This window comes from Ananas comosus, linkage group 13 (assembly GCF_001540865.1).
Source record: "Ananas comosus cultivar F153 linkage group 13, ASM154086v1, whole genome shotgun sequence".
Lineage (NCBI taxonomy): Eukaryota > Viridiplantae > Streptophyta > Magnoliopsida > Poales > Bromeliaceae > Ananas > Ananas comosus.
Genome location: NC_033633.1, coordinates 452,130 through 512,129, shown reverse-complemented (window position 1 = coordinate 512,129; position 60,000 = coordinate 452,130). Strand labels below are relative to the sequence as shown.

Below are 60,000 nucleotides of genomic sequence, written 5' to 3'. Positions count from 1 at the left end.
GATGGGAAGGAGGAGGAGGAGGAGGAGAAGAGGAAGGGGGAGAAGGAGAAGGTGGTGTTGATGTGGGGATACCTCCCTGGGGTGTCGCCGCAGAGATCGCCGCTCCTCTACCCGGTGCTGGTACCGATGCCGGATTCGGCGCCCGGAGACTCGTGGAAAGATGTTTCCGGGGGCGGATGCGGCTTTGCCATGGCTATCTCCGGTATTGATCTCAGATTTATACGTTTTTTGGGTCTATTTGTAGTTATTTAGGCTATTGTTCTTTGTATGATCGTTTGATACGGGAATCGGCTCCTAGATCTGTACGGATCTGGTGTTGAACCTTCGAGTTGAGCTTTCATATTTGGCGATTTTTTGCATGTCCTTTTTAGTTTTTTTTACCTATTATGGGCCAATGTTATCTCCCTTTCAAGTAATCTTTTCTCATATTTCGTGAAGTTTTTGTGAAAAAGTTCTCTCTCTTTTTGTTTCAGTTAGAACTCTGCTTGAAGTTGCCTTTGATCGCTTCTTGTTTCTGAGTCATTGATTCAGATTGACTAGTTTGGGCAACATCTTCCTATTTTTCTTGTAAAAGTTGTTAGTTCTTGCTTTTCGAACGATATTATATTTTTGTCACAAACCATAATAAGCTCGACCTCGCGGAAGGCATTATCCTGAGTTTTCATTCTGTAGAATATAGCATTTCTTACTATTTTTCTTCCCTTTTTCTTTTGAGTGGACTTCTCCCTGTAGCATAAAATCCAATTGCATATGCTAACTTGGAAAAAGAATTTTGGTTCAGAACAGAGCTCCTTATCTCAATCAAAGAAAGGAAAAAATGACACCACAGAATTGGGGGAAACATAATCAGGAAACAAATTATGAAATAATTTCTCCGTATTGATACATTATTTTAGATAAACTACGATTTCATTGATTCCTTCTTGTATCAGAATCTGGGAAGCTTCTTACATGGGGTTCAGCAGATGAGATGGGTCAAAGTTATGTGACCTCAGGAAAGCATGAGGTACTTGTGATTTACTCATCTTTCCAAGCTCTTTGTAGAATTGAATCAGCGATTAAATGAGGACTCCTCCTGATTCATTGTCCAGGAGACTCCGGAAGCTTTTCCTCTCCCCACTGAGGCTCCCATAGTTAAGGCAGCTGCTGGATGGGCTCACTGTGTTGCGGTTACAGGTTCCCTCTCGTCATATAATGTTGTACTAGTATAAAATTTCACAATAGTATCTTCACATTTAAGTGTTTGTTAAGTAGCTTTATCATGTATACGTTTTTTTACACTAGCTTATGGGGAAGTGTACACATGGGGTTGGAAGGAGTGTGTTCCTACTGGTCGGGTTATTGCAGACCATCCTTCAGCAGGGACCTCGTCAGAAAAGGATGAAAGACATAATGTTGGCGACCAAGGTGAACACACTAATCCAATTTTGTGTCAATTGTCAATAGAAGGTGTAAGCTTCTTTATATCAATTGTTTACAGATGTAATAAAGGCAACTCCATTGCAGTGAGTCCCAGGTCACAGGTTTCTAGGACAAGTGCTGGAACAGTATCTGCTTTTGAAAATAGAGGCGGTGAAGAGAGCACAAAAAGGAGAAGGATATCTTCAGCTAAAGTTGGACCAGAGAGCTCAACATCTAGTGAAGAAACTCTCTCCTCTCCTCCTTGCCTGGTAACGCTAAGCTCAGGAGTGAGAATAGTGACAGTGGCTGCTGGTGGGCGCCATACATTAGCTCTATCAGGTAACTTTCATTTGATGCTCTGTTGTATTATAATATGCATCCACAGTTGGGGGCTTTCTCATTGTTCGTATTAGGTCAAATTTATGTACAATTCCTCTACTATTCGGTTGTTGCGACATTGTCCCTGACTTTTTAACCTTAACACTTTAATCTGTGAACTTGTTGCCCCACCCTGACTGAAGAAGAAAATCCAACTTGTTTCGGGGGGGGTGTTGGGGGTTGGAAGGTGAAGGATAGAATAACAACATATGAGAAAGTTGGGGACATAAATATTCTAGTGAAAAGATCAGAAATTCAATCACAATATCCAGATAGTACAGTACTATTATATGTTTTATTTAATAAGGCGAAAATGCATAAGTTGATGCAATTTATTTCTCTGAAGCTTCAGATATGGGCCATGTATGGGGTTGGGGCTATGGGGGAGAAGGCCAACTCGGTTTAGGTTCTCGAATTCGAACAGTGTCTTCTCCTCATCCTGTTCCTTGCATTGAGTCAGCTGCATATGGAAAGGATCGAACTCCAGGAAGTGCAAAAGGTAATAGAAGTTCAGAAGGGCAGGCCAAACTTATAGGAAGCTGTGTGAAGGCAATTGCTTGTGGAGGCCGCCATAGTGCAGCAGTCACAGGTTGTATTCTGATCGCTTAAGACCTTAGAGTAATTAAAGCATGTATTCCCGTGTTCTGCTTTGTTCCATTGTGATAGATGAATATCGCATAGTTCATTTGTGTATTATTTTGTCTAACCTTATGTTTCTTATCGTGTGATGGATGTGCAGATACTGGTGCTCTGCTGACTTTTGGTTGGGGACTTTATGGACAGGTCAGGTCCCACCTTATTTCCATTACTTAACATGATTAGTGGAATAATTTTCTCCGTGGGAAAAGCAGTAGGGCTAAGTTGTAAGATGGTTGTAGCAAGTATTTTTCTTTCAGTGGGCTTTGTTTGTTCTTTTAAATATATTATCTCAGGAGAATTGTTTTATCAGGGCTTGAACTAATCTCCTTTATAAAACATTAACTTGGACTAATCTCTTTTTCAATGCTTAGTTGTAATATATCTTGTTGTTTATAAAATAGCTACTTTTTCTGAACATTGTTTTTTTTCCCCAAGCCATTGATCATTTGTAGTAATTTTCCCTCAACCTCTTCCTATACGTTAGCAAAGTAATTATTGTCTGACAGTTGAAGCTAATTACACTTTAGCAGTTGAATTGTAGTGAAAATCTCTTGGTATATTTTTCGTATGATGGAAAGTAAAGCTATCACCTCTTTTGTTGAGTAGTTCTGACCTCTAAACATTTTGTCTATTGGCCTCTTGTGATTTGTTTACTTAGATGGTCAATTAGCTCCCTTCTCTGTTGCAATCTTTCGACAATTCCCTGATATAAGCTAGTAAAATCAGAAAGTGTACCTTCCTGAATCATTACAAGCTCTTCACCTGAGAGTCACTTCTTTAGATCTGTGCAAAAACACAACAACGCTTGTGTCTTTTCCATTTTTCTTTTCTTTTTTTTTCGCTCTAGTTACAATATGTTCTAGTGGGACAAGTATCAAGTATCGTTCCTTCTATGATGCCTGTAGAACTTCAAGTTCCTTATGAGTACGTAAATTGCATGTGATTCACGTTTTGATGCTCATGATAACAACTCTCGAGGTGGTTTAAGAATGTGAAAGTTCAAGTTCCTCATGACTACATAAATTGCATGTGATTCATGTTTTGATGCTCATGATAACAACTCTCAAGGTGGTTTAAGAACTGAAATCTAATATCTGATCCATCTATTAGTGATTAGCAAACCTTTCATTGATCCACGACTTCATGGGATTTTAGTCCCATCTCTTTCTGTTCACGTTATGTATCTTTGTTATGGTTAGAATAAACTCTAAGCCAACTTGTGAATTTTTTTTTCGTTTCTTTACTTATATATTATCACATTCTATAGATGATGCAACATCACTGTTTCTTTTAGTTCAAAGCATGTTATTAATTACAACTCAGCTATACTGTAATTTTCAAAATATTAACTTGTATCTGTAGGCATTGTAGAAAAGATGGGAGAAAAGACACTATATTGTTGAAGATGAGGTCCACTTGTAACACAAGAAACTGCCTTTTCTCTTAGATGTTTTCTTATAATGTGAACTTTAGTGCATTCGATGGACTCACATACTTCTTGCTTTTTCTTTTTCTTTCTCCTTTGTTTTTTTGTCTTCTTTTTTCCCTCTTATTATCTTCTCTCGGTCCAGTGTGGGCAAGGTAGTACAGATGATGAGCTAAGTCCGATATGCGTGTCCTCCCTTTTGGGCGTCAAGATTGAAGGAATTGCAGCTGGATTATGGCACACAGTATGTACGTCGGTCGACGGGGATGTGTATTCATTTGGTGGCAATCAGTTTGGCCAACTCGGAACAGGTTCTGATCAGGCTGAGGTATAGTGTCGTGTTTTAATCCCTGTTTAAGTAATTTTGCACTTAAGCCCCTCGAGTAATGTGACCTTGTTGTATTTCAGACTCTTCCAAAGCTAGTAGATGCGTCATGCTTGGAGAACAAGAATGCAAGAGCCGTCTCTTGTGGAGCACGCCACACTGCCATGCTTACAGGTATTACATTACGATATTCTAAGGTAGCAATAGAAGATCAACTAATCATGTCGAACAGTGGTGAGATCAAAATTAGACAAATGACTCGCGAAAGCTATAACTGGTTGAGTAGTTCTACCGGGATCACCTATCGATCTAGAACTCCCTAGTCTTTTGCTACTTCTTCTGGAAGCACTCGCAGATGAATATGGCAATAGTCCGCCGGGGTGGGGAGTCTGTTACTGTTGTTTGAAGCACAATCATAACTCATTCTTACTTTATGACGGCGGAAGTAGAATTGTGTATCGCACCTTATATTTTGCATATCTTGTCGGGTAAGATTTACACAATTTTATGCTATTCATGCAGATGACGGAGAAGTGTTTTGCTGGGGATGGAACAAATATGGCCAGGTACTGCTTTACCTGTCATCATCCATTCTGCAAATTATGTTTATATTTTTTGGTACATCCATGCTGACTATATCATTAACATATACTGGATTTTGTATGCATCTTTTGTTACTCCTTCAAACTCTCTCTGTGAGTTTGCTCTGCTGCCTAGGTTTTGTGATACTAGCAACAATAAATCTTTTTCTGCAACACCCTTTATAGAATTAGAAACTTGTTTCATGCAAGTTACATCCACAGCTTGGCTTGGGTGATGCGATCGACAGGAACATACCATCTCAAGTTCCCATGGAGACATACCACCTGCTGAACATATCATGCGGTTGGTGGCATACATTGGTGCTCGCAGAGTCTCCCACTTGATCGCCGATTGTACTTAATTTAATGCCTTCTCACAATTTTGTAAGAATTCAGTGTTAGGTTGCAGTAGCTCCAAGTTGAATGGCGCACATGTAAATAGCAGTAAATGCACACAACATGCGCATGCATGTATTCAATTCTTTCCGAGGTCTTGATAACTTAGTAGTGTACGGTCGATTGCATCCCTGGTGTTTAATACAGCTTGTGCTATTAGTTATTGTACATTTCAATTTGTTTAAGCACACATTCTAACGTCTCGAAAAGTTTACATCTTGAAGAGGTAGGTAGTGCTCTGTTAATTTTGCTGCAGCAGTTGCATCAGCGGCCACAGGATATGCATCCGATGGAAGCCTTTGTATGCCTGTTTTAAACAAAGCGAAAAAAAGAAAAGAAAAGGAAAAGAAGAATCAAGGAGAAGAAGTTACAATGAATGAAGAGATGGATCTTGATAATGCTATATGTATTTTTTTTTACCTCGATGATGAAGTGAGCCCAGAGATTGTCATCGGACCGACTTTCTAACACTCCCTTGAGGATAGTCAGCTGCAGTCCCTTGATAATCCGAGCAACTTCTAGAAAGAGCCCATACTCCTTGCAAAGCATCTGAAGCGCAAGAAGGAAGGAATTTAGGAACAGCACTTAGAATGTCAGGTAACAATAATTATATATATATTGAAGTATCGTTGCATGATATACTACCTCTATGAGGATGTGGCCTGGTTGTTCAAGGTCTTCCACTATTAAGGGAGGACGCTTATCAGGCTGTTGGCTCTCCACCTTGTAGGCCCAGGTGGCTCCACTTTGGTGGGTAGGGTGTTTACCCGAAGGCCCATCAGCAATTTTGGCCTGGTCTCTCAAAAACAAGTGATTAGTAATAGATGGCAACCCAATGTCACTAATTTCGCAAGTTAAGAGAAAAGATTGAGGAGGAGAAGGGATTTAGTTTCATGTTTAATGAATGCAAAAAATGTAAGAAAACGGACATACAAAAAGAAAACAGACATACAAAAAAAATAAGGAAAAAAAAAAAAAACTTAAGGGAAATAACGAAAGAATGAACAACAAAACATTAGTTCTCCCATGTGTTTTGCTATCAAATTTGGATCTTTAGATTAATCTTGATACCAGGTTAAACCTTCACTTGATTTTGTCCATTTAGCTGATTCAGAGACAAGACAGTAATCCAACATGTAAGGCATAATAAATGTTAAATATAAAAATATTTAAACACCGTTCTCTAACAGCTTAAGCTTTTAGAGTACAACGGTTGTTTCACATGGTATCAGAGCAGGAGGTCCTGAGTTCGAGTCATGCCAGGCTGCTAGCATATTAATTTTCTCCCATTTAATTCAAGCCCACGTCATGGGCCGATTAAAAAGTCTCAAGCCCAGACGTGAGGGGAAGTGTTAAATATAAAAATGTTTAAACACCGTTCTCTAACAGCTTAAGCTTTTAGAGTACAACGGTTGTTTCACAATAAAACACCCTAAACCACTTCCCGTTACTATCAGTTCTACACCCTAAACTACTTCCCATTACTATCAGTTCTACACATGCTCCCGTTATGTTGGTGCTAATCCCATTCCAGCTAGTCTATATATTTCCGCTCGGATGGCAAAACCGAAGGGGAGCAAATGATTTCTAAAGTTCGAATGATTACGAAGTTCCATCCAACTTTTTTGGTAAACGCATTTATGTACAATCAGGTAACGGTATTTCACTAGGAATCTAAAGAACAAGTAATACCTTCAGCTGTGACGGTTAAGTACTGATACAAGAGCAGGTTACAAGGTAGGGGGTTGGGAAAAGAAGATTTATGTACCTTACAGCTCGTAGCTTGTTTCAATTTTTCAACTTGGCTAGAAACACCTCTCAGGAACAGCATGTGCTTTACTGTTCTGTCCAACAGAGCATCAATACTACACTGTGACACAGAAGAAAATTTCATTAAATAGAATGCCACAACTCATGTTCTGAGAGCTGCTAGGCTATGTATGATAATGAAACAATGTAGTGCTCCTACAGCACAAATTATGATCCACATACACTAACCGTAAATTTAAAATACTGAAGAGGCACAATAAATGGCATACCTTTGATCCATTTGGAATAAGCTCACGCAGCTCCTTAATTCTGTCTTGAATCAGTTGTCTATCCCTTGGCCTTGGTCTGTGAAAATTATTATTTCTACCTTTTCTTTTGCTACTCTGGGATGAATTTGATCCAAATGTTTTATATATAGTGCTATCACCTTGTTTTCCACTGACTGACTGTGAGATGCTCTTTGGCAAAGAATCAGTAGCAGAAGTTGTCAAGCGTCCGCTCATGGAGATGGAAGCAGACTTTATTAAACTCACAGGCACTGAATCTTCTAGGCTCAGGGTGTCTACCTCAATTTTAGCCTGTGTGAGGCAAGAATCTCCAAAATTTTCTAAAGTGTGACAAGATGCTATGTGTAATGATGCCTCAGGTGTATCATCCAAGGCGTCATGTTGATTGCCTAGCATTGCATCCAAGATACTTTCTACATCATTTTCATTTGTGTGAAATGTATTCGCTTCCTCTGATAAAGTAGTGCACCATAAGAAATCATCATGTTCTTTTACGGAGCCAACCCCAAATGCTTTGTGTAGCTCCGAGCCAACAGGGAAGTTCAAAGATAAGTCCTTTTCATTTTGAAAAACAGCCATGCCAGTGTGCCCTTTCTCATATTCATATATAAAATCCATCGCATTGAAATGACCATAAGCACTATACTCTGTGGCATAAAATCCATAGTCCTTATAATTCACTTCACTTTCAATGGCATTAGGCTGAGAAAACAAGTTGCTTTCATCCTCAAAAAAGAAGGAACTGGTCATATTACTCTCAAGCATCTTGTCAGAATGTGTCAGTAAAATGGGCTCATCAATATGATCTGAACAATATTCACTCTGATTCACCTTCATCACTCTATTTGCATAAGGCGTTTTGTCGATGTCATATGTTGGATCACTAGCATCTTTTTGCGGTATAGAATCAGCTTGAACCATGAAAAGTGGCAGATTTCCAGTAGTTAAAACCTGTTGATTAAGAAAGTCACCAGCTGTAGCATCTATAGAATCTAGTGGTAGAGGTGCAGTGAGTTGTACAGAGCCAGCGGCTGAAGAACTGGAAGCCCCCGAACTTGGATAAAACCTACAGAATAAACCTTTTATATGCTCCACTATAGCTGAATCCTCCCAGGCCTGAAGCTTTGAAGGTAAAGTAAACAATGTATGAGGCGGAATGATTTAAGGTCAATAAGATGATAAATGACATGAAAAAGAAAAAAGAAGAAACATGCCCTCATAGATTAATTTAGTTATAAGACAAAAAATCCATAAGCAGTAAAAAGACAACAGAGATCAATGTGAACATGAAGAACCTGACATAGGATTTGCAAGATTTCTACCTATTCCATATCCTAAAAATGCCAAATGTAGTTGATTTTTTCTTTTGAGAGAAAGGTAGCATGCTACCCGCTTCGTTCATTTTTTTTGGAAAATGAACTTAGCTAGAAATATGAGGCAATTACGCTTCAAACTTGGTACCTTGGATACAAACCGTCAAGCCCTATGCCTCCTGTGACTAGTAGTTGAGATGTTGAAAGAATGCATCTAATTCAGATTACTAACCATTCAAGCCCATTAACTAAAAAGCTTTGCCAGTGAATATTGAGTAAATTAGAAACAGGATATCAATCAGCTATTCAACTTTATCAGCATAGGGCTCTATGCTTCTAGTCCTACCATAATTTTAGATTCAGCTGTGTACCTGTAAAGCATCTTTGACTAAAAGCTTTTGCAAGTGAACATTAAGTAAATTAGAAACAGGATATCAATCCGCTATTTAACTTTATTAGCATAGGGCTCTATGCTTCTAGTCCTACAATCATTGCCTAATGTGAAGGTATATTAGTATACATACTGTATCCAACGAGCCAAGTTGTACAACCCCATGATGGACAACAGGTATGAGGAGAATTGTCTGCAAAGCCAGCATATGGATTGTTAGATCGTGCGACTAAGAACCTTTCACTGGAGATGCTAAAGGAAACAAATCGACAATCAAAGCAAAAGGCTGAATACAATAACTGTTACCTTGATCCCTGCAGCAAACTGAAGCTGCAAGTCCTCGAAACACTGTAAAAAAGTTAAAATAGTACCTTAATCCCCATTGTGACTGATGTAAAGGCAGACAACAGTGTCAATTGTTGAAAGAAAAACTGGCTGATAACAAGCTCACCCTGGATAGTAATGTAGAATGGGATCCGCTGGCAAAAATCCATTGGTGCTTTCCTGTGAGTGCCACTTTACCAACAATCCTGTTCAATTAGCACATAGCTCAGTTCTGAAGCTAAAAGACTTTCTCAAGGCAAATGCAACTACACATAACCAGCTTAGTTTAGTAAGGAGAGCAGCACCATGACAAAAAACTTGACCACCTCCAAAATGACACTTCCCACAAGACAAGTAATATGTGGATATGAGGTAGTGTTATTACGGTATGTCATACATTTCAGCATCCTTGATTTTTATAAGTTAAGATGAAACAACCTATTGCTTACCCCTCTCCAAGAGAATACCGGCGGCAGGACATGTTTGACACAACTTCTTCAATGGGACACCGTACAGAGTTCACACCCTGGGCACCACTATTACTGCTGAATGTTATCATTCCAGGTTTAGCATAAAGAAACCCATCATAAGCATCTTCCATGGTAAGATCAAATTCTGTATTCTCCACATAGCAATCCTCCCAAGTCAATATACTGGAGAAACAAGCAACATAGGTTAGCAGTTTGATAGGAAATTTTAAGCTAAGATTTAAGGGATGTGTCATGCAATAAAGAGTAAGAGTTCCATATCCAGCCAATCATGTATTGGTACATCATACAGTTTATACACTAGCTTGTTCTCATATTAGGAATTCAAACTCAAAGAACAGAGGGAAGAATTCTGATTAGAGAACAAATTAGACAACTTACTCATGGCATCCATGCTTTAGTTTCCAGAAGACTGCATATTTCCACCGGGTGCTGCAGCACAAGCTCCTCAACAACTGCCTCAGAGCATTAGCTGACCCCATCGCTAATACAGCCCAAAAACAAAGTTCAAGGCAAGCTCTAGACCACGATGGAAAACCTAGCTGCCTCGGTAAGATCCTCGCCCTGCTTGTTTAATTCTCAAACCAGCTCTTCGTTTGATGGGAGGGCCGGTGGCACCAAGCATCAAAAAGGCCATAACTCGCTCTTTCTCCGTCTTTGCTTTTCTCGGTACCCAACTACTCTTTAAATCACAGGTTAAATAACCCCCAAGATCTATACAGGTATAATTATCTCACAACTCAATGACAGAAGGGGCAAGAAATTAGTCATAGAGCTGGCGAAGTCAAATAACGACGATCTAACCGCGTATTCAACAACCGAACCCACGGATCGGTAAATCAAAGGCTTACAGCAAGAGTTTTAATACAAATTGTATCAGTAATTTCATAAATTTGGTTATAATTCTATCAAGCCGATTCCATTCCAACCACTAGTTTTCCAACTTCCGCTTCCTTTCGCTTCAAATAACATCAAACTCAGCAATCTTTTCACGCGGCAACATGCTTAAGGCCCCCAAATCCTCTCCCAATTCCCACCAATAATCAAAGCAGATATTCAGAGCTTCAGATTTAAGATCCTACGAAAACAAACGAATCTACCTTTAGAAAACGAGATCAAATCCGGAATACCAGATAATCAAACGGAGAAATCGCCAATTCTCACAATTAACAGCTAAGTTCATAGCCAGAAACGAAGACCAGTTAGTGTCGATTCTTACCTCGAAGCTCCAAACTACAGAGAAGAGCGCAAAAAGCTCCGGAGAAGAGATCGAAGAGGAGACGACTATGAACTAGGGTTTCGGAATGGAGGAGAGAAGGGGGCAAGCGAGAGCCCAAGCTCGAGCGAAGCGACGCGGAAAAGAAATTTTATTTTTTTGTTCCTCACGGCCTTTCTAAAGCTCTCGAGTCGCGTCGTGTAAACTCCTCTCTGAACTCCTTGCCGGACGTGAAACCACTCGTAACTGTATTTAAGCCGCGCAGGCGCGGTGGGGGCCATTTTAGCCACGTCGGATAGCTGAGTCAGCAATTACTATTCTCAAGTAACGGTTTGTCGGTTTCCTCTGTAACACTAAAATTTAATGTAAAAAAGAACTTCAAATAATATTTATGTAATTTTGCACTTTTTTAATTTAATATGATTTAAAATATATTAATTTAATACTTCATAATTTTATTTTTTATTATTTTTTTTGTTAAATCAGTGATAAAATTAAGACTAAAAAATATTACAAAAATATTCAATAAACTTATCTGAAGTTTTTATTATCAACCGGAACGAAAGAATATTAGTGCCATAAGAGTAGTGCTATGTCCTAATAATTATTTCAATAATATATAAAATAATAGCCACAGTAATTGAAAATTAAAAATGTTATATTAATATAAATAAAGAATTGTTAGATTTTTTTTAAATGGATAAAATATTTTAACAAATAAAATTGGCATTGGTAATAAATAATGCTTGAAAACAATGGATTTAACCATTTTTGCACGTTATCCCTATCGTTGATTGAGCTCAGAATTCTTATTTATTGTTGTATATAATATACTATAACTGAGACGATACAAACTTCCCATTATGTAAGCTCATACGTATATACTTACTAGAAGATATGTTTTTATCAAAAGAAAAAAAAAAAAGCCAATGACTTTAATGAATAAAACAGCAAATGAGACACTTGGATGTGCTTAAATTGATCACAAATTTCAACGCACCAATAAAGAACAATTTATTTGAAATTCTCACCCTCTTAGTTTTATCATTAATTGTTCACAGCATAATTTATCTAATTTTTACGAGGGTACTTATGTAACTTAATAATAATAAATTTCTGTTAAATATAAAAATATTTAAACACCGTTCTCTAGCAGCTTAAGCTTTTAGGCAGTGTTTGGTTACGAGATAGGGATAGGGATACGCCCGTATCCCCCCTTTACATCCAAATACTAATTTTTTACCCGAGAACAGTAATTCTCGGTTACCTATAATAACCGGTTATAATTATTCCCACCAACACCTCCATTTTCTATATAAAATTATCTAATATTTTTCTTATTTCATATTATCTATCCAAACGCTATTTTTCTTATCCCCGGAAACAACCCAATTTTCATCCAAACACTTTTTTTCTTATCCCCACACTTATATCTATTTCTGTAATAACTAGTCCTTGCTTATACTTGAATCAAACGGTACCTTAGAGTACAACGGATGTTTCACATGATATTAGAGCCGAAGGTCCTGAGTTCGAATCACATCAGACTTCTAGCATATTAATTTCCTCCCATTTAATTCAAGCTCACGTCATGAGCCGACTAAAAAATCTCAAGCCCAGACGTGAGGGGGAGTGTTAAATATAAAAATATTTAAACACCGTTCTAAAAAATCTCGAATCCAGGCGTGAGGAAAAGTGTTAAATATAAAAAATATTTAAACACCGTTCTCTAACAGCTTAAATTTTTAGAGTATAACGATTATTTCACAATGAGTTAATAATTAATTCCAATTTTGAAGGACCACCGTCCAATCCAATCATCTCATGAGTCGCCAAAAGTTGGTTGAATAAGATTTGCCTTCAACATTTAAACAAAGTGGTGTTTATATGATCACGACTCACGAGGGCGGCTTATGGCACACCCTATTACTCCAGAAAGGACATTTCTGTTTTGTTAAGTGGAGGGAGAACAATTAACATCAATCATCCATCATCATGTAGACAGAAATAGAGATAAGGTGGGTAAGATAAGGAACTACACCGCCCAAGAGAAAATAAAAATATAATAATAACAACATTTCATAAATATTCTTAACAATTTGATTTGATTCTTCTTCTTCTTTGGGTTACCAATAGGCATACTTTTAGCAACAGATAATATCTGAATGCAGTAGTAACTACAATGGTATAGACAAGTATTGTGCTACAATTTACTAGTTAATCTGACAGTAAACATTAGTTTGTCAGCATGGTCAGATCGCTACAATGAGACACAGTTATTTGTGAAATTACCTTCTGCTGATGCCTTTCATGAGTCGAATTGCATGGACGACTTTGTCACTGGGAGGAAGATTTTTTAATTACTACCGTTTTTGCGCGACTCTTTCGCCCAGAATAAGATAATTTCTGTTGATAAAGTTTTCGAAAACTAAGGGGCGATTGAGACTTTGTGAGAGGGATGTAGAAGGGATCTATTGATGATGGGTAAAGTCGCTTTCACCGTCAACTTTGTCCCACCACCCTTCTTTATCATCATAAAGAAAGTGAGATGAGATCATGCACCCACCCACCCACCCACCCACCCATCCATCTACAAGAGAAAAGGTCATAGTTCCATTAGCTCTCATCATGGACCAAAGAAGAAAAAGCCTCATGTGAAATGAATTTGCAGTGGAGATGGTCCCTGCCATGAAATATATAAGGTTGCTCTGTACATAGAGTCTAGGAAACGTTCCGCTAAATTGTGTTACAGCTTTTATTAGTAAAAAAAAAAAAACAAATTTAGTTAAACAATTTAGTCCCTGAACTGTTCTACATTTTCTGGCGCAGTTTGCCATCCAAAGTCTCTAACTTATAAGAAGATGCATTTGTGCATGACCCTTTTCCTCTAAACTGAAGATTTTAGCATGCTCCAAGTAATTGGTCCACGAAAAATGTCACAAGTGATAAGCGAATAAGATAACAGATTGCAGAATTTTGCACAAGTAGCAGCGCACAGATGTGATTGACAAAATATTAGTTTGGAGATCAACGTCTTTTAATTTTAAGCGAAAAGTTCAGGGACCAGTACACGAAATTACGAAACTATAAATGCTAAATACGAAAATTTCCACAAGAAATATGTAATACGATGCGGCAAAGTTGATGCACTAGGACGGATCTTATAATCTTCGATATCCTGTTGAGCTAATGATTGTAAAATCTAGTGGGGATTCCACATGACATGCATGATGGAGCAGGGCCACAAGGAGGCGTACCTAGACTGGTAGTTTATTATAAGAGGAGTTGAGCATTGGCACTAAACATACAGCTTTAGAGGGTACCCACATCTTTAAATTAGAGATTTCGTCTGCAAACGGATAAGCGCAAACTATCATCAAGTAGAAAGCAACAGAAAATAAATGCATGAAAACAGTCGCCAACGTGAAGATAAACAAGCAACAATGATAACTATTTACACAATTCGAAATAGTGGCATTTTCTGTGCGACGAGATCAACCGCAATTTGCCCTTTCAGTAGATCTTCTTGAAATACTAACGTATGATAAGCAAATTCAAGACGTAAGTTTCTTCTTAGGACTTTTATGGGGGTAAAACTCTGCAAGAAATGTAGCAACAAAGGGCACTAAGCAAATGTATTAAAAACTACGAAAAGAAAATCATGTAAACATAAAGGGCCATCTTTAGAGAGTACTAAAAATGTAAGAAACTAATAGGAATTAGCTTTAGGAATCCGGAATTTTAATTTAAATATATGCACTCAACAAGAGAAGGACATCTAGGACGATCAACATGCTTTAGTTAGGACTCAAAAGCAATTATTAATTTGCAGAAACGTACTAGCTAGTGGTTGATTGTTGGGGTCATAATTGACCACAAGAAACAAATGGGTGTCAACAGGATCATTAGAGAGCATGTGATGGGGACAAAACTTCCTCATCTTCTCAAACCTCAAAGCCCCTTTTGATCTCAACATCATTTGTGAAGAGCTCAATGTCTCATCATAAATGATTACTAGGGCCCTACTACATTGGTGTGGGTTCCCTACAAATCCGTGTATAGAAACTCTTATGCACGAGTTGATCCCGCTCGATTCCCAGTAGTGCGTGCATTCTCATCTTGTAGCTTATTTAATGTCCATCGTTTTCTCTCACAAAAAACCGAAAAAAAGAAAAGAAAAGAAAAGAAAAGAAAAGAAAATCTACTGTTAACTTCAACATTGAGTCATTCCAATGTGATAATAATAAAAAACCAATAGCATAGTGAGAGTATTGTGAGACGCGTGAGAGGAACTGTACAATTTTAAGGAAAAAAGAAGATGAGGGATTTGGAGAGATAGGGTTTCGAGAGTCGACCTCGTCGCAAGGGGTTTAGAGGGAACATTGAGAAAAGAGAGAGTAGGAGTTCTCCGCCATTGCCACAATTAATTCCGTGGTATTCGCCTTCTTTTGATTAGAAGAAGTTGTTTGGAGAAGGGAGGAGTCGGGAAAAGCTCGAGCGAGAAAGCGCGAGAACGTTCGATAAACTGCGTAAGAGTATCGTGAAATGAGAAGGTATTTGGGTCTCTAATGGATCGGAGCTATTCTAGGCCTGGTTTAGGTCCATCGAATAGTAATTGGGCTAACAATGGGCCATACCCGGCCCGTTATTGACCCTCACAGGTGGAACCCTGGGAGTTGTGGGCCCCGCCCATTCCAAGCACGTTCCCACGGGGTGGAGATTTCGGGTCCATGGGTTCGATTTTTTTGTTTTTGGATTCGTCGATGGTTTTAAGTCGTTTTCAAATATTTGAATCTCATCTGTCTCTACCAATTTATTGCATTTTGACTTTTTAAGTTCAAAATTAAATAGAATCAGGTACAAATTAGAAGTTAACTAATCTAAACAACATGGTCAAAGTTAACAATAAAAAAGGTGTAAAAAAGGATGGGTTATGGCTACTATTATGGCAAGATCTTAAACCTGTTTCTAGAGTACTCAAAGTCTCAAAGGAACAGTATTGTTTTTATATAGAGTAGTGCTACATATACCTGATGCACGCATTAAATGTGAGATTTAAACCACTAGCTTGTTTCGGTATTACAAAAGTCGACTCGATAGCAGTGTCTACGAATGCATTTTGAGGAACCCATTGAACATTTACTGGTCCATTCAGTGTTTCCTTTTCCATCTCAGCACAAGCAAGCAGATATATAAAAGATGATAAATCACTTGGTCAATAGATTCTTCAGCTACACGAAATGATACCCATGGTATTCTTTTTCCTGCGTTCTCTCCTCTTCCAGCTTACTGTAGAGTTCAAGGGTTAGTAAAATGCAAAAAGTCTCTTCTGATGGGCATTGGTAGATAATATTCGTCTCATAACCCATATGCTCACTAAAAGGTAGTGCATGAAGAAATCAAGTTGGTTGTGAGGTCCCATTCCTAGCTCCTGGTTTTGAATGGTGAAAACTTTAACCTCTTATAGCACACCCCATCAATTAAATTGAGCTTCGTGGTTACTCAAATTAGGTAAAATTTTACCATCAGAATCCATTACAGTGGATGCCTTTTTCAGTAATGGAGTACAGGATTAGACCACAAGACAAGGATACAACAAAAGCATGAAAAAGGCCAATACCCACTTAAGCACCATGACAAACAAGGACAAGGACAAGATCATCATGTGTCAAAAAAAAATTAAGATAGCTCTTCAACAATCTCACATAATATTGTTCAATAATATGCTTTGTAATATCTCTCAATTCTCTTTCTTACTGATACTCATCACACTGCAAGTTATAATGAGTAGCTGGTGTAAGAATGAGGAATTTTACACATCAATATATGCACCTTTCTAAAGAGAGATGTTTGTGTAACCAAATGTTAGCTTCACCACCTTGACATACTATCATAATGTTATATGTACTCATAAAGTTATATTTAGTATTAACTTGTCACCTTACTTTCACATGAACTATGTTTAGCATATAATTTCCTATTAGTATAATCAGAGGTCTAATTTAATATCACTACATAAATTATATTGAATCTTCAAGGTCTTTTTTAAGTGCTACATGAATGATTAAGTTAAAGAGGATAAACATCAGATGTAGGGTCCACTTCCTGGGATTCTAGCTTGTCCAATTGCCAAAGCAGCACACTAGAAAGGCGATAGCATTAGAAATCTGTAGACGAAACAAAATAAGCTGTTGACAGGTCACAAGTCAACCTTCTATCATCCAATGCCCTGGCTTTTCTTCTTGATCGTAAATTGTTTTGCTTCAAACTTAGACAAATCTACTAGAAAGCACAACTAGTTAACATAATCACATCGATATCAACATAAAATTGTTCACTCTCTCTTTCTCTCAACTATATTCTACGCAGAATATAAGGTGTTAATTTGACAGCTCATTAATAAGTATCATATAATTCTAGTGATTGTAGCCATATCCTTTTGACCACTGAAGCCCACAGACATAAGAAAATTTCAACTGAACCTGAAGGTCCTATACTGGTTTTACGAGAATTGGGGAAACTGCAGCATTACTATTAAAGGAAAATTTTGATTAATTCCTTCTTGTTCCTAAACAAAACAATTACTCTGCTAATCGCTTATAATTGAAGCCAGCAATTTCTTTCATATAATGCTGTTTATTTCTACTGGTACCTCAAATGTACATTAGAACATGCAATGAATACTTTTACTCATCAATTAAACTACTTTATCAAGTATACTCAAACATAGAGGGGGGAAAAAATGCCTCAAAAATTGTCCTCCTACTACTTTGTTATTATTATTTTTTATTATTTTTGTTACAGGTTTATCTCAATTTAAGATTCACATTTCATATGGGAAGTAGAGAATAGCAGGGAAAGTACCACTAGACTTCTGTTGTAGTACTTCTACTTTTTTCTTTTTCTGTATCTTTTCTATTTGAGATTGTCAGGTTAGATATCCAAATCCTGATGTTCCTGATTGTCACAACACGACCAATTGGCTTAAATTTTGTAGTACAATAATGAATTATGCTGATCTTGCTTAACAGTTTGAAGTACAAAATTCTTTTCTTTTGTTTTTGAGAGAGAAAGGTAGCATGCTAATCGCTTCGTTTATTTCATTCAGAAATAAACTTAGCTAGAAATGTGAATCAATTAGGATTCGAACTTGGGTCTCGGGTACCAACCACCAAGCCCTTTTGCCACTTACGCTAGGGACGGTCGGTGTTTGAAGTACAAAATTCAATAAGGATTCTAAAGAAAGTTATTCAGACTTGCATTATCTTCCAAGAGAGTCTATCTTACTGATTTTGAAAGGAACTTTTCACCTGCAATTTGAAAGAAATCATCAACATTTGACACTAATATAATGCTGGAGGTTAGTGAGTGGTGATGAGGGTATTGATTTCATATATCTCTAGGATTAAGATTCCCAAACCAATTACACCATCATAAATATATAAAACTCACCTAATGACCATAAATATAACTATCATTGGATTCGGTAAGATGTGTACCTTTCTATTAGTTGGAGAAGCTACTTCACGCTTTGTAACTCTCCTTCTAAGACTAATTTTATCTTACTTTGAAGTTGTCATTTTTTTCCACCAATAGCTTAGCTTCACCTCAGCAGCTGGATTCCACCTTTAACTGCCACCTCAGCAAGCCTCCCAACTCCTTTTCTTTTTAAACCAAGCCATCTCTCCCTCTTTCCACTTAAGGCTAACAACTCAATAACAAAGCCTCTCTCTCTATCTTCTTCTCTCTTCTACCAAATATCTATTCTCTTTGTTAAGAAGTTAAAGCCTTTTCTTCTCCTCAATGGAAGGTCTCATTCCATTTGTATATAAGGCCATAGTCCAATACAGGAATTATAGGAGGATTTCCTTTACAAATTCACTATTCAACGAGTCACCCTCGACATCATACGTTCGATTGCCTGGAGATTCTGGCAGATTCCATTCAACTGAGATAGAGTTCTTTTCTTCATCTTCAGCTACTGCAGCTCCACCTACTATGAGTACTACACAGCAGTCTCCTCTCCGGCGGTCTACCTCCCGCCGCCATGCCTAAGATCGCAAAGGCGATCAAGGTTTTCCATCCAAAGCTTCCCTTACAATAGGTGATGGTCAATATGGTGATGGAGATGTTAAGTTGTATAACTACAATCAAGTTAGCCTTTTTTTCTTTTGCATTTCAATAAGGTACGGGTCTTCCAAAGGAGCCCTGCCATTTGTGTGCTAAATTAGGAGAATGGGTAATCGTGAGGTTGTGTAGATAATTGATGCGTGTATGCGTACGATGACGGTCTTATCTTGATGTGCCAAAAGGTATGTGCATCATTGTATATATAGAAAGATCAAGTTTGCTTATGCTATTTTATTTTCACGGGAATACTGATATATGTTGGCATACATGGAAGTAAGGGCTTTGATTAGTTTAAGCATGCAAATCTAAGCCGTCAGATAGATTTGCCAAGAAACCATATTCCATTTGATATTTTGTGGATGGATGTGATGTAAAAAGTAAGTGAAATTTCTTTAGCATAGTAAATACGGGAAGAAAGAATATACTCATACCGTATTCTCCCATGAACTCAAGAAAATTGCTACTTTCGGCTTCAGATACCATGAAAGGAAAGTGCCGAAGATGGACAAAAGTGAAAAAAAAGGAGAGAGGAGAGATGTTAAGTATGACACAGACGAAGGAGAGGGATTGGAATTTGAGTCTCCGTTTAGAGTACAAATCATAGAATCTGGATTAATTGCTCGACTCAAATTTAACTTTCAGTCCAAGGTATAGTTTGGGTGGTTCCATACATCTTAGAATTGTCTCTGTAAACAACTTTTGAACCCCATATAAGAAGGCCAAAAATGAAGCTAGGCAGTTCGGTTGTCCATAGGATTTGCCTCTACGAGAAGAATCTTGTGAGCGGATTTAAAACAGTTGTAGCTGCATATAAGAGGAGAGCAAAGGAAGGAGAGTATAATAAAGCAATGGCCTTCTGTTAATGCACTTCCATATTGTTGAAGCTTCATTGTAATATCATATTACGGGCCATCAGAGATAGAAAAATTTCCTATTATATTAAATAGGCAAGTATTACAAAATAGATGAGCCGTACAGAAAAGAGCCTCAAGAATATACTGCTCATCAGAAAAGAGCCTCAAAAATATACTACGAAATCATAGTAGATTCGAGTTAGTATAATGAAGACCGTTGTATCAGATGCAAGATCTTAGGATTGCACGACATCAAGCCCCTTTGATTTTGGAGGATGGGGACTCAATCCACACATAGGCATTTAATGGTTCAATCTCCATCTAAAGTTACAATAAGTTCCTATCACATCTCATAAATGAAATGCCAATTACACATCAATCATATATCCATCACGCACATGATCAGGTGTTTCAAGGCTGTTTTTGCTATTTTTAAATCAGATCGATGTTTAAGGCAACCCAAGTACATAACAATGAAGAAATGAACTCAACAGAAAATAGTGCTTATAATTCATAACCACCACAGAGGTCTAAAAGTAAATAAGAACACACAATTACAAACTTTTTTGATAAATCAAGAATTGATTACTTTTAAAACCGAACTCACAATATTTCCAATCATACAAAGTGTGGTTTCTGACAATGAAGCAATCTATGTTACATAGATAGCGGAGATACAGAAAAGTTCATAACGATGCCAAGAGAGAGAACATCACGAGGGAGGAAGTACCAATAAACGACCACGTAATGAAAGCTAATACAATGGAAAGTTCATACCGACTACAAGGGAATTGCGGATACATTCTGCAGAAGTGTACATCCCTTTCGAACAAAACTATAACACCAGCTGATGAGCATGCTGCTGCAAATGATAAAACTGCCGTGACCTGGATTACATCACATTGGTTGCTTACTTGCTACAGAATTATGCTCAAAAGCTTCCCAATATATAGACATAAATTTCATATTTATATCTAGGCATGTGTATGTATGTATGCATGTCTATCTCAAAACTCAAAAAAAAATCACAATGACCTTAAGATTTGTAACAAGTCAAAGCATGCTGGGAAGAAAGGACACCTTAGATCATGTGATTCAGAAGATATGAAAGCAACTGATGATGATTTTAGTAGTATGATTCTGTGGTTCTTAAGTGAGACAAATAATAATGGCTTCAGATATTATAGTTTACTTTCTGGTTCAACCTGTCCCAGCCAACCATATATAATCAAGCAGACAAACAACCCATTGAAACTCATACATGTAAAACTAGACGGAGCATAAGGATGGGATGTAATTACCCAGTCACCGACCACAAACAAGCTCACAAGCACAGGGTTATGGAGATCTCTCTTAGTCTTCAAAGAATAAACATCAAGACAAGCAAGTCCAAAGCTCCACAGTGCTTGCAGTCCCATCGAAGCAATCAAGTAACTAAACCAAAAGGAATGATCAGTAAGTCATACAATTTTATACATCACTTATTGCTTGTGATGGGCAAGTGATCTTTTGAACAATACTATGCAATTATGTTTTATTAAATAAATGGAATAAGTATGAAATATCAATGCGTTGTCGTGGGCATCACATCCTTGAACTCAAGAATGACTGATTGGATCTCTTGAGGAGGATCCTCCCTTCCTTCCTTCCCCACTTTCATCATGCACCAAGGCTCATTTAGGGGACGGCAACATTGAAGATAGATGCAAAGAACTAATATCTTTTAAAAAAGATCAACTTATTATATCTTATTCTGTCCCTGTATATCACTACTGGCTAGACTAATATGTTAACAGTTTCTCCCCCTAGATGATTCACATTTTTTTTTTTGTCTAATTAACTCAATAAAAGGTTTCTAAGCAAGATTCATCAATAGATGAGATGTGATTTAAAATTGGGATCTTTCTGTAAAACGATGAGGCGAGAATAAACTAGTTCTCCACTATAAGAATCTCTATCTTATGCCACATTCCAGATCTCAAGCAGAAAACAAGTGCACAATTTGCTTACCCAAAGTTACAGCAACTCGCAGTTTTCCTCGCATATTCTTTTTTATAACAAACTTTGCTCAAAAAAAAAAAATGTAGCAAAAGATGACAATACTACTCCTTTCCACAACGATGATCCAGTTAAATCCCTAATCATCTCTATATTCATATGAATATGTAAGAAATCAACTTATTCTACTAGAAGTATACCAATTAATAAGCAAAAGGAATCAAAATTAAGTAGCTGACCTACTTAATCACTCAAAATAAACAGTCAAAAGTACATCACGAAGTAGAAATTAGTTCAATATACATGGAATTAAAGCAAAAAAAAAAGGGAGATCGAGAAAGGTACCAAAATGCGGTGTAACTTGAAAACCCTAAAGCGGAGGCCATCACCCCGATCGAAGCACCCGCGAAGGCACACTGCCCAAATCTCAGAATGAGGCTACTCCATGTCCCTGGGCTCCCCACCACATCCTTCATCTCCTGCCCCTCCGCCCCCTTCCGAAAAAAACCCTAAATCCCAGCAATGGAAACCCTAACTAGATCGAATTACTCCGACGAACACGCCATTCCAACGCGATCTCCCTCGACTTCTTCGTTACAAATGACAAATCGCTCGAATTTTGGGTTTAGGAGCTCAAATTCTCATCTCATTGGAGTGGTTTATCGCCGAGATACGAGCAATTTGGGGATTAATGGATTTTGTTCCCCGTTGCCGAGCGAATAAAGGACTAAAAAGTGAGCAACAATCGTACGGCGTGGTCGTATGTACGTATGTCACTATTATCAATTTTATTACGTTCTGCAGCAGGAGCTACTCGGAGGTAACCGTGATATGTCACGGTATTTGAGGTTATGTTTGCATGGGCCCACTTGTCAGTCTAATAGCCTTGTTCCTCGGCGTTACTTTATGGGGGGTCGGGTATCGCCATCGGAATGAAAAAAATTTCCGTTCGATTAGACCTGTTGATGTGATGGCGATGCTACGGGAGTTAATAAAGAGATCGTTCAAATGATAAATATTTTTTATTTTTCTTTTTTCCCCCACGTATAAGTTTTGTTACGTTTATGCACGTAGCTTGAGGTGTGAGAATGTTTGTCCGTGGTCTTTGCTAAGGATAAAGGGAAAAATAAGAGGAAAAAGAAACGTGCAAGAATGTTGCTGCAAAGCATACGCTTATTATTGATGTTTAATTAATGGAGAGAAAAATACACCTAAATTACTTATTAGTCGCGTTGTGTTTTAACTCTTTTAACAAAGGAAAATTGTCCTTTACGACGCATGTTATCCTAAATTAGTTTTGTAAAGAAAAACTGAATATGTAATACCTACGCAACATATTCGCATACATAATTGTGGGTTAAATAAGTGTTATCATTAAAAAACCAAATTCGTAGATGACAAATGTGCAACCACACATAATCCCCTCGAAAAGATCATTAGAAGAGGACACTATCCATATTTTAAGCATTAAGCTTTTTATTGGTCTAATTTACTTTTTGCACTTTTTGAGTAAACTTCTAATTTTCACTGATTGAGTTTGTATTTAGAAACACATGTAACGAGTTACCAAACCTGATGCCACCACAGACCCAGACAAACTCAGAAAAATAATAAAAGTGGTATCAAACACGTATTTTCAACTAGCAGTCACATTATTATTCATCAAATACAACGAGCAAAACAAAGTAGTAAAATACTAAAGTGCTAAATATACGTTATTGCTTTCAATATGAAATTCCTGTTTACCAAAATCTCGCACGCTAAAGACACAAATGTGCAATAGTAGATCAAGTTTAGGAAGGTAATAAGTAACATCCCCTCTACAACTACCATCCTCATATGAAAGTGAGATCACAACCAATCCAGGTTTTCTGACAAACGAGAAGAGAGATCACCAAAATTACGGTCAAAAGGTTCTTTTTATGTAAAAAAGGTAATAACCTAAATAGTTATTTAGAGGAACTCTTTCACCATCACCATATTCAGACAAAAAGGCTTAATGTACACATATGCTGTAGGGTTCAAAAGCGTTCAGCAGAGAAAACTGCGAAGAACAAAAGCAAGTCAAAAGACATAACATCTCCAGGTTACCATGTAGCAATATACAAGTTCCCCTTAACACCTCTTGTAGTTTCTCTGTTAGGTAAAAGTTGAAACATCACAGATTTCTGAGAAATAGTATGACATGAAAACTGATGTAGACAAGCATCAACTCCAAATCCATCTGAAAAAGCAAAACAATTAGAAAATTATCATCAAATATGAACTTTAAAATAGAAGTTTCTAGTGTAAGATACGCACCTATAAATACATCAATAAAACTATAAATCATTAAAATAAATATTTGTGTACATAAAGATTAGGTAAATGCATATGATGTATATATGCACGTACAGCTGCAAAATGTCTATTGAAACAAGTTAACTAGCATTAAGAAAATAAGTAACATGACAGTCACATTCCTTCCCAATAACTTTAAGAAGAAAATAATCAACATCCGATGATAATGACCCTCTAATAGCCACTCAGGACCCTCTAAAAACCATCAACAACATTGTAACAAATGAAGTCAACTATTTCCAGGAAATATACAGCAACTCAGCAAGTAAAATCACATACTTTTGCAGCTTACCTATGCAATGCAAAGGTCAGAAGCTGGATCCCGGATGTTGTCCACACAACCTCATGCAAAAAAGAAGATTTTGATGAAGAGCGCTAAAGCGAATTGCAGCACCATAGCACTAACATACAAAGGCGTCATACTACTCCCTTCAGTGTGGACCTTCAAGTTCAGAAATATGAACCATGAAGAAGCGCATCCGGCTAGAATTGTGATTAGCCACCGGAATATCTCGACAGGAACAACCAACAACAACTGAAACATCATTCAAGAGGAACTCAGGTTCTCTTCTGCGGACTGGTTTTCTCAAAATTAACTAGCCAACATACATTGACACATGTTGTCAAAATTAGCTAGCCATAAAAGGGTAGTTTTGACACACTTTAGAAATGTAAAACAGTTAAAGCTGCTTTTACTTCGCTTCGTAGACAACTAGACATCCTGTATATTGTTTATATTTATTATGCACACAATCATGCATCTAAACTTGATGGTAGCCCAATAAAATCTAGGATTGCACAGCAAAAGAAAGGTATAATCAATGCAAATTGCAATTTTGCACATGCTATAAACTGGACAGATACTTACAGAAGCAGGTATGAAGATGAACAGTGAATACCCCCAAATACACCAAAGACGTATGAGACTTGAGTTGATCCCGAAATACTGAAGCAAGAAGAAAAGTGCAGCAGGTACTACAATCACATATCCATATATCACCAATGCTGCCCAATTTACGAAACCAACATCAAAGTTCCATGACATGCTTGGATCACTTCTCTTTTGTATCGTGTAAGTAGCAAAGTTTCCAAGGGCAGCTAGCATGAATACCAATGTGGTAGAAATCCACACCGGACCATACCTATGCATGTTGACATTATTTGTCATTTGACTGGTAAACAAACTTGAGACATTAAAAGGGAGGAAAAAGAAACACGCAACCAAATCCAGATATTTAGTAAGCATGTCAACCATGGACTGCTTACTGATCTACCCTCAATCACATTACTAGATTCAATCCCCAGCATTCTTAAGGAAATCAATCTTTGAATCTGGAAAAGACAGTGAAGCATTGAATGATAAGGATTGTACATAGATTGATAGTAGATCACTCAGCAGATCACGGCTGACTTAGTGGACCGAGTCCAGGCAGTCATTCTCTTGCCAAGCGACTCATTCTGTTCGAGTGATTTCATGTTAAAAAAAAAAAAAATTCATGCACAGGGATTCAATATCTCATACAGGAGAAGGAATATCACACATACAATAGATACAGCTTAAATCTCAATATTCACAAGCAAAGTATATTATGTGGCTGATTTTCAATGCACTCCCTTGGAAATTCCTTTTAACCACTGTGATAAATAATGCTGGTAAGGCTAAAAAAAATTGACACTCTCTCTCTTGAAAAAAAGGTAGTATCTCATCCCTTCAAAAAAGTAGGACACTTCTTAGGCAGTGACTAATCCTAACAGGACTATAGATTGATCTTATCGTAGTACTGAGAAAGTTTGCAGAAATGAGCATGCTCCATTTCAACAATGTAAACTACAATACTTGATATCACCTCCAACTAACAAATTTATGATACTCTACACTCATAATATCTTGCAAAAGGTCAAACAGGAACTGTCATGCATGATTTTCCATGACACTGCTATTGCATTATACATTTTTTTTTTTCTTACTTTCAACAACTAGACATAAAGTTATTCAACAACTAATAAAATTTAGTTGTCTTACCAAAGTAAAAGTAATATTCAGCCATTAGGAGTTAAAATTCTTGAACAAGCTAACAACATAAAAGGACAGTTTCTATATAATTACATGCGTTGTAGTAGTATTTACAAAGAAGTAAAACTTACAGATCTGGATTACCATCTATCTTCCTGTAAAAATTATCCATGGGATACACTGAACTAACAAGTCTATCCACCACAACATCAGTATCAACATTGAAATAGGGGCTGTATGATGAAATGCTAAAGAACCCTTTCCAATCAGTAGCAGTTTGGGCATTTCCATCTGCATCAAGAACACCGTGACAAAGGAATTAAAAAAAAAAAAAGGTACCAAAAATAGCAATACTAATTAGATGGACACCACGTTATCATCTTTCAACCAAACGCAATGGTCAGCATAAGAATTTTTTTTTTTTTTTTTTTTTTTTTACAAGGTGGAACATGAAATCAGAAGAAAGAAGAGAAACAAGGTTCCTTTTAAAGTGAAAGAAGCTGCATCTACAGTGCCTGCAAGCTTTGGCTGTTACCTCGTCAAAATAGGTTTTTCAAAAACTTCAAATGAGCCAGAGCCAGAGCCAGAGCAAATAACTTCTTTTTTATTTCTTTTAGACAGAAGACACTCGATCGAGCTTACATGTTAACAATCCAATACTAATCCGTCTGGGAGTTCTGGGAGTAACTTTTCTTTAATCCTGCATGCTTTCACTAAAATCTTCTTTGTGTTTCTTAAACACTAATTTTTGGTATGATAATACTACCACACTGCAAGACTGCAACTATGATCAAAGACTCAAAAGCCCAAAACCGTAATCAGAAAGTTAACAATGGCACAGCTAATTTAAAGATCCATGTCTTTGTTTTTCTTAGATCTTCTCTATATGTAGATTGTAGATTCGCAGATGGTCACCACTAACTACAATATCATAGTAAAATATGTTGGTCTAGTTATATTCCACAATATTGATGGTAACATGCAAATCTTAAACTTCCATAGTCCAAAATTCAATAGGTTATGTTTTCATGCCTAGCCCGGTTAATATCACCCAATATGAGAACATGAGGTAGGTAAACAACATTAATTACCAGCTGGACTTCCTGGTGCTTGGTAAGCTCCATTAGTTGGTGGAAAGACTTGTAAATTTGCTGGTGAGGCTGCATGGAAGGCTAAAGAAAGAATCAATGAACATATACTTCTTTGTCAAAATTTAACTAAGAAAAGCAAAGAGACTAAAACTTCATATATACCTTCGCTAGAGCTCCCCCCCTTTATATCACCATCAATGACAGCCTATTCAAAGATTCAAATATGGTACTTATTATTAAGAAAATAATCAATAAAGTGAGCCTTAAGTAGATCAGATACAAAAGAGTACAACACTCAACAGAGAAATGTTTAGCAGCAATAATTTTAAATAATCCAAAGAATTTAGTATGACAATGAAGATGCAATCAGCTTTCCTTGATAGGGGTAGCTAAAGTTCCAGCCCAGGATATCAGTTTAATGAGTAATTACAATAAATCGGAAAGAGACTCGACTTATCAGAGTTAAGAATTAGGCAAAATAGTATAGAGGCCCTCACCTACAGGCCATTTTGTACCGACACCCCTGTTACTTTTGATTTTGTTTGATTTGAGTGATTTTACTCAAATGAATTGGGGATTTCACTAATTCCACCAGTGATTCCTTCAAATTCAATGATTCTAATCACTTTTTAGCCAAAAAAAAACTGCATTAATTAACAACAAACAGCTAGTAGAACTATCGAATTTAAATGACTATAACAGCTCAAATCAGTACATTATTTCCAAAATAATCACGCTCTCGGAAATGGAAATCGAATTGAAGAAACTAATTAAAGCAAATTTAAAGAAGAGGAAAAGGGGTAAGAGATCGTACGGGGACGGAGCCGAGCAAGTGGCTGGTGGGGAGAGCGGTGTAAGTGTAACCTTCCTCCATGGCCGCGTAATCTCAGCGTCGGAGAAGCAAGATCGCCATGATTAGATTCCCAATTCGGAGCTCCCTCCCTCCCCTTCTCCTCCCCCAAATTCGCGTAGTCGGTCGTCGTCTCGAAGAAACCCTAGATCGCGAAGATGCCACCTCGTACTCGAATCCCTACGTCGCTTCGAACGCCCTCCTCTGCTTCGTGATTCCGTTAACAGTGCGGGGCCACGACTCCGTGGACCCGATGGTCACCGCGTTGTTAGTGCCCAGAGCCTCCATCCGTGAGAGACTATTGCGTGCACCAGGTGCACAGTGCCTCACATTCTATGATTCTAATATCTTTATGGCAAAAAATTTAAAATTTGGTCTAAAGACTCTAAACACTAGTAGAAATACCGCCTCTTATAATTTGGGGTTTTTTAGGGGGGTATGTTATTTGTTTTATTCAATTTTTAAAGTTAGGATCTCGCATACCAATCATCAAATTCTGTGCCAACGAGAGTCTTTTTTTTTTTTTTTTTTTAGAGAGATAGGTAGCACGCTACCCGTTTCGTTTATTTCATTTAGAAATAAACTTAGCTAGAAATGTGAATAAACTAGGATTCGAACTTGGGTCTCAGGTATCAACCACCAAATCTTTTACCACTTGCTCTAGGGACGGTCGGTGGCATAGATTTTCAAAATGCAGCATTTCATGCATCCTCTCTCTGATGGCGGCGTTACATGGTAGTATGGCGTATGAGACATACAGATACACCTGGTGCGCAATGATTTTTACCAATTGGATTGCCACAATTGTACTCTAAATAATCGGCCCGGCAGTAACATAATGGGCCAGGCCTGGGCCGAGCCCAATAATTGACCCAACTGGTTCTGTCTCAAAATGTGACATAAGCATTCACAATCTCCTCAGCATTTGCATATTTATTTTACTTTATTTTACTAATTTGAAGTAGCCTGTAGGCTTTTAGCATTTGCATATTATTAGTCCTTGGCCAAGTCCCTCGCATATGACATCTTTTTGGATCGTACCAGATGAAGTAATCAGCATCCACTTATCGTTCAATGCTATCAATACTACATATACAGGCAATGAAATGTGTAACACAGGGCTACTATTTTAATCATTCAGACATTAGTGAGATTAATCACTCTGGCGAATTAAGCAGCACACGACATGCCACCAAATACAGCTTACATTGCGATTACACGATATATGTACCAATACGACTGCTAAATTTTTCCATGAGACCTGGGAGCTTTGTCGGGCCTTCGATACAGCTCCATGGTTAATAATACAGTAGAAAACAGCTTAGTGAAACATAAATGGGTCACTAACAACCACCAAGGACTATTTTGGTCCTTGTAATGGCAAAGTAAGAGAGAAATAGAAGAAGACTATGCAACAGGAGGCCAGAGCACTGAATCTTTCGAAGTATCCAGAACGGCCGGAGGTACCCATTGCCATACGCCTGCCGGTGGGTAGTTTGGATACGGGACGGCCTTGTTGTATGCGACGACAGGAGCAGTAGGATAAGGGATGAATTGGGGAGCGGCGCTAACTCCCTTCAGCATTTGCTCCAATCGATCCTTTTCGGCCTTGAGCCTCATCTTCTCGTCCCTTAGTTCTGATTTCTCCGCCTGTAGTTCATACCAAATAGTGTACAAAGTATGAGCAAAGATCAACTATTAAAATCTCCTTTTTCTGTTCAGAGCTGCAAAAAAAGAAGACCCACTATTTAGCGATAATGCTTTCCATTTAAGGTGTCATCAATAGCAGATGGGATATGGCATCTTTCATTCACAAAGAATATTATTACATTCTATGTTATTTCTTAGCAAGTTTAGTGTTCTTTATTTGACATATACATAATGCACTACATCCAAAAGGGAAAAGAAAAAGAACTATCCACACGTGCAGGATAGATGGATTGAATATTTCAAAGAGAAGAGAGGCTCAAAAGGTGGATCGACCGAATCATTCATTGGTTATTTGCAACTGCTGAGCTAAAAAATGAGGACTATGGGTCTTCTTTTCCTTTGGTACTAAAAAACTTGGAACTCAGCCAAGCCATTATAAGAAAACGCCATTCAGTCAAGGCGCACAACTTAGTCATATCAGTTTTACCTTGAGATTTTTTATGCTATCTTGAAGTGCTTCATTCGATTTCTTCAGTTTCTGAGCTTCAAGGTGTAGCTGGTTCAAAAGACGAGTTGCATCACTTAGAATGGCAACTTTGTCAGCCTTTGGAGGCTTCCCAGGATCCAAAATAGAGCACAACTCTGTAAACCTGGAAAAAAAAAAAAAGCTTCTCTTGAGATGGAAAGAAAACAGAACTTACAAATGATTAGCTGTGAGATACACAGATCCTAGTAACTGCCAGTAATTTCTAAGTGCTCGTTTGTGTTGCCTCTTGAACAGCATCCCTATTCAAGAAAGCTGAAGCGTTCGCAAACCAAGAGTTATGTGGTGGCATTTTGGCTAATAAAACATCTGAAACTCTCACAGTGGCGAAAAGGTGATGCTCGTTTGAAACTTTAACTTTTGCTTTAGCGCGGGAGGGAGGGAGGTTGGGTCTGTGCATGCCTGCGCATGCATGTGGGCGTGTGTGCGCCAGTCTCTGTGTCTCTGTGAGTGTGTGGGGGAGTGTGTGTGTCTGTGAGTGAGTGGGTGTACACACGATGTGTGCATGCATGTGCGCGTGCACTTGTGTGTGGGTTTCATGAGGCCCAGTTGCCTCCCTGTATGCTTTTGTTCATTACTTAAGAATGAAGATGGGTAAGGCTTTTCCTCTGCCTTAAAAAAATAAAAATAAAAAAACTCTTGCTTTAGCTAGATGATACTGAAGAAATTTTAATGGACAAGCAAATAGTGCTTCTTCACGTAACTCCACTCAAACAATGCTTCTATGGAAGTACCAACTATGCCAAACAGGCATGATGTACTCAAACAAGTTTTGCTTCCATATGTTCTAATCAGAGCATCACCAGAAAAAGCATGATATAGAATGCTAGAATCTACCTATCATTAAGTCTATCCCTTCGCAGTTTTTCACGGCAAGCCTTAGTCCCTGGTGCAGCACATGACTCAGGGCGAGTTCTGTTAAAAGCAAATCGAAAGAAAGTATTAGTTTTGGTGATTAAACAAAGGAAGCTCTCCTAACAAATTTTGTTTGATAAATAGCATCAGAAGTCTGAAAAATGCGTATACTTTCTGAGTAACACCTGCCAAGTTTGGTTCTTCACCAACGAAATGAAGCCTGGATCTTTATTGATGTAGCAAGTGACAAATAATTACCACTAAACTTGGCGATATCGACAACCTCATTAATTAACTCCAATCTATATCTTCTTCTCTTTCATGAAAAAGAATAATAACAGAGCCAACTAATCCAGAGATTCTGTTTCCGCAAACGAATAGTAAATAATTTTTTTATGTCTTCCAATAATACTTATTCTGAATTTCGAAGTTTGGCATTCTTTTTCTTTGCCAGAACCCCATAAGCAATATTCGTTTGTGCTTGCTTCACCTAGATCCAGGCAAAATTCCCTCAAATTCATATCCGACCCTTCAGGGGCCTTTCAATTCACTGATTTATATCATTTGAGGAATGCTCTACATCTGTTATTATTTGAAAGTTGAAACAGTGACGTAAAGATGTCTATGAGTCAGCAATCTACATTATTTTCATCATACCCTGAGCTCGAGTTATACGGTGACATTCACCAATTCAAATAGAAATATAGAGCATGTTGGAGATGTTATAAATCAGTCAATTACCTTTTCTTAGGACAAGAATTATCTGCACAACCTTCCTGCTTGTGCGAAACGTCGAACCCAAACATCACACTGCAAATGAGAGAGTTAAAGGTACAGAAATTTTAGTTAGTGAGAGAATCATCGCATATGATGTTTCTATTTCATCTCAATATTAACATAGACAAAAGTTGTTGATCTGATCTCTCTAGTTCTCAACCTTATGTGGATCAATCTAAATATTAACAACTCAAGATGAATTTTTTGCTTACCGATCTAAACTATAGGGATCTGAAACTGCTCAAATACTTTAAAAACAAAAAAAGAGAATTTTTTGAGATCATTGTGATCTGATCTCACTGATCAGGTCAACATATCGAACAGAAAACAAAAAAAATTACAACATTAAATTGATGTAAGATATTATAAATCACCTTGAGACCATGGGATCATCGTTTATCTGAGAACCCCAGATAAAATCCGAGCCTTGGATCTCATCAACGAGCCCATAATCTATAAGCCATCCCCCGCCGTTGCTTTGACCCCCGCTCATCTTCTAAAACGCCCCCAAAAAAAATTGAACACTCCCGGATCAAACAACCAATCCAAATCGAAATTAAGGCCTCAAAATCCCTAAAAACAAATCCTATTTTGAAAGGGAAACTAGGATTTGGGACTCAAAAGTAGAAGATTTGGGGAGGGGACAGGGAAAAAGGCAACGCGGGGATAGGGATGGGATCGTGCTGGGAACACAAGCCTTGATTGGGACGGTTCTTAGCATTTAGATTTTTACTTTTATCCTAAAAGAGGAGACTTTTTTATTCGGGTGGGGGAGGGGGAGGGATATTTTTTACGCATTAATAGTGCTTAAACAGTAACATGTTGGCATTTCTTATTCTATTGGTTTGCGATCAATTTTAAATCATTTTTTTGGCGGAGCTCCCCTGTTGTTGCAAGTGATTGCAGCAGAGCAAGCGGTTTTTTTCTGGGGTAGGGAATAGCTGAAGCAGAGAAGCAGTTGAACCTTCGGATCAGTATAGTTATCATGCGCCTAAGACCTTTAATTATACACTCTGAAGAACTGCTATTGCAATATATATATATATATAGGGTCCGGCTACTATACTATTATGAGTATGATCACCCTCGTACTCATAAGTTGTTTTCGATGATAGAGCTTCCGAATCGACGATCCACACCGTTAAACGTTATTTACAGCATTTAAAACTTCTAGAAATTAAATTTTATAATTTTTTGACAAATTTGACAATTTTTAACGGCCGGTATGGGATACTTGCTAGTTTAACGGTGTAAAAGAATCGAAATTTGTTGAATTTTTGATAGAAAATTTTATTCACTACATAGATACAGATCAATAACTCCGATCTTGAATTGAAGGATCCGATCATCCTCTTTTAGGATGTCGTTCGATTTTGACCGTTCATTTTATGCCCACTTGATGGACTTTATTATGATTTCGAAAATTTACGAAATTTATTTTCTAGAAGTTTCAAATACTCTAGATCATATTTAACGGAGTGGATCGTCGATTCAGAAACTCCATCATTGAAAACAACTTATGAGTACGAGGGCTCCAATACTCATAATAGTATAGTAGCAATGGCCTATATATATATATATATATATATATATAGAGAGAGAGAGAGAGAGAGAGAGAGAGGATAAGATGCTTTTAAAAGTACTAAGTATTTGATACTTGTAAATTTTTTATTATTAAATTTATTTTTTTGATCAATTTCACTCTTAAAATTATGCTACTCTATCCATTGCTTCACCAACTCCTTACAAATTCTAGCAACCTCCAATGGATATGAGCTCAAATTTATGAAAATAACATTATTTCTCTGTCTCCAAAGCACCCACCAGGTTACTGTATAGATTTTTCTTTTCTTTTCTTTTTTTATTTTTTTTCTCTCTCTCTTTCTATCTCTCTTCTTTTTTTTGAGGCCTAGTAGCTTTACATTTTGTAGCTAAGTTCATTTTCGAAATGAATAAGACGGGTAGCGTGCTACCTTTTTTTCAAAAAAAAATTATGCTACTCTACCACACTCACTCAATTCTAGGAGATCAATATCATTCTTATACATCTTTTTATCCAAATACCAAAAACTATCAAACACCAATAACTTGGTAATTTTAAAAACATAGAAGCTTAATTCTTTATATATATATATATATATAGATAGATATATATATAATGGAGCTCCTATGCTTATAAAGTAGGCAAAACCATTCGAGTGCTTGCTAGTTTATTAGCCATTGGAATTAAAATTTATACGGTAAAACCAATAGAATGTGGGCCTCATAGGTTGATTGCAGGGAGCGCGCGCGGAACAGGAAGTTGGTTTAAGAGTATAATCTAAATGTCTGAACAATGATCCGAGTGGAGTAAATTCTAACGGTAAAAAACTTACAACGCACCAAGTGCTGATGATATTTTACCAAGCACGGCATAGCTGGACTTATGGGTATATATGTTATATATATATATATTATATTGATACTATATATATAGACCGAGAGACACGAGACGGCAGGAGGTGCATCAGACACACAATGGCCCACCGAGAGACGTAGGAGGAAACAGGGACTCAGGGAGTATGGAAGAAGCAGAGCTGAGGGGACGAGGCCGAGAGGAGGATGAAAGAGAGAAGGAGACGGGTTGAGATAGAATACTATACGGTTAGTAAACGAATCAATTTAACTCCGATTTGAGTTTTCGCATGAGAGATCTTCAATGCGAAACCAGGATCCACGGGCACCGGGGCGATTAAAATATGAATCTAATATATTAACTATGCTGCAAAACTCTTGTGTTGTGTGTGTTCACAATTTTCCGATTTCTATTCTCCGTCAATCAACTAACAAAAAAATGAAATGCTGAAAATATACTTGAAAGTAAGATACAACTTTATAATATTTCGACGAGTCTAGAGCTAGATCTGTATTTTAACATAGTTTACAAATTAACAAAATTTAGTGATCTGATTTGAATATTTTGTATACCTATAACGAACAAACGCACCACAGCGGTCATTAAAATTATAATTTACCCTTTATATTTGGTTCATTTAGTCAGTTGATGTCAAAAAATCATGAAATTGATTTCTAGATAATTTAAATGGTTCTTAGATCATGTTCAACGGTGCGATCGATCGATTTGAAAGCCTCTTCACAAAAAAATCTGCGTAGTAACGAGGTTTATATCCATAGTTAGTCAGTCAAAATCTAATATATATATATATATATATATATATATATATATATATATATATATATAAAATCTTTTGTTGCATATTAATAGAAGCTTAGAATTGGTGTTTTTAGAAATCGAAATCCTCCCGGTCCTTTTTGCTGTAGCAGAGACTGCAGATTTTAATCGGCTTTTTATTATTATAAGAATGAAGCAGAAGCGGAGGCTAAAAAACTCGAGTTCTTATCCAGATAGAGGAGTTTTATATCTAGCTTATTGCTCTTTAGTTGGTGAATTTGTAAATATATTTTGGTGATTTAGTTTTTGATTAAAAAAAATCTAAAAGTCGGAATTTTAATTAGATATCATAATTTCTTTGTTTAATTTGAGTGAAGTGTATCTGAAAATGAACTTTAGAATAGTGAAAAATAGGTCATTATTGAGGTTTAGACTTTCGCTAGATAGAGAGAGGGCTATGCAATTGAATTATGAAGATATAATACTTTATTATGGGCTTGAACGAAAATTTAAAAACATTTAACACTCTACTCTTAGCAGTGAAACGATTCCAAATTAATTTTTTTTTTGAGAAAAAACGATTCCAAATTATCCCAATTATAAAATGACGAGTTGATGTTACTTTGTTGGTGGAGGTTATGCTGCGCAAGTCAAATAATATATATATATATATATATATATATATATATATATNTATATATATATATATATATATATATACACATTTGGACGCATGATGATATGGGGATATGTAATGAGCTCACCATTGCATCACCATTCACTAAACTGTTATATTTAAAAATAAGTTTTACTAAGTTTTACAAACTAGCTTATATTTACATAATAATAGTATTTAACTAATAAAAAATTATATATCATAAGGTGATTGCTGTAAAGTGAAATATAAAATGTAATTATTAAATTTTAAATTTTATAAATGATTGTCAAAATTGTTTGTAAGAATAATATATTTCTGACTACCTTATAACTAAATAAGTAGATTAAAAAATATTTTTCTTACAAGTAAATTTTATAAAACTTTACAAACTATATAATTTAATAGTTAGATTTCAACTTCAAAATTATAAATTAATACATATCTTATTAATAATTATATTATTTTTAATTAAATATTGCCATGTATACTGATTATAAATACGCTACGTCCAATTCATCAAGCTGTTGGAGAAGCGAAGGGTCGCGTTACTCCACATCTTGTTGACTTAGAAGATGCCCAAACAAAAAGTGGACGTCACTCTTTTGAGTGCATTAAGAGTCGTGCTCGTATATATATTCCCTATGCTAAGCAGCAGCATCGATGGGAATAGAATATATATCTAAAGTGGACACGCATCTTTAATGGCTCCTTTTCCATTTTTTTAAAACAATTAACACTGCACAATCCATGAGAAAATCTTACTTAAAACAGTTATATATTATTTATCTTATTAAAAATATAAAAGTAATTTTTTTCTTATTTTTTATTATTTCTTTTCCTATTAAACAGTTTACATGTTATAGAGGCCACATGTTTTCTCACCTTTTTGTTGGGTTTGCTGGTGCTTCCACCTAAACAGGCGGGTTGGATAATTCGTGGGTGGATTATTATATCCGTAGGTTATTTCGATGTGAGTAAAATTTATCAGTAAATTTTTAAGTAGTTAATATTTTTATCTGTACCTGTCCGCGAGTGGGCGAGTGGGTATGCGGGTTATCCGCAATTTTTTTTCTTTTATATTTTTTGAATATAAAATATATATATATATATATATATATATATATATATATATAGTATATATATATATATTAAAAGTGTAATATAATTTATTACTTTAAAATATCATAAAATACAATAAGAATATTTAAAGTTTTAAAACAAAAATATTTTATAATATAAAAGACAAGCGATACGAAATTAGAATTAGAATTAAAATTTTAAAATAGATAAATAAATAAATAAATATTTTAATTAAAAAATATATTATGTAATTAAAAGATATATGTGAGGTATCCATAGGTATCCGGGGTTATCCAAAATGCTATGGCTCAATGGTACCTATCCGTTTTAATCGTAATTTTTTGGGTTGGAAAAGTATGTATCTATATCCGTAAATTTGCAGGTAACCTATGAGCACTATGGTTTGGGTCGAGATTCCACGATCTACTCGCACCAAAGAATAAACCACACATCACCACACAAACTTTTTTTTAAAAAAAAAAAATTTCCACAGAATAGTATATATATATTTTAAGAGAGATAGATAACATATTACCTGCTTCAAATTTAGGACCTTAAATACCAACTATTAAATTTTTTATCACTTGCCTTGGGAACATACGGTATCCCCACACAAACTTGGAAATTAGAATTGGATGTGGTAGGTTCAACTCGCCCGTGTTAGGCACGCATCTTTTTCTTAGTAAAGATGTATGGGCCCCTTGGAATTGGAATAGATTCCTTCGCTTTATTCACTTATTTATTTTATTAACGCTCAATTTTTTATTTTTTTTAATTTAAATAATTTTAGTGGGATGTCAACCTATCGATTTGGAACTGTTTTTGCCAAATCTGAAGCCGAACCCCAATAAAAAAAATCGGGAACTTGAAACCATATCCGAATCCGTTAAATATTTATTTATTTTTTATATCTATAATCGAAACCATACTTGAGTTTAAATGAAACTCAGATATAAATACTAGTTGACATCCGTAGATTTCAGTCAGTTACTATAGGAGTGTATTAAATTTAACAGCTAAATTTTATGGCTGTAATTAATTTTTAGTAATAAAATTATAAATTACATTAACAAGTAAAGATAATAAAATAAAAAAAAACATTAAATTTAAAAAATGAGACGAAAAACAGAAGTTGGAGAGGTGTAAACATTTATTTCCTCAGAAACTTCTTACACCAAACCATGCACCAAACACCATTGAAGGTTACATTATTCAAGTTCTTCGCAGAGATTGTAAAGAAAAGATGCATCTTTCATAAGCAGTTTTCGAATTTCCCCAATGTAAAATACATCCACAACTTCGTCCAAAATCGAAACGAAAAAACTTTGTGCTCATTACGTACGTCGAATGCCTTTTCTTTTATCTTCTTTAACTATATTGGAAAAATAAAAAAACGTACCCAGTAGAACTTCCAAACATACAACCAAACCAAGCATAAATAAATGATGTCACAGTAACCGAAATTACCATACCGGAGAGAAAAAAAAAAGAGATAAACATAAGGATCGCGCATAATTCCCAGCTATTATATATTCTGCGCATGGCATTGTAAACAAAGTTAAACATAATATGCCCATTTCATTACAAGCAGAAGACAAACATATACAAGCACTTTAACATACCACAGACAGGAGCAAACTAGCATTCCGGGCATTTTAACATATCATAGAGAGGAGCAATTAACAATTAATTACTTGTTTCTATACAAGCACTTCAGCATATCATAGGGAGAAGCAAACTAGCATTGCAAGCGAGGGAAAATTCGATTACATCTAGTAGCATCCGCTGACTAAAGAAGACCCTGCAGCTTATTAAAGTAAAATTGTTGCATGAGAGTTGGTTTCGTCGTCTGAAGAGAGTAGGGTTTGAACCACGGATTCCATATTCGGCCTTTTACTTCTGTCCTCCTCCAAGCAAGCGATTGCCAGCTTCACCATCATCAGCGCCTGTGAGTAGTTGAAGTTGTCATTCAATCTCGAGTCCACAAAATCTTCAATCCAAGATCTCTCTCCACTCTTCAGTATCTCCACGAGCATCTTAACGATAGTTCGTAAAGCTATCTCTACATTTTCTTCCCTGCGTATCACCCAATCCGAAACTCTTAGTCCCTTCACTAATTCCAGAAGCACTACCCCGTAGCTGTAGACATCAACTTTCCCTGTGATGGGAAGACTAGACGCCCATTCGGGCGCAATATAACCTCTAGTCCCTCGAATCCTTGATAAACTCGGATCAGACCCGTTTCTCTGGAACAGTTTTGCCAATCCAAAATCTGTGATCTTGGGCTCAAAATCTCGGTCCAACAATATATTCTCGGGCTTCACGTCGCAATGTATAACCCATTCTAAGCACTCGTGGTGAAGATAAGCCAAGCCTTTCGCCACCCCTACTGCAATTTTGTACCTTTCCTTCCACCCAAGCAGGCTATTTGTGCTCTCGCTACCGAATAAGATCTTGTCCAAGGAGCCATTTTCAACATACTCAGATACCAACATCTTGTGCGAGTGTTCCGAACAGAATCCCCACATCCTCACTAGATTCATATGGTTAATCTTCCCTATGACACTTAGTTCAGCTTTAAATACTTCCTCTCCTTGTATTATGTCTTCCAACTTCTTCACAGCTACTACTCTTTCATCGTCTAGTACTCCCTTATAGACAGTGCCTGATCCTCCCCTCCCAAGCTCGTGCTTAAATTTTCCGGTAGCCTTTTCCAAGTCCTTGTAGGTGAACCTTCGAAACTGACTACTTATCACCTTATATCCTTCCTCTATTTCTAACGGTATCTGCTCTCTCCTGAAAATAAACCACCACCCAGTAGTGATAAAAAATGCTTCTATAACTAAAAATGCCGAGATGAACGCATAAAAATACTTCCATGTTGTCTTATCACTACTTGTGCTAGACTTGTCAGAGTAAGCTAATTCAACTACTGCTTTTGTTGCATTGCAAACAAGATTACGTGCTCGAGGAACAGAGTTTTTTGAAAGTGTTAATTTTTTGGGGAGTTTGAGGTAAATCGTGCCTAGGAATGCAGAAGAGTTCTTACCATTGAAGAGGGCAGCTTTTAGATAGCAATCTCCTGTGCCCCATTTATACATGAAAGCTACGCAAGAACAAGAATTCGTGCAATTCTTCTTGCAAGCCATGAAAGATATGGACGTGCTGTAATCCATATCAGACCCCCAAAAGTCAGTGTTAGGAAGTGGATGAAAAATCACTTTCTGAGAATTACCACAAATCATCTTGAACTTGGGCTTGCATCCTTTGCTCCAATCACTAGGATCACTCATCTCGTAATCAGGAGGACAATAACATGCGGGCATAGGAGCATACATGCAAATCCCGTTTTTACCACACAAACCGTGTATTTCACAAATTTGCGAAAGAGCCATCCATGTAACCGACCAGCTCTTATCCGATTCATTGAGGCTGTACAGCCTAAGATTACCATCATAGTCTAAAGTTAGCCTCCTCCTAATCCCTGGACCCAAATCTGAAGCTTCGAATGTAAATTTATCACTAGAAGAAAACCGACCCAAGTCATCAAGACTTCCGCACCTGCTACTGTTGAAGGCTATTCTATTATTTACCCACACACTATTGTCAGGATCAGGCCAATATATGTCGGAAAGTTCAGGAGTATCATATGTGAGTGAGAGTATATAGTTTTCAACGAAACGAAAACTAAAGTAACCCAAGGAAAGCGATTGGTTAGAAGATACCAGCTTTGTGATTGCAGTGATGGGTTGAGTAGGCAGCAAAGTATCGGTGGGAAAATCGAAGCTTTTCCAGAGAGTTTCACCGCTCGAGTCCTTGATGACAAGATTACCGGTTTCCAACAGTTGGGCATGATTGGGAGGAGTAGAAGTATTGGTGGCCCAAATGACCTCGCCGTTGTAATCGGTTAGGACCATGTTGCCGTCTTTCCTTAATGTAACGGCAGATCCTTTGCCATGCACAAGATGGTTGGGGTTTGCGCTCCAAACCACAGTCCTGTCAGCTGATTTAACGAACCATATTGAGAAGGTGAAGGCATTTGAACCAACTTGGTAGAAACCACATTGGAAGGCTCCATCTGGTGAGATCAGAAAATCGGAGTTATCCTCTACAGAGAGAGAAGCTCCACGCTGCAAATAGGCATGGTCTGTCATACACAAATATCGAGGGAGAGCAAAGATGAGAAATAGAGTTGTAAGGAGTGCAGGAGGAGATACACTTCTCATGGTCTTTAAGTATTTGAACTGCATATGTAGTGGCAATGGATTACAATATAAAAACCCTTTGCTCTCAAAGTGCCTGCTTAAAAGTTTTACTCTGATAGATATAAACCCCTGATTCAAATGTCCATAGAAATTGATAGGAAGCTGAATTATTCAAGCATTTAGTGCAGAGACCATCAGCTTTGACAGATGACTTTATCTGTGGACCCTCCATGTGAAATTTTTTCCGATCTAACTGATGTGAACCAAAACCAGCTTAAGGGAGAACTAAGAGACAGTCGCATGGTAACACTAGTTGGAATTTTTGGCATATCCATACACAGGAAGAGAATGACATTATTTTTCATTCAACTAGGTTTTCATAAAGTGGAATTACATAAAAGATATGATGCACTTGTGCACTTAAGTTCGACAAATTGCTTATCGTGATGTAGTAGTTTGAACTAACGTATACAGGATAAGAAACAGCATTAATTATATGGAATCAACGCAAGAATCTAGCATGGTTCTGCTTCAAAATTCTGACTTCTATGCCGCTTATATCCAATTTCCTTAGAAAATTCAAAGGTGTGTTTGTCTCCTAGAAAAAATCTCTCTTTCTTGCACCTTTGAATCGCTAGACACCCAAGGGATTCCACCCTTATCTTTAATGGTTGGACATCAATAATTAATTGAATTTATAGGAATAGTCTCCAGCTACTAGAAGATGGCGAAATGTAAAATGACACCTCTTCTATATTTTGTCCTTAAAATAGAAGAATGAAATAAGGTAGATAACCAAAAATTCAAAACTCCCTAATTATCAGAATTTATCTAACGGGTATTGCTATCCAAGACAGATTTTTGAGGCAATAAAGTCTCCCTGTTGGAACTTTCATGCTCTACTGATGGTTGAATCTTGAATATAATTAAGAAAGATTTTACCAGGATTTAACTGAGAAAGAAAAAAATAATGCACATATTGACGAACCTTCTAAAAAAAATAATCAGTTTGGCTTTAGTACCACATAGAATATTCATAACCATGTTTTCTGTATCCCTTAACAGGCACATCTGCATGCACGAAAGCACAAACAACATATAGATACTCATGTACTCTATATAGGGAGTTGCTAATCTGCATGAAGCATTGAAGAACTAAAACAAATAAAATCTGCCGAAAACACCTAAAGCATAATCAGTAGCTCAACAAGAAATAATCGTACCAGCCACTGCGCTGGTAGTGTTTGTATACATGCCGCTGCCTGCAGCATCATAGCAGCAGAAGAAAGCAAGCAACAAAAGGGTGAAAACAATTTCTCGGTATCTTCGCCGTTCTATGTTTTAATGTATGCAAATTTTACTTGTTTGAGAGTGCCAAAGGATGGACTTTCCTACTCTTGTCACCGTTGACTAGCTTGCAAATTGCAATGCAACCTAGCCTGACGCCGAAAGGGCATCTTCTCAAAAAAAAAAAGAAAAAAAAAAGAAAAAAAGAAAGAAAAATAAAAAGAAAAGCAGTTACTACTAAGTTTTCCATTGTTTCACCAATAGACTACAAGCACTGGCTCCATCATCAGCTGCACACTCCATTGCATAGAATTTGCGTCTGAAAAATAAAAAAAATTCGCAACAATATCGAATGAGGCCTAAGCATCGAAGTAAACAGTTATAACAAAAGAAGAGAGTTTTTATCTTTTTACATGTCTGCTCGATTACCAATTTGCCATCATCTTGCAGAAAAAAAAAAAAAAAAAATCATAATGGAAGACTGTAATTGTCAAACCACCGGACCGACTGTTTCATTTGAGCTCTCTCATGCGAAGTAACGTAAGCGAAATCTAAATCATCAAAAATGGAGCTTGTTTAAGAAAGAAATTGCCAATATGTAGAGAACCATGAATGATTTTGCCAACACTATGTTAAGCTTGGATAATATATCCAACCAAATTTGGGGCAAGGAATGTTTCTAAACTAGTCCCTTCTTCTAATAGATCTTACGCAAAATGTTACTTTTGAAAAAAATTTATTTTGAACTCTACAAGGATTCGAAATGAAGTATCCTACTCTTTGTCAATATACCCAACCAAAGTGAAGCTATTTTTTTTTTTTTATAAAAAAAAATCCAATACAAAGTAACCTGAAGTACGAAGCACTTTAATCATCTTCTGTCTAAAATGAGAAGCCATTCTAACCCTGTAAAATTGGTAATCTCATTCTATTTTCAAGTAAAGTTACTGCAAATTACGGCTAAGAAATAACAAGAAAATAGAAAGGAAAAAAAAAAAAAAAAAAAAAGCTAAACAAGCGAATGTGCTAGGAAATCATAAGAAAAACATAAAAAAAAATTTAAGTAAATGCGTGCTTTACAATAATGGTAAAGATGGAAGCAAACAAAATTAGGTTTCGAGCGAAAAGTACAAGGGGAAGGGGATACGCGGAGCCCACGGAGGCGATCGTTCATACGAATCGGCAGCGACTGTTTGATCTTGCGTCCTTACCTAGAAGTCGGCGGCGAAATAGAACATAGCCCCGACTTTGCCATGTAGAAAACTAGAAATTGGATTAGGCCCAATAGCTACCCAAAATCTATAATGGTCTTTTATGGGTCTAATTTATCCGGCCCAAGTCCCGACCAATAGGATGCTCGCATAATTGATAATTCCCGCCGCATAACCGCCGCGAGCAACCGTGCAGAGCTCGCGCGCACGCCATCGTCTCCACTTCTCGCGCTGCGTCGCCGCTTCGAAACCCTAACTCCATCTCTTTCCCATTTCGCAAATTTTAATCGCTTATACTCATCTTCAAGCCCTTGTCTCTCCAATCGATTCACAAGCTAGGGTTCTCTCGGAATCTCATGAGATCCTGCTGCGGCTAGGTAAAGAGTAGCTTCTTTACTTCAAATCCTTCGCAAAAGTCTCTCTCTCTTTTTTTTATTTTATTTGAGGTGGTTTTTTAGGCTAGTTCGTGCTCTTGGTACTGTGCTTTCAAGTTTAAGTAATCAAAATGTGTTCTTTTAACTTCTTATATTTTGTACATTTGTGGGGTTTTGGGGAATCAAAGAACTATTTTTGGAGTTAAAAAGGCTGTTTTTAGGTTGTTACTTAGTGGAGATCTTCGGATCGGTTAAGGAAGCTCATGGCATTTTCTTGTTGGACCTTAAAAAGCTTCAAATTAAGGAAAAATTAAATTGCCCAAATAGAATGTTGAGAAGTGTCATAAATATTAGCCCGAGGTTACTATTATTGGAGTTCTTTGCAGAAATTAAATTGAAAAGAAACAACATTACGCAAATTTTATAGCATGAATAAGCTGGTCGAATTCCGATCATAAAGAATTGCAGTAAGTAGTTTGCAAGGAATTGCGGTAAACGGGCATAAACGGAGCAAACGAGCATATCAAGAGAGGGAAAATTCTTTTTTTTTTTTTTTTAGCTAGGGCCATTTTGATTGCAAATATAGCTCAATTCCTCCAGATGGATATAATTACTATAAAAAGGAAAACTGCNTCTTGGGCTCAAAATCTCGGTCCAACAATATATTCTCAGGCTTCACATCGCAGTGTATAATCCATTCTAAGCACTCGTGGTGAAGATAAGCCAAGCCCTTCGCCACCCCTACTGCAATTTTGTACCTTTCCTTCCACCCAAGCGAGCTATTTGTGCTCTCGCTGCTGAATAAGATCTTGTCCAAGGAGCCATTCTCGACATACTCAAATACCAACATCTTGTGCGAGTGTTCCAAACAGAATCCCCACATTCTCACTAGATTCATATGGTTAAACCTCCCTATGACAAGTAGTTCAGATTTGAATACTTCCTCTCCTTGTATTATGTCTTCCAACTTCTTCACGGCGACTACTCTCTCATCATCAAGTACTCCCTTATAGACAGTGCCCGATCCTCCCCTCCCAAGCTCGTGCTTAAATTTCCCAGTAGCCTTTTCCAACTCCTTGTAGGTGAATCTTCGAAACTGACTACTTATTACCTTATATCCTTCCTCTATTTCTAACGGTTTCTGCTCTCTCCTGAAAATAAACCACCATCCAGAAATGATAAAAAGTGCTTCTATAACGAAAATTGCCGAGATGAACCCATAAAAATACTTCCATGTTGTCTTATCACTACTTGTGCTAGACTTGTCAGAGTAAGCTAAATCAACTACTGCTTCTGTTGCATTGCAAACAAGATTACGTGCTTGAGGAACAGAGTTTTTTGAAAGTGTTAAATTTTTGGGGACTTTGAGGTAAATCGTGCCTGGGAATGCAGAAGAGTTCTTACCATTGAAGAGGGCAGCTTTTAGATAGCAATCTCCTGTGCCCCATTTATACATGAAAGCTACGCAAGAACAAGAATTCGTGCAATTCTTCTTGCAAGGCATGAAAGATATGGACGTGCTGTAATCCATATCAGACCCCCAAAAGTCAGTGTTAGGAAGTGGATGAAAAATCACTTTCTGAGAATTACCACAAATCATCTTGAACTTGGGCTTGCATCCTTTGCTCCAATCACTAGGATCAGTCATCTCGTAATCAGGAGGACAATAACATGCAGGCATAGGAGCATACATGCAAATCCCGTTTTTACCACACAAACCGTGTATTTCACAAATTTGCGAAAGAGCCATCCATGTAACCGACCAGCTCTTATCCGATTCATTGAGGCTGTACAGCCTAAGATTACCATCATAGTCTAAAGTTAGCCTCCTCCTAATCCCTGGACCCAAATCAGAAGCTTCGAATGTAAATTTATCACTTGAAGAAAACCGACCCAAGTCATCAAGACTTCCGTACCTGCTACTGTTGAAGGCTATTCTATTATTTACCCACACACTATTGTCAGGATCAGGCCAATAGATGTCGGAAAGTTCAGGACCATCATATGTGAGTGAGAGTATATAGTTTTCGACGAAACGAAAACTATAGTAACCTGGGGAAAGCGATTGGTTAGAAGATACCAGCTTTGTACTTGCGGTGATGGGTTGAGTAGGCAGCAAAGTATCAGTGGGAGAATCGAAGCTTTGCCAGAGAGTTTCACCACTCGAGTCCTTGATGACAAGATTACCAGTTTCCAACAGCTGGGCATGTTTGGCAGGAGTGGAAGTATTGGTGGCCCAAATGACCTCGCCGTTGTAATCAGTTAGAACCATTTTGCCGTCTTTCCTCAACGTAACGGCAGATCCTTTGCCATTTACAAGATGGTTAGGGTTTGCGCTCCAAACCACAGTCCTGTCAGCTGATTTAACAAACCATATTGAGAAGGTGAAGGCATTTGAACCAACTTGGTAGAAACCGCACTGGAAGGCTCCATCTGGTGAGATCAGATAATCGGCGTTATCCTCTACGGAGAGGGAAGATCCACGCTGCAAATAGGCATGGTCTGTCGTACACAAATAACGAGGGAGAGCAAAGATTAGAAATAGAGTGGTGAGGAGTGCAGGAGGAGACAAACCGCTCATGGTATATCATGTATTTGTGCTGGACATGTAGCAGCAATGGATCAGAATATAAAACCCTGTACTCTCAAAGTGCCAGGTTCTAATGTTTTTACAAAACCTTTTTTTTTCTGATATATACAAACCCCTCTCAAATGTTCATAGAAATGGATAGGAAGCTGAATTAGCATTTAGCTCCTAGCTATTGCAGATGACAATCAGCTTTGACAGCTGACTTCTTCTGTGGAGCCTCCAACGAAAAATATATCCGACCTGACTGATGTGAACTGAACCACGTTAATGAAAAACTATGAGCCAGTTGCATGGTAACACGGTAACATCATCGAATTCTTGGCATATCCATACATTCGCCGTTCACACAGGCTTGACGGACATTATTCTTCATTCAACTAGATTTTCGTAGAGTGGAATTACACGGAACATATGATTAATGTGCACTTAAGCCGGCAAATTGCTTATCGTGATGTAGTAGTTTGGACTAAAACATATGCAGGACTGGAAAGTGGAATTAATTGTATGGAATCAAGTCAAGAATCTAGCGCGATTCTGCTTCAATGTTCTGAATTTTATGCCAGCTATGTCCCATGTTCTTAGAAAATTCATAAGGCACGTTTCTTTCTTGCACCTTTAATCGTGGGACCCCAAGGAGTTCCAGCCTTATACTTAAAGGTTGAACAATAACCATTCTTATCTGAGTTTATAGGAATAGTCTCCAAATACTTTAAGATGGAAAGACATAAAATGACATTTCTTCTATATGTTGTCCTTAAGATTGTAAGAATGAAATAAGTTGGATAGCTGAAATTTCAAACTCATTAATTATCAGAAATTACGTGACGGGAACAGCTACCCAACAGAAAGAATTCCGAGGCGGAAACTCTCTTTGTTGTAATTTTCAGTTCTACTGGTGATCATTTGTTGAATGTAGAAATGTCAGTAAAGACGAAGAACTAATCTAACTAAGAAAGATTCTACCAGGATTTAATTGAAGTAGAAAAAAAGGGCAATTGCTTATATACCCTTGAAAAGTTTCCGACTTTTCGATTTATCCCTCTTAGAAGGCTAATATTGAAAATACCCTTTCTACGTTCCAACCTATTTCTAATATATTCCTAGAGTTAAAATCTTTTAATTAACTATGTTATATCTAAAAAATTACTATTTTGCCCTTTCAAATATACCTTTCTACCATCACTGACTTTCTTATTTGTCCTTAAAGTCAGGGACACAAAAAATATTTTGACTTTTGGTCTTTTCCAATATACCCTTCTGCCGTCATCAACATTTTTTATTTGCCCTTAAGTTAAGGGCTAAATTGATATTTTAATTTTTTTTAAACTGTGGTAGATATTTAACTCACGTTTAATTCAAGTTAATTTAACAGGAGATAATTGCGGGTGTATTTTGCAATAACGGTGGAACATATGAGGGGTATTTTAGAAAGAAAAAAAAGCAAAGGTAAATCGGATATTTTCAAACGTATGAGGGATATATAGGCAATTATCCTTAGAAAAAACTACATCTAGATTCTAATGCACTCCTTGAAGCTAAAATAAAAACAAAAAAGAACCATTACAAAGTAACATGAAGTACCAAGCGCTTTGATCATCTTCAGAAGACATCAAAACCCTACAAAATTGATAAAACTTAACTCTGTTTTCAAGTAAAGGCTCGCAACTAAACTTCTAATTTGAAATCTCGAGCAATAATAGTCAAGCCCTTAGCCTAGGTGCTAGATACAGTCAATTATATTGAAAATTGAAGCAAGAAAATAAGGTTTCATGAAAGTGTACAATTTTTTTTTTTTTTTACAAAATAAGGCTCTACTGGGGAACACCTCTGTTCGTGCGAATCGGCAGCGACTATTTTGATCTAGCGCCGTTTCCTAGAAGTCGGCGGCGAAACAGAAGATAGCCCCGACTTTACATCGACTCGGCAAGAGTAGAAATTGGATTAGGAGCAACGTTCATAGCAAATGACGGCCCAATTTTTATGGGCCCTACGAATCCGGCCCAATTCCCAACCAATAGGGTGGCCGCATAATTCCCGCCCCCAAGCCGCCGCGAGCGACCGTGCGGAAAGTAGTGGAAACGCCTCTCCAACCTCCACTCTCGTGCTGCGTCGCCCCTTCGAAACCCTAATTCCATCTCCCTCCCATTTCGCGAGTTTACGCTTATACTCATCATCAAAATCTCGTCCATCCAATCGATTCACTAACTAGGGTTCTCTCGGAATCTCATAAGATCCTGCTGCGGTAAGGTAAGAGTGGCTCCTTTGCTTCAAATCCTTCGCAAAAGTCTCCTTTTTTTTTTTGTTTTATTTGTGGTGTTTTTTAGCTAGTTCGAGCGCTTGCTACTGTGCTTTCAAGTTTAAGTAATCGAAAATGTGCTCGTAACTCTTATATTATGTACATTTGTAGGGCTTTTGGGAATCAAAGAGCCATTTTTTGAGTTAAAAAGGCTGTTTTTAGGTTGTTACGTAGTGGAGATCTTCGAATCGGTTGAGGAAGCTCATGGCATTTTCTTGTTTGAGCTTAAGATCATGCAATCATACTTATTTAGCTGCTGATGACTCTGTTGGAATCAAGTATACAAAGTGCCTGAGCAAATATGTAGTTACTGAGGTTAGAGTACATGGTCTTCAAAGAAGCCCTTTTGTTCATTCTAGTTTAGTTTTAAAAGCAAATATTTTTTCAGTAAAGAGGACATGGAATATTAGAATTACTGGTGAGTTGCAGCCTCCGGAAAGAGTCGATTCTAGTGTAACAGAAAAAACCATTTTAGTGGAGGAAGGAGATGCGTCTTTAAATAAGGAAGCTACCATTTCAAAGTCAAACTACCATCCAGAGATTGATTATGGAAATGGAGGCCCTGATAGTTCTAAGGGCTCCGGTAGTAATGGTAAGTTCCCGCCTAGAGGAGGAGGGGGTGGCGGCGGCGGAGATAATGGTGATGAAAAGAATAAGAAAGAGGGAGATGAATTTGGGCCATTATTAAATTTCGAGGAGGTGATGAAAGAAGTAGAGGCACGTGGGGCCCGCCTTCCATCCGACATGTTGGAAGCTGCAAAAACAGTTGGGATTCCAGAAGTTCTTCTATACAGATACTTGGAAATGCAGGTACATACTTATGTGATTGGCCATAAATGAAACTTTATTGTATTTAGAGGCATCCAATTGTTATTGTATTATAAGCTCTTCTTTGTCTTTGTTGTATAAATAAAGGCATCAGATTGGCCACTGGGTGTTGCAATGAGGAACTGTTCACTTCTTCGAAATCGGATGCTTGCTGACCCATCTTTTCTCTTCAAAGTTGGAACAGAGGTTTTGATAGTTTATTCATCATGATGTTTAAGACCTCAAGAATGTTTGGGAAGTAACCTTTTTTTTTTACCTTTTTTGGCTTGAAATTCTTTAGATAGTTATCGACTCTTGCTGTGCAACCTTTGCTGAGATCCAGAAGAGGGGCAAGGATTTCTGGGCAGAGTTTGAGTTGTATGCAGCAGATCTATTAGTAGGCATAGTTGTTAATGTAGCTTTAGTTGGTATGTTGGCACCTTATGCACGCTTTGGTCAACCATCTGCTTCAAAAGGTCTTCTTGGACGTATCAGACATGCTTACGGAACTCTGCCGAGCAGGTATGCAGTAACCAATTTTAGTTTTGTCAATTAACATGGCAACCACAATCATTTAACTGGGCTGTCTATCTAGCAAGCTGGGTTCTCATTGATGGCACAATATTTTTTCTGGAATCACTTCTCTTTTCTGCCTTTCGCTCGTGACACATTGCAGTTTAATTTAAAATCCCTTCATCAACTATCAGATTATACATCTATAATTTATCATGAGAGATCCAAATGTTTGATGCAGTGTTTTTGAAGCGGAAAGGCCAGGATGCAGATTTTCAGTTCAACAACGGATTGGGACATACTTTTGTAAGGTATGGTATTTCAATGACTAAGAAATCTTGTTGCTCTCATATGCAGTTGTTTTTTTTTCAATTTGTATATGTAATGATTCTTCAAGAAGCTTTAGTTGCATGTTTCTTGATGTTTATCACATTAATGAGAGCTTTACCATTTTAATGCAGGGTGTTTTATATGGTTCGGTTGGATTCATGTGCGGCCTTATTGGGCAAGGCATTGCCAATTTGATAATGACTGCCAAAAGGTAAATTCCTCAACTTGTTTTCAGTTCTACTTGTGTATACGTGTAAAATAATGTTAGTTACATATGCCATTGTTTTACTTTAGCTTATTGATAACCTTGTAAAAGATAACATTTTTATCTGCTAGCATTTATTTGCTCCATATACTTATGAAGGTTATTGGAGTACTTGACTAATTTCTAGTTGCATTCTGGACATAGTGTTTTTACTTTTCTTTCTTTTTTCTTTTCTTGGGCTAGCTTTCTCGTGTGTCGGATTGTCTCTGCTAGCTTGCAGCTTAAGTCTGGCTTATATCAAACACTACCAGAATCTAGATTCCTTACTAAATAAGAAAAATTGACTTGGATCCTGCTTGTTGCGCTTTTTTCATTTGTATTGCAATTAATTACAGAGTATCTTTTGTTATATTTTCCTCAGGAGCGTGAAGAAATCAGAAGAAGATATACCTGTTCCACCTCTTGTAAAGAGTGCTGCTCTTTGGGGTATGCACGGCATTCATCCTTAATATTTTCTTTTTTCTGAAGATTATTTTATCAACTTTAGGAAAATCATAGTTGAATTCCTATTGACTCTACAAAACCAAAATGATCAATTAGGCACTTGATTTTCAGAATTTTCCTATAAACATGCTTTGCCAAACAGCTCTTTCAGAATTCTTGAAATTAATGACTTCTGCATATTATATTTGCTAGGGTGATTTTTTTTAAAAAAACCTCTTGCACTATATTTTGTAACTTGAAAGCCATATCTTCATGTCCATCTTTGCCACTGATATGGGAATATTAATGATACAAACCACAGTTTGTGGTTATTTCTTATGCTTGCTGGATTATGTTAGCAAATTACTTGCAGGAAAACATTTGCTTTGATCTGTGTTTTCTTATGTCGTAGTAGAAGCAAACGCAATCAAAACCCTGAATAGTATGTTTCTATTTGCAGGAGTGTTTCTCGCGGTTTCTTCAAATACTCGTTACCAGATCATTAATGGACTGGAACGCTTAGTTGAGGCATCACCAGTAGCCAGGCGTGTTCCAAGCGTTGCAATGGCTTTCACAGTTGGTGTGCGCTTTGCCAATAACATTTACGGAGGAATGCAATTCGTCGATTGGGCTAGGTGGAGTGGTTGTCAGTGACGGTAGGCATCGTCTACTTCTTCTTAAATGCTTTAAGTTTGCAGATGAGGTCTTCTAGTTCTTATGCTTAATTCTGTTTGTTACTGAAAACATAATCAGCAAGGCGCTTAGTTAGTAATAAGAGGTAGCATCCCTATTTTGTTATTGTTGTACTCAATTCTATCGAAATGCAAGGCATTAATGCATAAGTGTCGCTCTTTACCAGGTTTCATGGAATTTAAACTTCTCCAGTTCTTTATTTTGATATTATTGCAACTTGTACTACATCGATCAAAAAGAAATAGTAACTATTAATAGGTTTTACAAATATAGACTAAAAGAGCTCCCTTATTGGACTTTAACATATCTATCTACTCACTTTATAGCAAGACAAATAGGAGCATATGTATACCAAAACAACATGAGATTTTTCGGAGCTGTTCCTCATAAGAAGCCTATGATTGTGCCGTGGGGACCCTACAAAGACGACGCAGAATCCACACCAACAACCGGAGAAGCAGTGAGGAGCTCTGAGTCCTCGCGACTTTCATTAGACCAAACCTGCGGCCCGTAGACATGAAGCCTCCCGTCGAAACGAAGGACCGCAATGTACTCACCGCTCTCACCCCTCTTGTTGCTGCTCCAAACACGTTCACCGGATCGCTTAACCGAGAGTTCCCCGTCGTTTTCCAGCTGAAGATAGCAATCATTACCGTCTGTATTCGTCTGCCACAGAGCCTTCTCCGACCGTTCATCTCTGATGACCAGATTACACTTAGAGAACCCCAGGGAGTAGTTTCTGTATTTCAGCTTCCTCGGAGGACTGAGCCTCTGTCCAGAGAACAATACATACTCTGTTTTTACTTCGGACCTGCTTAGTACCTTCGCGTCCTTCTGGTTATTACTGCTCCACCGCCTCTGACCGTAGATGCCGAGCCTGCCGTTGCTATTGAGCACGAGGGCATATTTCCCTTTCTTGGATTTGCTCGCACTTGACCATAGAGTGTAGTGGACATCTCGTCGAACGACCATTTCTCCATTTGGCTTTAGGGTGACATAGCAGTTCTGTCCACCGCCAGCTGTGTTGGTCTGCCAAATCGGAGTGTCGTAGTTATCGTAGAGGACTAGATCACAGTTGGGTTGCATGGTTAAGCGGTAGTACCCGTTTGTTAGGTTTTGGCCCGCCATGAGCACTTCGCCATTGTAGAGAACGTAGTCGGCGGTGGTGTATGGTGGAAGGAGGAGAAAGATGGTTGAAAGGGTGAGGAGGGCAAATGGGATTTGGATTGCCATTGTAGATGGTCTATGAGCTGCTATGATCTTAGTTATTTATAGTCTCTATTCATTTATTAGATCTACAATAGGCTTTGCATGAAATATGGTTTTTTGTAAAAACATGGTAGGGATGCATAAAAATGTGTAGCATGCGAGTGCAAGTACCTGTAGGATAAAGTAGAATTTGAGGACTCAAACTAAGTTGCTGATCTCTTAGCATTTGCTATAATGGTATGGTGATAATACCATTTTAACTTTTAAATTTAGGGAGACGAGTAGTTCACATTGAGCTTCACATTTTCCGCTTATTTTGTGTTTGCAAGAGATGTATTGTACCTGGATATATGATTGGATCAACCATTGGATGCCTTGTAATCATATTTTATCCACATCAATATCTTTCCCATTGTACAAGGCTTAATAAGTTATTTCCGTAGTTCCAGCTACAGCTTAAAACATTGATCGATGCTCTGCAATCATTAAACTACGGCAACTTCATTTGTATTGGGCTAATATTTTTGAATTAGGCCCGAAATGTAATTAGGCCTCATTAGGCCCACAACTTCATAACTACAGTGCGCTATGTTTCGAATTGCACGATCCAGGCCCATTAGAACCATCAAACCTTTTGTGGTCCCAAGTGGATCATAACACAGTGACCTTTCTCCATAAAGAATAACGGCCCAATACATGTTAGAGAGAGAACAAGAGAGGCAGAGAACAACTAGCCAAACTGGGCTGCTGTGACCAATTGAATTACACTTTTGTCCAGTATTTTACGCGAAAAAAAGAAAGAAAATATATGTAAGGAGCTCCTTCTAGAACTACTTGCATGAGAAGGGTCCACACGATTCATCAATTGTCTTTCATCCGACTACTACTTTCTCGACGAAGGTTTGAGTTCATTCACAAATTTTTTTTTGTTTAATTGAAAACATAGGGCTGAGCTGGGCCAAGCAGAGAATAAACACAGGTTGGGCCAGCATACACTCACTTATTTCGATTTACAAATCCTGTAGAACAGTGTTACTTCAGTAGGCCCAGCCAAATCGGGTCGCCGAATAAGCAAAAGAATTTCTCTCCATAAAATCATTAGATTCATTATTCATTTATGCATGCACAGGAATAAAAAACTCCGCGTATAAAATTGGATACGAAGACTAATATTTCTTCATCAACAGCCATATTTCCATTCCCTTGTGAGCATTATCACCTTAGTACTCGAGTAATTGCTTCACCGGCCTCCAAGGTAGAACCAAGGAGCTTCTCATATATAATGTAGATTGCGAGTTAACCTCTGATCATGATAACCTCTCATATATAATGTACACAAGTTAACCTCTGATCATGATAAACATCCTACAATATTCCCTACTACAGAGTCATCCTAATACACAATGCAACACTACGTACGTACCCTAGGATGAGAGAGAGAGAGAGAGAGAGAGAGATCTAAATTAAGAGGGAGAAGTACTAGAAGCGATATAAACTTTTAACATTACTACTACACTTGTGCTTGCAATAGTTGGTGATCACGTCCATGCACTGAAACAGCGGCGGGTCGAAGCTGAGCGGGGATCGAACGCACTTCTTGCATGCAGGGTGGCACGACCTCACCATGTCCAGGCAACGGCATTGGGGCGGGATGGACCGGGTGCATGGGCCACACCGATCGCAGCATGGCCACGGCCTCAACTTCCCCTTCCCTCTCTCCCCTGTCCCGTTCCCGTAAAACAAACACCAACAATTACAATCTCGTCCTGATTAATTAATCCACACAACGAGCAATTCAGGAGGGAGATCGAGATATATAATTAATTAATAACCTTGCGTTGGTGGTTGAGAGTCGAGCTTGGATTGGGCGCAGGGAATGGTCGCGAAGAAGAGAATCGCTGCTGCTGAGACGAGAAGCAGAAGCAGGGAGCTGCTCTTCATATTTGTGTGAGCTTCTTGTGCTGTGGCTTCCACTCGATCTATTTTGTAAAGCTCTTTCTATTTTTATTGAGAGCCCAATGCACATCCAGACACACACACGCGAAACAATAAATAGAGAAATAAAAGAGTTTTAGCAACATATCGTAGTCACGTGAAAAATATGTCTCTTTCTCCGGAAAATAAAGGAGTCGTTGTAGATAAGATCGAGTGGTGTCTCTGACGCAGCATTGTCCTGCCCTTCTATTTTATATTAAAAAAAAAACACGTAGGGAGGCCACTCAACTATATAATTTTTTATTTCCTTTATTTATCTTTGACTTGGCCGTAGTCGTCCTTAACTCCAACCCAGCGTGTGCACACACGCGTGCTCGAAACTCGTTCATAAAAGATCGTAGATTAAATTTCCAAAATTAAGCACACCAAGGTTTAAAATTTTCTGACCTTCAACTTAATCCCTCAGCCTACGCACAAAATGCACTAGCAGATGGATGTAATTATATACTGTTTTGAAATTGGCCATCGAGAAACTTTTTATTTAACCAATACTAGATATCAAGGTATTTTAAATTGTCAAGTATCAACATAAACAACTTCAATGATTATATAGCTTTATATGGGATGTGGAACCTGGCATATAGCGAAAATGCTCTTAATCTCCGTTTAAATGATTATAGTTTACAATTTTCATGAGTGAACTGTTGGATGCAATAATTTCACTGCGTAGAATGAGAGCGAGAGCAAGAGAGGGAAACAGAGAGGTAAATATTTAACAAAGCCTGAAGAATTATAGGACCTACTTCAATATGCTCTATAGGTGAGGGGTTCTTCAAACATTTTTAAGTGTACATTTATATACCTTGAAAATAATTAAATCAAAATAAATTAAATTAAGGATAAAAAAGAGAGTAACAAAAGACCCGGCCTACTGGGCCTAATAAAGTGTAATATTGAATTCAACCCGACCCAACATCAGACCACATATGGGTTTTCTATGGGCTGGATTTATTCACCGGCTCAATACAATCTGGGCCTGATCAGTACTCCTCCAAAGTCCAAACCTTCGTTTCCTCCAAAGAACTTTCTATTTCAAAACAAAAGTAGCCCCTTGAATTGCATAACTGATTCCCCACCAAAGAGACTACATATGTGTAAAGATATATACGTAAAATGCGCTTCAAAAATTTAAATAATAAAATGGCTTGGTGATTACTACCTGAGATTTCAAACCCAAAAGTGCAAAAGGGCTTGGTGATTACTCTATGCTACCGTTTGGTTCGGGGTTAAAGAAAAACTAATTATTACAGGGATAGGGTTAAGTTCAGGATTAATGTGGGATTAGAATATTTTTATGTTTGGTTGAGAATTGGAGTTAGTACAGGATTAAAAAAAATAGTGTTTGGTTGGAGTAGGTGGGGTAAGAAAGATAGTGGGTAATATAGTGTTTTGTTTGATTGGAGTAGTGGAGTAGGATGGGGTTAGCTGGGGTTAGCTAACCCCACTCCAAATGGGTTATCCCGGATTAGCCCATTTAGGATGGGGTTAGCTAACCCCACCCCCTATAATCATGTTTGGAAATAAAACCGGGGTTAAGGAGTTATCCCACCTCTTAACCCGGAACTAAACACAAGCTATGAGATTCCTAATTCGAAAGTTACTTGCTTTATATTTCAATTTTCAACTAAGTTTATTTCTAAACAAATGAAGGATAGGATGCTACTTTTTTCTCTCAAAAAGAATATTAAGTAGTATTTTTGGCCCTCAACCTTGTATACATATAACCAGCGTGTTATCGTTTTTGCATTTGGCCATATATGATTCATATGATAGATAATAACAGTTGAATAGTACTTCTATACTTGTTATTTTTTTGATATCTTTTATTTATTTCTATTCAACAACTCATATTTAATTTTTTTTAAATAGTGACCGGCAATAGCAGATCACTTTGAGAAAACCTCAAAAAATGTATTTTGGTTTTTTAATACATGAATAATTTAGTAATTTTATTTTTACTATATTATTAAATCTCTATTCTGTCTTTGTTTTCTTTTTCTCTCTCTATCTTTCCTCTTCATCCACAGTAGAATTGTAAAGGGGCAGGATTCGGGGCGGATTTTTAAAAATTTGGACCCAAATCCGACTATCAAACTTGAACCCCGACCCGAACCTAGACTCAATGAATTTTAGAAAATAATATCCACACCCGTAACTGACTAAAAATCCGAACCCCGAACCTTAGCCCGAATCCGGAAATCCAAACCCGAAATATTTATTTCTCTTTAATATATTTTAAAATATATTAAATCAAATCTAAATTTTTAAAATACATATTCAAATATAATTTCAAGCATTTATATATATTATATATAATGTAAAAGAAATTTGGATTTCCATTGATTTTTGGTTCGGATCAGATACAATCAAAATCTGCACCCGAGTTCAAATCTGTCGAGTTTTCGTCTTTGATATTCATATCCAAAGCTATATCCATTTAACATAGATAAATCTACTGCGTTTGTTTTCAGATTTGGGTTCGAATTCAGATATAATTATGGGTATCCGTACCCATTGACATCCGTAATTTATAGATATTTTGTCATTTCATATTCTTAATCCATAGATATTTCATTAAAAAACATTACAACATATTAAATGCATTGAATTTAAATTTTTTTTACCTACATTCAAATTTTTTTAAATTTATGATAAAAAATTAGTATCTAAACTAGAGGTATCCGTACCCATTGACATCCGTAATTTATAGATATTTTGTCATTTCATATTCTTAATCCATAGATATTTCATTAAAAAACATTACAACATATTAAATGCATTGAATTTAAATTTTTTTTACCTACATTCAAATTTTTTTAAATTTATGATAAAAAATTAGTATCTAAACTAGAGAAATTTAAAAGTTTCATAAACAAATTAAATATATTGAATTCGTTGTTATCAACATTAAATTTGTTAAAATAGTAACACAAATTTTTTTTATTTAATTTTAATTTTTTAAATTTAAATATTAAATTTTTAAATTCAACATATTTAGAAATATTACTATTTCTAAAATTTCTAAAATTTAACTTAATGCCTAAATTAGAAGAATTCTAAAATTCCTAAATTTAATACGTAAAATTTGGGATATTAATCAAATCTTAAATTAATGCTTAAATTAGTGCAAAATTAATACTAATTTGGAATATTAATTAAAATTTTTTTAAAATTTTGTCTAGTTTAATTACAAGAATATCCTCACATGAAATAATCTTTTAACCTGCTACATAATAAAATAACATTTTTAACTTTCATTTATCAGCTGTTAAGATTTTTTTTTTAATTATAAAATAAAGTAGCTGATCATTAATTTCTCATAACAGTTACAACAAGTGCTTCCAATAGTCCAAACTTACTGTAGAGTAATAATTAACATCACTATCTTTTATATATTAGAATACAAAACGAATTGTATAAATTTTAGGGGCGAGATTATAATACTTAAATTGGACGTTGTAACTCTATAATCTTTCTTAAGATGTAGATTTTGGCTTCATTTTTTTAAGTAATGTATCCGAAAATAATAAAGCGGATCGGATTTTTTTGCCGATTTTTATTAGCTCTTTTTTAAAGATACATACTGTATATATAAACATATAACAGCAGATTTTGTAGATCTTCTCAATAAAATTTGGGATCCTTCCATTTAAGTTTTGTCCCCAACTTGTGTATATAAAATATACAACCATGTTGTTGTTTGTGTAGTTGGTGAGACATTATATATAGAAGGATAATAATAATAGTTATAATAAACTGCTTCTAATACGTCCAAAAACTTACTGTGCATGAAGCTTATCCCGTCGCCGCATAGATTAACTACAATTATTTTGATTACATTGGACTGAAGAGCTCTCAAATATATATAGAATATTTTGAAATAGGTTGGTCGATACTTCTTCATTTGTTGATCTCTTTATTTGTTAATTTTTTCAATTTGAACTATTTTAGTTACATTGCAATAAATCTTGCATTTAAAGATACTTTAAATAATAATTAGTGACGTTTTAAAGTATCAGTAAGAATAGCTCCGACACTTGTAAAAGCGTCGAGTAAAGAACCGTTAAGTAAATATGTCGAGATAATATATCGATATTTTAATATAACATCGAAAATTTTATATCAGTATTTGATAAAAATATGTTTATTGACGACACTTTATCATGATGTCGGCATATATCAAATATTGAAGACGCTGGAATAGAGCGTCGTTAAAAATATATTTTGTTATAGTATTAGTTAAATTATTATTTTATTAAATCTAACAGGGTTACTAGCAATTAACCCTTAATTATTCAAGTTTTATTTACTTAGGCCCCGTTTGGATCGCGGGATAAGCGGGGATAACGAAAGTTATTCCCGCTATTCCACCAAACGGAGTGAAATTTGGCTGGAATATTTTATCCCGGTCAAACCTTGCTATTCCCGGTTATCCCGGAATAGCAAGGGATTTGCTATTCCACCATTTTGGTGGAATAGTGCTATTCCAATGCTTAATTTCAACTTAATTAAAATTATAAATTGAATTAAACTAAATTATATAAATATAATATGTTATATATTATAATACATTATTTTTATTATAAAATTATTAATTGTACTATATTACATATGATTTATATTTAAATATTATAATAAAATTTATAATAAATTATATTTAAATATTATAATAAATTCTTTTTGCTAAATTTAAGTTTAAGTAGAATTTTAAAAAAATTTATAAATTTATTATAATAAATTATTTTTATTAATTGTTCCCACCACTATTCTTATTTTAAAATTTTAAAAATTAAAAATTTAAATTTTTAAAATTTATAATTTATAATCTCAAAATTAAAGTTTAAAATTTAAATT

The 60,000-nt window shown here is 36.8% G+C and overlaps 10 protein-coding genes across 21 annotated transcripts in view; 2 read left to right on the top strand and 8 right to left on the bottom strand.

Moving 5' to 3' along the window:
* Nucleotides 1-5,316, top strand: part of LOC109719791 (ultraviolet-B receptor UVR8) — a 5,501-nt gene extending 185 nt beyond the window's left edge. Inside the window, exons 1-11 of one of the 3 annotated variants that reach the window (XM_020246607.1) lie at nt 1-202; nt 933-1,006; nt 1,092-1,176; nt 1,285-1,407; nt 1,507-1,740; nt 2,126-2,368; nt 2,519-2,562; nt 3,990-4,172; nt 4,253-4,343; nt 4,692-4,735; nt 4,973-5,316. The exon at nt 1-202 is cut by the window's left edge and continues 184 nt beyond it. In XM_020246607.1, the coding sequence (XP_020102196.1) occupies nt 1-202; nt 933-1,006; nt 1,092-1,176; nt 1,285-1,407; nt 1,507-1,740; nt 2,126-2,368; nt 2,519-2,562; nt 3,990-4,172; nt 4,253-4,343; nt 4,692-4,735; nt 4,973-5,095 (1,446 nt within the window). In that variant the 3' untranslated portion in view covers nt 5,096-5,316. Of the gene's footprint in view, nt 203-932; nt 1,007-1,091; nt 1,177-1,284; nt 1,741-2,125; nt 2,369-2,518; nt 2,563-3,989; nt 4,173-4,252; nt 4,344-4,691; nt 4,736-4,972 lie in introns of all 3 variants that reach the window. The other 2 variants (XM_020246608.1, XM_020246606.1) reach the window with 2 other exon arrangements.
* LOC109719790 (transcription factor EMB1444-like) lies at nt 5,223-11,164 on the bottom strand. 3 transcript variants are annotated; one of them, XM_020246605.1, is made up of 12 exons: nt 10,939-11,164; nt 10,101-10,797; nt 9,681-9,884; nt 9,359-9,437; nt 9,214-9,255; nt 9,041-9,100; nt 8,224-8,325; nt 7,186-8,154; nt 6,915-7,016; nt 5,792-5,938; nt 5,567-5,695; nt 5,223-5,453 (listed from the first exon to the last, which is right to left on the bottom strand). In XM_020246605.1, the coding sequence occupies exons 2-12, from the start codon at nt 10,199-10,201 to the stop codon at nt 5,388-5,390; spliced, it is 2,001 nt and encodes a 666-aa protein (XP_020102194.1). In that variant the 5' UTR covers nt 10,202-10,797; nt 10,939-11,164; the 3' UTR covers nt 5,223-5,387. The 3 variants fall into 3 exon arrangements, with proteins under 3 accessions (XP_020102194.1, XP_020102191.1, XP_020102192.1); XM_020246602.1 differs by having other exon boundaries at nt 7,186-8,325; XM_020246603.1 differs by having other exon boundaries at nt 7,186-8,319.
* On the bottom strand, nt 20,402-22,680 carry LOC109719222 (CASP-like protein 5B3). The gene is made up of 3 exons (XM_020245771.1): nt 22,263-22,680; nt 21,221-21,353; nt 20,402-20,806 (listed from the first exon to the last, which is right to left on the bottom strand). The coding sequence occupies exons 1-3, from the start codon at nt 22,391-22,393 to the stop codon at nt 20,606-20,608; spliced, it is 465 nt and encodes a 154-aa protein (XP_020101360.1). The 5' UTR covers nt 22,394-22,680; the 3' UTR covers nt 20,402-20,605.
* Nucleotides 23,809-28,460, bottom strand: LOC109719219 (protein YIPF1 homolog). Of its 4 annotated transcripts, none has more exons than XM_020245767.1 (7): nt 28,177-28,459; nt 27,525-27,567; nt 27,363-27,443; nt 26,403-26,562; nt 25,126-25,399; nt 24,537-24,792; nt 23,809-24,141 (listed from the first exon to the last, which is right to left on the bottom strand). In XM_020245767.1, the coding sequence occupies exons 1-6, from the start codon at nt 28,234-28,236 to the stop codon at nt 24,601-24,603; spliced, it is 810 nt and encodes a 269-aa protein (XP_020101356.1). In that variant the 5' UTR covers nt 28,237-28,459; the 3' UTR covers nt 23,809-24,141; nt 24,537-24,600. The 4 variants fall into 4 exon arrangements, with proteins under 4 accessions (XP_020101356.1, XP_020101355.1, XP_020101357.1 ...); XM_020245766.1 differs by having other exon boundaries at nt 24,550-24,792; XM_020245768.1 differs by having other exon boundaries at nt 24,550-24,792; nt 27,363-27,431.
* Nucleotides 29,315-32,805, bottom strand: LOC109719221 (transcription factor bHLH115-like). The gene is made up of 5 exons (XM_020245770.1): nt 32,413-32,805; nt 32,003-32,071; nt 31,244-31,321; nt 30,350-30,512; nt 29,315-29,862 (listed from the first exon to the last, which is right to left on the bottom strand). The coding sequence occupies exons 1-5, from the start codon at nt 32,529-32,531 to the stop codon at nt 29,620-29,622; spliced, it is 672 nt and encodes a 223-aa protein (XP_020101359.1). The 5' UTR covers nt 32,532-32,805; the 3' UTR covers nt 29,315-29,619.
* Nucleotides 38,452-42,562, bottom strand: LOC109719707 (putative receptor protein kinase ZmPK1). 3 transcript variants are annotated; one of them, XM_020246491.1, is made up of 2 exons: nt 42,377-42,562; nt 38,452-41,078 (listed from the first exon to the last, which is right to left on the bottom strand). In XM_020246491.1, exons 1-2 carry the CDS (start codon nt 42,425-42,427, stop codon nt 38,760-38,762), a joined length of 2,370 nt encoding a protein of 789 aa, XP_020102080.1. In that variant the 5' UTR covers nt 42,428-42,562; the 3' UTR covers nt 38,452-38,759. The 3 variants fall into 3 exon arrangements, with proteins under 3 accessions (XP_020102080.1, XP_020102081.1, XP_020102082.1); XM_020246492.1 differs by having other exon boundaries at nt 38,452-41,095; nt 42,377-42,485; XM_020246493.1 differs by lacking the exon at nt 42,377-42,562 and adding an exon at nt 41,166-42,103.
* On the top strand, nt 43,852-53,532 carry LOC109719456 (protein RETICULATA, chloroplastic-like). 3 transcript variants are annotated; one of them, XM_020246154.1, is made up of 9 exons: nt 48,659-48,862; nt 49,023-49,721; nt 49,827-49,925; nt 50,020-50,240; nt 50,473-50,542; nt 50,693-50,772; nt 51,188-51,252; nt 51,710-51,905; nt 52,269-53,532. In XM_020246154.1, exons 2-8 carry the CDS (start codon nt 49,116-49,118, stop codon nt 51,901-51,903), a joined length of 1,335 nt encoding a protein of 444 aa, XP_020101743.1. In that variant the 5' UTR covers nt 48,659-48,862; nt 49,023-49,115; the 3' UTR covers nt 51,904-51,905; nt 52,269-53,532. The 3 variants fall into 3 exon arrangements, with proteins under 3 accessions (XP_020101745.1, XP_020101743.1, XP_020101744.1); XM_020246155.1 differs by lacking the exon at nt 52,269-53,532 and adding an exon at nt 52,109-52,147; XM_020246156.1 differs by lacking the exons at nt 48,659-48,862; nt 52,269-53,532 and adding an exon at nt 43,852-44,028 and having other exon boundaries at nt 51,710-52,104.
* LOC109719650 (putative receptor protein kinase ZmPK1) lies at nt 44,639-47,222 on the bottom strand. Its single transcript, XM_020246433.1, has one exon. It carries the CDS (start codon nt 46,604-46,606, stop codon nt 44,639-44,641), a length of 1,968 nt encoding a protein of 655 aa, XP_020102022.1. The 5' UTR covers nt 46,607-47,222.
* LOC109719649 (mannose-specific lectin 3-like) lies at nt 52,360-53,175 on the bottom strand. Its single transcript, XM_020246432.1, has one exon. It carries the CDS (start codon nt 53,173-53,175, stop codon nt 52,360-52,362), a length of 816 nt encoding a protein of 271 aa, XP_020102021.1.
* Nucleotides 54,232-55,193, bottom strand: LOC109719457 (Bowman-Birk type trypsin inhibitor-like). The gene is made up of 2 exons (XM_020246157.1): nt 54,984-55,193; nt 54,232-54,872 (listed from the first exon to the last, which is right to left on the bottom strand). The coding sequence occupies exons 1-2, from the start codon at nt 55,090-55,092 to the stop codon at nt 54,631-54,633; spliced, it is 351 nt and encodes a 116-aa protein (XP_020101746.1). The 5' UTR covers nt 55,093-55,193; the 3' UTR covers nt 54,232-54,630.

Coding starts and splice junctions, on each gene's coding strand:
- LOC109719790 (XM_020246602.1), bottom strand. CDS start 10,201: ATGGGGTCAGCTAATGCTCTGAGGCAGTTGTTGAGGAGCTTGTGCTGC. Junction 9,885..10,100: donor CTAAAGCATGGATGCCATGA/GTAAGTTGTCTA, acceptor TTGTTTCTCCAG/TATATTGACTTGGGAGGATT. Junction 7,017..7,185: donor TTATTCCAAATGGATCAAAG/GTATGCCATTTA, acceptor TCTGTGTCACAG/TGTAGTATTGATGCTCTGTT.
- LOC109719456 (XM_020246154.1), top strand. CDS start 49,116: ATGGCATTTTCTTGTTTGAGCTTAAGATCATGCAATCATACTTATTTA. Junction 49,926..50,019: donor TCTTCAAAGTTGGAACAGAG/GTTTTGATAGTT, acceptor GAAATTCTTTAG/ATAGTTATCGACTCTTGCTG. Junction 50,241..50,472: donor TACGGAACTCTGCCGAGCAG/GTATGCAGTAAC, acceptor TGTTTGATGCAG/TGTTTTTGAAGCGGAAAGGC.
- LOC109719707 (XM_020246491.1), bottom strand. CDS start 42,427: ATGATGCTGCAGGCAGCGGCATGTATACAAACACTACCAGCGCAGTGG. Junction 41,079..42,376: donor CACTACCAGCGCAGTGGCTG/GTACGATTATTT, acceptor GCCTATTTGCAG/CGTGGAGCTTCTCTCTCTGT.
- LOC109719457 (XM_020246157.1), bottom strand. CDS start 55,092: ATGAAGAGCAGCTCCCTGCTTCTGCTTCTCGTCTCAGCAGCAGCGATT. Junction 54,873..54,983: donor CTCTCAACCACCAACGCAAG/GTTATTAATTAA, acceptor GGAACGGGACAG/GGGAGAGAGGGAAGGGGAAG.
- LOC109719222 (XM_020245771.1), bottom strand. CDS start 22,393: ATGAAGGATGTGGTGGGGAGCCCAGGGACATGGAGTAGCCTCATTCTG. Junction 21,354..22,262: donor TCAAGTTACACCGCATTTTG/GTACCTTTCTCG, acceptor CTTTTGGTTTAG/TTACTTGATTGCTTCGATGG. Junction 20,807..21,220: donor TGTTTGTGGTCGGTGACTGG/GTAATTACATCC, acceptor GATGTAATCCAG/GTCACGGCAGTTTTATCATT.
- LOC109719219 (XM_020245767.1), bottom strand. CDS start 28,236: ATGGAGGAAGGTTACACTTACACCGCTCTCCCCACCAGCCACTTGCTC. Junction 26,563..27,362: donor AGCACCAGGAAGTCCAGCTG/GTAATTAATGTT, acceptor TTCTTGATGCAG/ATGGAAATGCCCAAACTGCT. Junction 24,793..25,125: donor TCATCTTCATACCTGCTTCT/GTAAGTATCTGT, acceptor ATGATGTTTCAG/TTGTTGTTGGTTGTTCCTGT.
- LOC109719649 (XM_020246432.1), bottom strand. CDS start 53,175: ATGGCAATCCAAATCCCATTTGCCCTCCTCACCCTTTCAACCATCTTT.
- LOC109719221 (XM_020245770.1), bottom strand. CDS start 32,531: ATGAGCGGGGGTCAAAGCAACGGCGGGGGATGGCTTATAGATTATGGG. Junction 32,072..32,412: donor GATGATCCCATGGTCTCAAG/GTGATTTATAAT, acceptor TCTCATTTGCAG/TGTGATGTTTGGGTTCGACG. Junction 30,513..31,243: donor AGGGATAGACTTAATGATAG/GTAGATTCTAGC, acceptor TTTTTTTTCCAG/GTTTACAGAGTTGTGCTCTA.